We start from the raw sequence: 72,089 nt of genomic DNA, 5'->3' as shown, positions 1-72,089 counted from the left end.
GTTAGTTTACACAGTGTCCAAGGAAGGGCCAGAAGTATACAGAATGGTGTCGTCTGTGTCGAGGTGGATCAGAGAATCACCAGCAGCAAGAGCAACATCATTGATGTATACAGAGAAGACAGTCGGCCCGAGAATTGAACTCTGTGGCACCCCCATAGAGGCTGCCAGAGGTCCGGACAACAGGCCCTCCGATTTGACACGCTGAACTCTATCAGATAAGTAGTTGGTGAACCAGGCACGGCAATCATTTGAGAAACCAAGGCTGTCGAGTCTGCCGATAAGAATGTGGTGATTGACAGAGTCAAAAGCCTTGGCCAGGTCGATGAATACAGCTGCACAGTATTGTCTCTTATCGATGGCGGTTATGATATCGTTTAGGACCTTGAGCGTGGCTGAGGTGCACCCATGACCAGCTCTGAAACCAGATTGCATAGCGGAGAAGGTACGGTGGGATTCGAAATGGTCGGTGATCTGTTTGTTAACTTGGCTTTTGAAGACCTTAGAAAGGCAGAGTAGGATAGATATAGGTCTGTAGCAGTTTGGGTCTAGAGTGTCTCCCCCTTTGAGGAAGGCGATGACCTCGGCTGCTTTCCAATCTTTGGGAATCTCAGTCAATACGAGAGTTCGAACAGGCTAGTAATAGGGGTTGCAACAATTTCGGTACATCATTTTAGAAAGAGCGGTTCCAGATTGTCTAGCCCGGCTGATTTGTAAGGGTCCAAATTTTGCAGCTCTTTCAGAACATCAGCTATCTGGATTTGGGTGAAGGAGAAATGGGGGAGGCTTGGGCTAGTTGCTGTGGGGGGTGCAGGGCAGTCGACCGGGGTAGGGGTAGCCAGGTGGAAAGCATGGCCAGCCAATAAAAAAATGCTTATTGAAATTCTCAGTTATAGTGGATTTATTGGTGGTGACAGTGTTTCCTGCAGTGGGAAGCTGGGAGGAGGTGTTTTTATTCTCCATGGACTTTACAGTGTCCCAGAACCTTTTTGAGTTTGTGCTACAGGATGCAAATGTCTGCTTAAAAAAAGCTAGCCTTAGCTTTCCTAACTGCCTGTGTATATTGGTTCCTGACTTCCCTGAAAAGTTGCATATCACAGGGGCTATTCGATGCTAATGCAGAACGCCACAGGAGGTTTTTGTGCTGATCAAGGGCAGTCAGGTCTGGAGAGAACCAAGGGCTATATATGTTCCTGATTCTAATTGTGGGGTGGGGCATGCTTATTTAGGATGGTGAGGAAAGTACTTTTGAAGAATAACCAGGCATCCTCTACTGACGGGATGAGGTCAATATCCTTCCAGGATACCCGGGCCAGGTCGATTAGAAAGGCCTGCTTACTGAAGTGTTTTAGGGAGCATTTGACAGTGATGAGGTGTGGTCGTTTGACCGCAGACCCATTACGGATGCAGGCAATGAAGCAGTGATCGCTGAGATCTTGGTTGAAAACAGCAGAGGTGTATTTGGAGGGCAAGTTGGTTAGGATGATATCTATGAGGGTGCCCGTGTTTACAGCTTTAGGGTTGTACCTGGTAGGTTCATTGATAATTTGTGTGAGATTGAGGGCATCAAGCTTAGATTGTAGGATGGCCGGGGTGTTAAGCATGTCCCAGTTTAGGTCACCTAGCAGCACGAGTTCTGAAGAAAGATGGGGGGGGCAATCAATTCAAATATTGTGTCCAGAGCACAGCTGGGGGCAGAGGTTGGTCTATAGCAAGCGATAACAATGAGAAAGGTGGATTTAGAGTAGTAGAAGCTCAAATTGTTTGTGTACAGACCTGGATAGTAAGACAGAACTCTGCAGGCTATCGCTGCAGTAGATTGCAACATCGCCCCCTTTGGCAGTTCTATATTGTTGGAAAATGTTATAGTTAGGGATAGAAATGTCAGGGTTTTTGTTGGTCTTCCTAAGCCAGGATTCAGACACGGCTAGGACATCCGGGTTGGCAGAGTGTGCTAAAGCAGTGAATTAAACAAACTTAGGGAGGATGCTTCTAATGTTAACATGCATGAAACCAAGGCTTTTACGGTTACAGAAGTCAACAAATGAGAGCACCTGGGGAATAGGAGTGGAGCTAGGTAATGCAGGGCCTGGATTAACCTCTACATCACCAGAGGAACGGAGGAGGAGTAGGATTAGGGTACGGCTAAAGGCTATAAGAACAGGTCGTCTAGTACGTCTGGAACAGAGTGTAAAAGGAGCAGGTTTCTGGGCGCGATAGAATAGATTCATGGCATAATGTACAGACAAAGTTATGGTTGGATACAGTGGAGGTAGGCCTAGGGATTGAGTGATGATGATAGAGATATTGTCTCTAGAAACATCATTTAAACAAGGTGATGTCATCGCATGTGTGGGAGGTGAAACGGAAGGATTAGCTAAGGCATGTTGAGCAAGGCTAGAGGCTCGACAGTGAAATAAGCCAATAAACACTAACCAGAACAGCAATGGACAAGGGATATTGACATTAAGGAGAGGCGTGCGTAGCCGAGTGATCATAAGGGTCCAGTGAGTAGTGAGGCTGGTTGGAGTCACGGCGATTCAGACAGCTAGCGGGCCGGGGATAGCAAGCATACACAATGTCTTTGTGGTGCTAATGGAAATATGATTCTAAACCATGTTCTTCATGAAAATTGATCCCACACACACACACATTTACCTCGGCTCATTGTTTCATTTTTTGGGACATTTCAGTAAAGCTGACCTTTTCAAGATGTTCCAAAATTAACATTGATTCCAGATAAATAGGAATGAATTCATGTTATAATTTCTTGTTGTGACAACTTTTGTGACTCATCCCACGTGGGATGAACCCCTTTGTGGGGGACTAGCTTCTTTCATTGATGTAAGAGAATCGCTAGCAAATGTCAAGAGGTGTAGAGACTGCTGTGTTTGTAACTCTTGAGTAAAATGATACTCTCTTGCCCTCTTTTTCTCTACTTCTCTCTGTGCCTACCCGTTCTCCCTCTCCCCCACACCCCTTCTCTCTCCTCCTCCTCTCTCTCCCCCTTCCTTCTCTCACTCCTCTCTGTGTGAAGGTATTGGACCTGATCTCCAGTGACAACCTGAACGTGCCGTCGGAAGAGGAGGTATACCGGGCCGTGCTGAGCTGGGTCAAACACGACATTGACGGGCGCAGGCAACACGTTCCCTGGGTAAGATCAAATATCCACCTGTGCAGCTCAGTGTGTATAGCATGACACTTACAATGTCAGGATTGTGGGTTTCATTCCCGCCGCCCACCTCCCATTCCCCTCCCTAGCTGATGAAGTGTGTACGCCTGCCCCTACTGCGGAGGGATTTCCTCATGAGCAACGTGGACACGGAGCAGTTGGTGCGTCACCACTCGGAGTGCAAGGACCTGCTCATCGAAGCCCTCAAGTACCACCTCATGCCCGAGCAGAGAGGCGTGCTGAGCAACAGCCGCACCCGGCCTCGTCGCTGCGAGGGCGCCAGCCCCGTGCTCTTCGCCGTTGGTCAGTGTGCCCCAGACATTACCCACCAGGGTACATACACACACGCGATCCTGAATTTGGCCCTTAGTTAAAGGCTAACCGGTTCACAGATACTGGGTAACATTCAAAACGCATAACATTTTAAATAGATGTGATTTGGCAATTATCCAAAATGAGTTTGGAATATTACAGTTCGCGACTACCATCTATAGAATATTTGTTCTTATTATAACTGAAATGGGACCATCCTCAGCACTGTTGTTCATGTTGTTAGCCAGGATGATTATGTGGTTGTTGTCTGTGTGTGTTGTGCCCAGGTGGGGGCAGTCTGTTTGCCATCCACGGCGACTGCGAGGCCTACGACACGCGGACAGACCGCTGGCACATGGTGGCCTCTATGTCCACCCGGCGGGCACGGGTGGGCGTGGCGGCCATAGGAAACAAGCTGTACGCAGTGGGAGGGTAAGAGATGAACTCATCTGACCAACCTTTGACCCCTAGATAGGATGAGGATAGATCTGGATGTGGGTAATAAGTCTTAACCAATGTTGTGCTAGCTATCTGAAATAGGACTGTTTAACACTGGTATGCTAGTGGTAGTTTTGCTAGCTAGCTAGCTCGGTTAGGTTAATATGAATGTCTTAAAAGTGAGACGAGGATTAGGGGAGATAACTTGTTGTAATCTTATTTAACCGAACACATTGAATTATATTATTTTGTATGATAAGATAAACAGTTGAATGTGGCAGCAGGACTAACATGAGCGTTGCCCTTAAAGTGTAATTATTCAAATTGTGACTTTCAATGCCAAAGCACGTCCCCTCTATCCGAGAGAGGGAAACAAAACTAATACCCTTTGCTTTTGTACATCAAGTGAAAGGTAGAACAAAGTAGTATCCAGACTACTATCACTGTCTGGAATGTCAGTCTCATCCAGGTTCCCCTGATGGAAATAAGCCATGACAAATAAATAAGCAGATGATACCTTATTTAAAATCCATTTTATTTCAAGAATAATTATTTTATTGTATTTTTTTAAAACTGTTAACAAAATACAGTTGTGAAGAATTGCGAAACCTGAAGAGGTACCAGACACCACTAGTGTCAGAGCCCATCCTCCTATGGTTGGCCTAGGATATGTCCAAAATGGCACGCTATTCCCAATATAGTGCACTGTTTTTGACCTGAGCCTTATGGGGAAAAGGTGGCCATCTGGTAAAAAACAGTGCACTATATAGGGAATAGGGTGCAATTTGGGACTCATCCTAGACCAACCATAGGAGGATGGGCTCTGCCACCAGTGTCTGGTACACAACCCCTAAGCCCACTCACTGGCCTCTCTCTTGCTCAGGTATGACGGTACCTCCGATCTAGCGACTGTGGAGTCCTACGACCCGGTCACCAACTCCTGGCAACCCGAGGTTTCCATGGGGACGCGGCGGAGCTGTCTGGGTGTGGCGGTGTTGCACGGCCTCCTGTACGCGGCCGGCGGTTACGACGGAGCATCCTGCCTCAACAGGTCCACTTCTGTCGCTGCTCACTAGGCCTGTAGCGGTTAGTGCTGCTGACCCCGGGAACACATATGCCAGGGTCGGGATTGGGTTCAAATCTAGCCCCCGTGCCTTTTGACTTAGTACAGTAGATAGAAGAAGTTCCATCTACCCACTCTGAGGACTTGGACTCCTCCATAATAACTTAGGGACACCGTCATAAATGTTACAACGTTAACATGTATACCTCCATAAAGTGCTACAAATACGAATGTACCTCTAGCCCGCTGTCTACAGGGAGACTTCCTTGAATGTCAGTGAATAAATCCGACACTGGTTGTCTCAACAGATTTTCACTCACATATACAAATACTGAGCTGGGATTGTTGTACTCCATCCATGTATGTAATGAGTGTCCCCTCTACCCCAACAGTGCAGAGCGGTACGACCCTCTGACCAGTACCTGGACCTCCATCGCTGCCATGAGCACCCGAAGGAGATATGTCCGTGTGGCCACTCTGGGTGAGCATGTGATGTTCACCTTGGTGTGATTATGTAATCGATTGAGCACGGATATAATGTAGGCTAGAGTGATTTTCCTACTGGGTTCCTGGTTATTATGGGCCTCATCAAACATTTGAGAGCTTTAATCTGGCATTTGGAGCTTGTCATCACGTGACTCTCTGTCTCTTTTTCTCTTTTTCTTCTGTTCTCTCTCCACCATCTCTCACTCCCTCTCTCGCTTTTCTCTCTCCCTCTCTCTGTCACTCTACCATCTCTCACACTCTTTCTCTCTCTCTCTCTCTCTCTAGATGGCAGTCTGTATGCAGTAGGAGGGTATGACAGTTCCTCACACCTAGCTACGGTGGAGAAATATGAACCACAGGTAAAAAACCGAAACAAACAATGAGATCTCTATCAATATGAACATGTTTCCTGGACCCAGATTAAGCCTATAGAAGAATCTCAACTGAGCATGATTTTCAGTAGCCTGGTAGAACCAACCTGATCGCTGTGTTCACCATCCTATTAAATACAATGGTGAACGTAGTGATTAGGCTGGTCCCACCAGGCTATATTTTCAGTCCGTCAATATGCTTAATCTGGTTAAAACCGGCCCATAAAGCTGAACTTCTGCCCAGATCAAAAAGTAGAACCAACACTGATGAGTCCCTCAACTGACCATGTGACTCCTAACAACCCTCTATGATTGGTCGGAACAGAGCAACGCGTGGACGGCCATCGCCAACATGCTGAGCCGACGCAGCAGTGCCGGGGTGGCCGTGCTGGAGGGCATGCTCTACGTAGCCGGGGGAAATGACGGCACCAGCTGCCTGAACTCAGTGGAGCGGTTCAACCCCAAGACCAATGCCTGGGAGGGCGTGGCGCCCATGAACATCCGCAGGTGGGCACCGCCAGCCACGTCACAATCGCTACCAACCACCTGTGGCTATACCTTCATTACCAGTGCATATATAGAGCCTTCTCTGGCTCCTCATAGGTGCCTTTATAAGTACATGAAGGTTGCGAATGCATTTAGAATGTATCCCACACAAGTGCCTTTAAGGTGTTATGTTGTACACAATACTTGATGCCATTCTGTTATACAAGAGTATTTGAAAGTAGTCTCAGAGTGTGATGAGGTGTTCATACAGCCGTTACTCACCTAATGATTAGGGTTTCTGGACCCTGCACATGCAGTGGGCCTTAGAGACCAGGATTGGGATATTTAAATTTAATTGGAGTCAAACATGCACATACACACACACACACACACACACACAAACATGAAGACATTCATACACACAAGATTACACACACACACAGGGAAATAGACGGAGTCAACAGGAAATGAATTGACCAGGGAAACCTGATGACAATGGATGCTCCAGTCCATAAATAAACCATTGTTGTAATCAGCAGTGTGGCTCATATTCATCTAAAAACAGGCCCCATCTAGTCACAGCAAGGTCGTATTCACTACAACCAAACGGAAGCAAACAGGCTGAAACAGGGAGGGACCTACCTGAATTTGACCTGCCTTACTGAGTCTGCATGTTATGCTGCACCCCTTTCCCAGAAGTACCCATGACCTTGTGGCCATGGACGGCTGGCTGTACGCAGTGGGCGGCAACGACGGCAGCTCCAGCCTCAACTCCATTGAGAAGTACAACCCCCGCAGCAACAAGTGGGTGGCGGCCTCCTGCATGTTCACGCGACGCAGCAGTGTGGGCGTGGCCGTCTTGGAGCTGCTCAACTTCCCGCCGCCCTCGTCGCCCACGCTCTCCGTGTCCTCCACCAGCCTTTGACACGGGGCTAGGTTCCGGCTGACCTCAGCCCCCACCTCGGTCACCCCCGCACAGCCAGGCCCAAGCAAGAGACGTAACTGCTCTGTGTGAAGGGGGGGAGGGAGGGAATGGAGGGGGTGCAGTTAAACAGAGAAGAGGTGATGAGGTTGGAAGAGCGAAGGATGGGGAGAGAGAGAGAAACACAGAGGTTGCTGGTGGTCTCGTTTCCTGAGGTCTCGCTGTATTACCGTAAAGATACCAGCTCCTCGTCTCTTGAAGAACACGGTAGAGTTTTCCTTGGATAAAGATTTTAAAAACTAAAAAGCATCCTCCCTTTATCCCTCTTTCCCTTTGCAATCCAATGCTTGAAACACAGTCTCTGAAGACAGTCACTTTGTGAATCATGTGTACTGTAAATGTCACCATTTTTGCAATAATATATATATGGATATTGAAACTAATTATTTTAACTAAGGAATGTAGCTATAGACTGGTTCTGCCATGCATGCTTATCGTGTCCTGGCCGGCAGGAATAAAAATGTATAGTGCTGCTGAATGTGTCACACTAGGTGGCAGTAACGGCCAATGTTGTTACCGTCCAACCCCACAGACGCACGTGGGGAGGAGGGTGAAGTTACCCCTAGACGCTGATCTTGGGTCAGTTTAGCATTTTCCCCACGAATGGTTAAGGTTAGGATTGGGGAAGGGGGAGCTGATCCTAGATCTGTACCTAGGGAAAACGTCACACTGAAAAATAGATCTATTGATGCTAGATCTACCGTTACTCGAAACTGTAGATTTGTTTAAATCCCTTTTTTTATATATAAAAAAAAACAATTACGTTGAATTCTATTTCTTATTTATTAATAATTAAAACAATCTATAGCTAATATATTCAGACAATTTCAAAGATGCTTTATGAAAAGCAAATGGACCACTGCTACAACTCAAGAGAGACGTATGTTTTTATTTTGTTGCGTTAACTTTGTGCATATCATGGATGGAAGTGTGTCATCGAATGTCAAAGTGTGACACTGTTAGTCATTCAGTTTGTGCTTGAGAGTTGAGTGTATCAGAGTGAAGAGAGGATTGATAAGGATGTCTTAAACTGAAGACAATATCAGGGCCGTATTCATAAAGTATCTCAGAGTAGGAATTCTGATCCCGGATCAGGTCATCCCTCTTATTCTGAATGATTTAAAAGGCTACACTGATTCTAGATCAGCACTCCTACTCCGATACGCTTTACACATACGGGACCCCGGTCAACTGAAATATCTCTTTATTATTTGTCATGGAAAACAGTTGAAAGATAAAGGTTTATTTTTTTCATGCAGTGGTTCATGTAACCATGAGAGAAATTAGCTGATGCATTTACAGGTCCTCGTGGATATTCTTTTGTGTGTTGGTACCTTGATTGTAAATGTAAGTATATTTTCTGTGTGTTTTTTTTATTGCCTTGTCACTGCCACGTGCATGACACCACCAATGTCATTAATAGTTAATGAGGGCGGCAGGGTAGCCTAGTGGTTAGAGCGTTTGACTAGTAACCGGAAGGTTGCAAGTTCAAATCCCCGAGCTGACAAGGTACAAATCTGTCGTTCTGCCCCTGAACAGGCCGTTCCTAGGCCGTCATTGAAAATAAGAATATGTTCTTAACTGACTTGCCTAGTTAAATAAAGGTAAAATTGAAATTAGGGCAACTGATGTCCAATACTGTTGTGTGGAAGGCTATGCTTGTCCACTAGCTAATTAGAAGAGCCTAATGTGCTGTATAGATCATTATCATTCATAAACACACACAGTGGTATCATGCTTCTGGCAGCTTTGAAATGGCTTCAGTGCGTAAAGTTCAAGTTAGCAAGTTAACACAAATGGCACCAATCTGAACACTTGACACTAACGACGGTCATGTCAATGTAGAACACCTATGGTGCTGTCATTTTGTCTTACATACACTTCAGTTTGTACTTTCACCCATACCTCATCTAGGTATTGTTGAAAAGGATACAAATGTACCAGGGATACAGATGTATAAACGTGTGACAACAGTGGGGCAAAAAAGTATTTAGTCAGCCACTAATTGTGCAAGTTCTCCCACTTAAAAAGATGAGAGAGGCCTGTAATGTTCATCATAGGCACACTTCAACTATGACAGACAAAATGAGAAAGAAAATCACATTGTAGGATTTTTTATGAATTTATTTGCAAATTATGGTGGAAAATAAGCATTTGTTCACCTACAAACAAGCAAGATTTCTGGCTCTCACAGACCTGTAACTTCTTCTTTAAGAGGCTCCTCTGTCCTCCACTCGTTACCTGTATTAATGGCACCTGTTTGAACTTGTTATCAGTATAAAAACACATGTCCACAACCTCAAACAGTCACACTCCAAACTCCACTATGGCCAAGACCAAAGAGCTGTCAAAGGACACCAGAAACAAAATTGTAGACCTGCACCAGGCTGGGAAGGCTGAATTTGCAATAGGTAAGCAGCTTGGTTTGAAGAAATCAACTGTGGGAGCAATTATTAGGAAATGGAAGACATATAAGACCACTGATAATCTCCCTCGATCTGGGGCTCCACACAAGATCTCACCCCGTGGGGTCACAAGAACGGTGAGCAAAAATCCCAGAACCACACGGGGGGACCTAGTGAATGACCTGCAGAGAGCTGGGACCAAAGTAACAAAGCCTACCATCAGTAACACACTACGCCGCCAGGGACTCAAATCCTGCAGTGCCAGACGTGTCCCCCTGCTTAAGCCAGTACATGTCCAAGCCCGTCTGAAGTTTGCTAGAGAGCATTTGGATGATCCAGAAGAAGATTGGGAGAATGTCATATGGTCAGATGAAACCAAAATATAACTTTTTGGTAAAAACTCAACTCGTCGTGTTTGGAGGACAAAGAATGCTGAGTTGCATCCAAAGAACACCATACATACTGTGAAGCATGAAACATCATGCTTTGGGGCTGTTTTTCTGCAAAGGGACCAGGACGACTGATCCGTGTAAAGGAAAGAATGAATGGGGCCATGTATCGTGAGATTTTGAGTGAAAACCTCCTTCTATCAGCAAGGGCATTGAAGATGAAACGTGGCTGGGTCTTTCAGCATGACAATGATCCCAAACACACCACCCGGGCAACGAAGGATTGGCTTCGTAAGAAGCATTTCAAGGTCCTGTAGTGGCCTAGCCAGTCTCCAGATCTCAACCCCATAGAAAATCTTTGGAGGGAGTTGAAAGTCTGTGTTGCCCAGCAACAGCCCCAAAACATCACTGCTCTAGAGGAGATCTGCATGGAGGAATGGGCCAAAGTACCAGCAACAGTGTGTGAAAACCTTGTGAAGACTTACAGAAAAAGTTTGACCTCTGTCATTGCCAACAAAGGGTATATAACAAAGTATTGATATAAACTTTTGTTATTGACAAAATACTTATTTTCCACTATAATTTGCAAATAAATTCATAAAAAATCCTACAATGTGATTTTCTGGAGAAAATAAAATCTCATTTTGTCTGTCATAGTTGAAGTGTACCTATGATAAATTACATGCCTCTCATCTTTTTAAGTGGGAGAAATTGCACAATTGGTGGCTGACTAAATACTTTTTTGCCCCACTGTAACTCTAAGCTCGAATGATACTCTGAAACACGTAAGTAAGATTATACCAGGATTCTTTGGAAGTTAAAAGGTGGAGTGGTTAAAATAATGAACCTATTTGTACAAAGTTGATACTGACTCTTTGCCTGAGGTGAAAGAGCAGTGTCAGCCAAGGTTACAATAGACTACAACGGGTCCTAATTTGAGTTCTTGACTCAGTCATGGTTAACTAGGTTCAATAAATATGTAGCACAGTGTGATAAGATGTCAAACTTCTGAGAAGTCATTTTTTTCTCCCTTTTTTAAAAAAAAAATTCAGAAGGATTTGGATTTTCTAGTTTTGTTTTTTCCGGAACAACCCAATATTGGTTAGTTGTAGAAAGACCTCCTTAGAAAACAAAGCTCTGTTTGTCTAATACAGATTATTTCCTGAAATGGTGAAGTGTCTTGTTCCCAAAGGGCAAAAGTGGTTGCACTGATATTTTTTGTGACATTATGGTCAGGTTGTATACTGATTAGATGTATTTTTAGCAACCAGAAAATGACATCTTTAACTAGTTGTAATCTGGTATCTGACCATACAACCAGAAAACACATTTACAACCAGAAAAATAACTCATAACATTCCATGGCAAATTTGCCTTCTGGGTTTGTGTGAACTCCTTTATGTACCATGAGTGAAATCCGCACTCAACCACACAAGACCTTGGCTTCCATTTTGTTGATTCAAATATAAATCAGAAGTTACCCAATTTCTTGGATTAAAACATTTGTGCAATGTCAAAGTGACTGTAGCTTTTTCAGTTAACACATTGTCACATGCATTGTTTATTTATAATATGTTTGTTATATTTATGAGGACACTTGTAAAGTAATTTTGCACTATTGTGAAAATGGAGCAATACACTGTATAGAAAATAAATAAATATATGTTTTCCGGTGTGAGGACCCGTGTTGTCTATGGATTATATTTTGAACACACAGCCCACTAAGCACAAGATGTTGAAAATATGTCTTCTTTGTTAAAAAGGCGTTAAAAGACGTCTTTGAACCAATTTTGCTCAGTGGGCGCTAGTTCAGTTAAAGGTTGCTTTGCTAACAGCATGTGTGTGTTGCTATGCCCACTACAGTATCCATTTAGTATCGTCCCAGCATGCTTTCCTTTCACACTAAGCTGAGTGGACAGCTGAGCACTCTCACTTTACCCCTCATGACCTCGGTCACATAAAATGCACACTCACTCTAAGACACATACACAATGTGAATATAAATGCACACACTGATATGAAAAGTACATACTATGTTGGTCATTTTTTTATTAAGCTTACTGTGAGCCATCAGAAAGAACTGTTACACTACAACAATCTGCTTTAAAGAGTCAAATGGAAGCCTATTGATGTCTTTGGGGGGGGGGGGGGGGGTATAAATTAATGGTTGCCCTGTAGTCCTTCTGTCCCCTGTGCTGATAGGTGGATGGTAATGAGTTTACAGCCTGGGCCCATAAATGCAGGCACAGCTATGTAGCCAGTCACACAGTGGATCAGAGACAGCTAGACCCCCTTCACCCCTCCCTGGTCCCTCTGTGACTGTCACCCACTGACATTCCTGTACTGGTGTCAATGGCCAAACGGCTCTTATCTGGCTATGGTGATTAAGCCACCGTCCCTGGAAAAGTTGGAGTGTCAACTGTGCCACAACATGAAAGGGTGGGACCCATATGCTTTTGGGGCTGTTGCCTAAGCTTGGGGGCCTTTTTACTTCTGAAAACATCACAAATCCTAATAAATCAATGTAAACTCCTGGTTTATGAAAATGTTATTTAGGTAATATTGGTTATTTGATGTTCTCTGAAAAACGATGCAGCATCCTGATTAGGTTCAGGAGGGTTAAATCAGTTTGATAGGAATTAATGTAAAGTCCTTGTCATACTAGTTTATGAACTTGGTCTTGGTGGTAATATAGGTAATTTGAGGTGTGGAATAGGAATGGAGTCATCATTCTTGAAAAAAAAGATGTGGCAACCTGATTACAGGTTCAGAACTGAAAGGGGAAAATGTGTGCGTGAATGTCCATTAGACTTGTCACAACAAAACTTTGTGATTCACATTCTTGCTCTGTGGAAATCTATGTATGTCAGTGGTACCCAATGGGGGAAGAAAAAAAAAAGTTGCAATGTGTTGTATGTGGATAATCCAAAATGCAGTATTACCTGCCTTGATACATACACGGATACATCACACCCCTTCCTTGAGCCCACCCCCCTTTGTTCATGTTTTTGTTTTAGAACCTTTTTGAGGACCATATATGAAGTGAGCCATGGAACCTTTCAAATATCTTATGACATCTTCATAGATTCATACGATCCTAAATTGATTGATCTTCTCTTCAAAGACAGTCCAATTAAGATTCCTTTATTGTTCTCCTGTGTCTGAGAACTTTGGCCCGAACGGTTCTCTCTTTGACACCTGATGATGCGGGGGGCTCTTACCCAGACTCCATTTTAAAAGGGCCTTGGTGTGACTTTAGCACCCTTGCTGTCACCCACTGAGTCTGGATAAACACAGGTGGGTGGCTTCCTGGGTAGGCCCAAAGTTCAACTCAGACCACATATTGGGAGACATCTTCAGTCGGCGGACTAGAAGGTTATGTGAACACATATCTTAAAACATCTAGTGACACCCCATCCCATGAACGGGACCGTTGTCATCTTCTGACACTAATTAGCATAACGCAACGGACATAAATATTACTAGAAAATATTCCTATTCATGAAAATCACAAGTGAAATATATTGAGACACAGCTTAGCCTTTTGTTAATCACCCTGTCATCTCAGATTTTCAAAATATGCTTTACAGCCAAAGCTAGACAAGCATTTGTGTAAGTTTATCGATAGCCTAGCATAGCATTTTGACCAGCTAGCAGCAGGTAACTTGGTCACGGAAATCAGAAAAGCAATCAAATTAAATCGTTTACCTTTGATGAGCTTTGGATGTTTTCACTCACGAGACTCCCAGTTAGATAGCAAATGTTCCTTTTTTCCAAAAATATTATTTTTGTAGGCGAAATAGCTCCGTTTGTTCTTCACGTTTGGCTGAGAAAACGCCCGGAAATTGCAGTCACGAAAACGGCTAAAAATATTCCAAATTAGCTCCATAATATCGACAGAAACATGGCAAATGTTGTTTATAATCAATCCTCAAGGTGTTTTTCAAATATCTATTCGATAATATATCCATCGGGACAATTCGTTTTTCAGTAGGACTGATTGGAGCAATGGCTACCTCTGTATTTTACACGAGAATCTCTCTGGGAGCATCAGGTGACTACTTGCGCAATGTAGCCGCCTAGGGGTATTCTTCAACATAAATGCGTAAAACTACGTCACAATGCTGTAGACACCTTCGGGAATACGGAGAAAGAGTAATCTGGTTGATAGCCCATTCACTGCTCAATAGGGACGCATTGGAACGCAGCGCTTTCAAAACATGACGCACTTCTGGATTGGATTTTTCTCAGGCTTTCGCCTGCAACATCAGTTCTGTTATACTCACAGACAATATTTTTACAGTTTTGGAAACTTTAGAGTGTTTTCTATCCTAAGCTGTCAATTATATGCATATTCTAGCATCTTGTCCTGACAAAATATCCCGTTTACTACGGGAACGTTTTTTTTCTCCAAAAATGAAAATACTGCCCCCTAGTCACAAAAGGTTAATAATCTCAGTATACCTGGGTGCCAAAAGTAGATTATTTCATATGTTTGCTACCGCTATAGGCCTACACAAGCATTTCGCTACACCCGCAATAACATCTGCTAATCATGTGTATGTGACCAATAAAATGAGATTTGATATGGATCGTACACTACATGGCCAAAAAGACCTGAATGGCTTGTTATTATTACAGTGTGGTGCTAATTGTGGCAACGCAGCCTATTGCCTCTACCCATTGAGCATGCTATGACACATAATCATAGGACAAAGTTGTGTAAATCCATCCTTGTTGGGAATAAAGAGATGGTATCTCATTTAGGGCCCACTAGAAGAAAAATCCCCATCCAGCAAACATGAAATAAATGACTGTCATCTTGAAAGATATCACATTAAGTAGGTCATTTATCTTCACAAAACTGACCTAATTGAATGATTGTATACTACTATTTACGTTTAGTTTTAGAAGTTTGATATGATAATTGGGTAGCTGTTAGGTGTGCCCAGTGCCCTACATGAACAGAAAATATGTAGGCCTGTTTATGAGGGTTTGGATTGCTTTTTGGCACTTGGCGATTTTATTTTATTTTTCACGGTATCACGTCTTTGTGTAGGACAGTTTATGCACTTCAGCAGAAATGCAATCGAAACCCGACAGAGACCGGAGTGACGGCAGAGAACTTTCCCGAACTGTCAGTTTTCATAAGGAGCGCTGCTTCCTTCTGGGATATGCGCGTTGGACTGGAGTGCGCTCGGTGACTGCATGGGTGAGTCACCATTTGGTGTGTAGTTGCTGACAAGCGCGCACATTTATTTTTCCATGACATCCTATGATAGACTCACTCATCCGTCACACACTAGACTACACAGTCAATAAATCGCTTCAGATTTTGGTATATACCTGCCAACTCGTGGTTGGCTTGTTTGCTCCGGGGTGTTATAACTATAAAAGGCTGTAATGTAGGTGAAACACTTTTACAAACTCCACTGCCTCATCAATTGTATTGCACTTTAGAAAATACGTTTTACGTTATTTTATGTTTGACAAGTTTCATTTGTATTTTTATTCATACTAAGATAAGGGAATAATAAGAGACTAGGGGGCACTATGTGTTAGGGTACTTATGTGGCTTGGCATAGAGACTATCAGTCATTGTATGCAACATCATTACAATTGGCTCATTCATCCACTCTCCCCTGTAATTATTCCTCAGCTCCTTCCTGTAAAATGAGAATGTGTTCTCAGTCAACTTACCTGGTACAATAAGAGTCAAATAAAATAAATAAATACAATTAGGCTACATCAGAAAAGTCATGGACAGCCTCTAGTTTTTTTCTCACTCAATGTTACATCTGAAACACACCATGGCTGCTTGTCTCTATCAAATTACAGCTATACTCCACATTCCCCCTTGATTAAATTATTCATGCTTGAGTAGCACCTAACCTTGTTATGGTAAATGTGGCTTTTCAGACAGGCTTTAGATTGCCATCTTGAAGAGTGGAGATTCCCAATAGTGTGTTTAACTAGGATGATGACTGATTAGTGCCTGGGGTGAATCCATTGCCATGACATTTAAAGCCCAGTCATGGACAGAAACTGGAATTAAAGCCTTGGTATGTGGGATGACCCACAGGCGATCATTAGTTTGTGACTCACTGTCTGATTGACCCGAGAAACAATCACCGTCTATTTAAGAATTGTTGTTTTGGGGTATAATTTTGAATGGAAAATTTTAGGTTTTTCAGTATATAAAGGTGTGCCCTCTCTACTCATAATAACCTCTAAATATGCTTTTATGTAATCCGGGAAACAGTTGCATCGCTCCTAGTCCTGAAGTATATAGCAGATACTTTGTTTCGCTTTTGTTTCACTTTTCCTCTGTTCCACGTTAGTGTGAATGACAATGAAATTCACCTGGCTGGTTCTTTTGATAAATCAAACAGGATATCATTTGTCTAATGTGTTCTTTTAGGTAAACAGGAGCTTGTGTATACCAAATGGCATCCTGCTGAAACTGTAGAATCCCCCTATCCCACACTGACCGGTAACTGCTTCAGCATTGGATCATGAGGATGGATTTCATTTAAATGTGGGACTATATTTCATATGCAACAATCATACAAGGCTTAAACAGTGTACACATATTAGAGACAAATAGGTCAAATACAGTAATTACATAATATTCTCATGGTCTGCTGTACAAGTATGATATCTTCATTTTGTCAAATGTCATGTAATATACTAATTTAATTTTGGGTCTAAAGTGATGTTTTCAAAAATATACTTTTCTCAACAGTGCTTATATTAACACTTTTCTTTCCTTTGTTGACCCATGTGGCTCAGTTGGAAGAGCATGGTGCTTGCAACCCCAAGGTTGTGGGTTCGATCGGATGGCACTGCTATAGACTGCATCCAATTTGCTGAGTAAAGTGTTGGAGGGTATGTTTGGCAGCATGAGTGAAGGAGGCTTTGTTGCGAAATAGGACGCCGATTCTAGATTTAACTTTGAATTGGAAATGCTTAATGTGAATCTGGAAGGAGAGTTTACCATCTAGCCAGACACCTAGGTATTTATAGTTGTCAATATATTATAACACGGAACCATCATGAGTACTGATGCTCGTCGGGGCGGGCAGGTTGTGGGCAGTGATCGGTTGAAGAGCATGTATTTCGTTTTACTAGTATTTAAGAGCAGTTGGTGGCCACAGAAGGAGTGTTGTATGCCGTTGTTTGGCCTAGCGTCGTTAGGGTTGACCGGGGTAGGCCGTCATTGTAAATATGAATTTGTTCTTAACTGACTTGCGTAGTTAAATAAAGGTAAAATAAATTAACATTACATACATTTCAGAATTAATTTGTTGTGCTCAAAGTATGTGGGGCCATAATAAACACTCCTTTGGGCCACAGGCAATTTCATGCTCAGACATGCCCCAGTCTGACACCACCATCAACCACCATCACTCAAAGTGACCTGTATCTTCTCATGATGGCCTTCAAACATTGAGAAGAGGCCATTTGGCTGGTGAAAAGTGTGAAATGGCACATTTCGCTGGGCCCCGTCTTTGTTGTGGAATGGCTTTAAAACAGAGGGATCCCAGGCATGGTGTGAAATCCCTCACCCCACAAACACGAACACACACACACACACACACACACACACACACACACACACACACACACACACACACACACACACACTGTCACAACTCAAAGCCCCTCCCCCTGCACACACACGCTCTCACTCCCTCACACACACCAGTCTGTCTATACAGCACTCAGCCCTGCCCACTTCTCCCTCAGTATCTGCCTGACTTCAGCAAGGAGCACACCACCATACAGTCTGCTTTGGATTACACATTCACCATCACACAGGGAATACAATCCAGGACGTCTACAGAGGAGGTTACAGCCCCAACAACAGTAGAGCAACATGGGGAGCAGCATGTCATGTGTTCCTCAACACAACTTCAGGTTCTCCAGCAAGAGTTTCATACGCAGGAACAGGTAAGGAAGGAATAACAATCCCTCACAAAACACTCAACTTTGTCTTTTCACTGTACGTCTGGTGTTTGTTCAAGACGGAGCCTAAATGTCATACGTGTCTGGCTCATTTGTTGTGGTGTGTTGTTTTAGACTGGCTGTTTCAGCTTGTAGGGAATCCTGGTATTTCACAGCGTTGGAGCTGTGTGGTTTAAATGGAGGTTGTGAGGTTAATGGGGTCAGAGTCAGGATCACAAAGGTACACGAGAGCACATGAGCAGTGATATCTTTCTGACTGTGTGAACCATAATTAAAACGGTGTTTTAAACTGTATGTGTGTACTGCAGTTACCATTTGCCTCTTATTTGCATCTAAGCTGATATGTCGGTTGTCAGATCATATGGTTGCTTCCTCTTATCAGGATCTAAGCCCCATTAGAATAGAATAGACTGGTTCGAATTGAATAGGAACACTGCCAGAACATGAAGTGTCAATATCCTGGTCATGAAAGAATTATCTTGTAATGGTTGGACGACTGCTCAAGAATTGATTAGCGGTGCTGTAAGCTTATGCTACTTTAATGAACTATCAGTATAAATAAATCAAGACTTTCTTATGCTACTTTAATGAACTATCAGTATAAATAAATCAAGACTTTCTTATTCTACTTTAATGAACTATCAGTATAAATAAATCAAGACTTTCTTATGCTACTTTAATGAACTATCAGTATAAATACGTCAAGACTTTCTTATGCTACTTTAATGAACTATCAGTATAAATACGTCAAGACTTTCTTATGCTACTTTAATGAACTATCAGTATAAATAAGTCAAGACTTTCTTATGCTACTTTAATGAACTATCAGTATAAATAAATCAAGACTTTCTTATTCTACTTTAATGAACTATCAGTATAAATAAATCAAGACTTTCTTATGCTACTTTAATGAACTATCAGTATAAATAAGTCAAGACTTTCTGACCCTCAGAGAAATGCTTTTTCTTATGGGCAATTCCCCACAGCGGAACATATTTTTGGTATCTCAGATTGTTCTGGCAATTCTCACATAGAAACTTCATTGGGAGAAGGATGTTTGACATGCTTTTTACATTTGTATCCCAAACCATGATTTATTTTTCATCATGATCAGTGTGTCCATTTTAGGCCCTTTTTAGACCTACTGTATATATGCCTCCTGTAAAGACCCTGTGATCTGGGAATCGGACATGATACAGACAACATCTTGGTGTCATTATACTCCATGCAGAGTGCTCTAAAATATGGAGAATGTCGAAATACACATTTTCACATTCATATATTTAATATGAACATCTCAAAACTACCCTTTTTGATGTTGTTCATTTTAAGACATTGTTTGGAACAATATACTCTACAAGTAAATCCATTTTTCAACTTGGAACAATAACATCAGTGTCCTGCTGCCTGTGTGTTAGCGAAACAGGCCAGGTTCAGTTCAGGTATTCCCTACAGAGCCAAGCGAGTGAATGTCAATGCCAATCCAGTGACACAAAGAATGCTAGGTTCGCAGCTACCTGTCTATTATCTGCATTCCTCTTTGAATTTACATTTCTGGACTGCGTCAGACAGTCAGTGTACACAACATATGGTTCTGTTCAGAACTCAAAGAACAAGACCCTGCCAAATTGTGATCTCTTTATTTGATGATTGATGCTTGCCAGTCATGTTAGTCAGTTATCAGATACTGATCCGAAGTTGATTCCCACATAGTGCGAACAATATCTTTGTTGTTATGCTAACTACATTCAGATTGGACACCGGGAGATAGACTCGAGGGAGATTGTAAAAGTTGACTCCCTCTCTTATCAATGCACCGGAAATGCTTCGTTATAAAGATGGGACACTAATGATGACAGATAGGGGTCAGTCGTGACAAAGGAAGACATTGAAGCCTGATTCATCTATTCATGCCCTGCCTATCTCAGACACAAGCCCTGATTGTTCTGCTCATTTAAATTGGTGATATCGAACGGAACTGACAAGGGGGTTCCTGGTCAATTGAGATGACACGGTGAGACACAAACCACATTTCGGCGTCATTAAGCTGTCAAGAAAAAAAAGAGCAAAGGTTGTGTTGGAATGGGAACTTGACCACTTGGAGAAACCAGAGGAAAAAAAGCCCAGATTTACAATGTGACACCAAGCTGTTTTTTTTACACTCCACACACTCTTTCAAAACAAAAACCAGACAAGAGAGCTCTTCAGAAAGAAACACGTTTGTCTTGAACTCATTGTTTTTATCTGCCATTGGGAACCCAACTAGTAGCACAGCAAGCAGATAGGCTACAGGCCTGTATGGTAAACAAGTTCTAACACATGCTTCTCCCCTCCCCTCACTCTCCTCCCCCCCCCCCCCCCTCACTCTCCTCCCTCCCCTCACTCTCCTCCCTCCCCTCACTCTCCTCCCCCCCCCCTCACTCTCCTCCCTCCCCTCACTCTCCTCCCTCCCCTCACTCTCCTCCCTCCCCTCCCCTCACTCTCCTCCCTCCCCCCCTCACTCTCCTCCCTCCCCTCACTCTCCCCCTCCCCCCTCACTCTCCTCACTCTCCTCCCTCCCCTCCCCTCACTCTCCTCACTCTCCTCCCTCCCCTCACTCTCCTCCCTCCCCTCCCCTCACTCTCCTCCCTCCCCTCACTCTCCTCCCTCCCCTCCCCTCACTCTCCTCCCTCCCTCTCCATCCTGAGCAGCAGCCGCTTGTTCCGTAAAAATTATCCCCAGGAAGGACAGGAGAAGTCCAACAGCATCATCAATATCCTCTGCACTGTCACCCCGAGGAAGGTAAGGACTGCTGAAAATATGCATCTCTCTCTCTACCGTAGACATATTTCATTAACGTACACAAATATTTCATGTCATATTGTCTCATCTTACCATATCAGACAACACACGTATTATGTCTGTACCTGTATACAGTATATGTCTATATCAAATGAGCTACACTTCTGTACCTTTGGAACCAGAAAAGTGTTCTCCTACAGGGACAACCAAATAACCCTTTAAGAAAACACATTACCTCTATGTTAGTCTTGTCTTAACAACCAAATAACCCTTTAAGAAAACACATTACCTCTATGTTAGTCTTGTCTTAACAACCAAATAACCCTTTAAGAAAACACATTACCTCTATGTTAGTCTTGTCTTAACAACCAAATAACCCTTTAAGAAAACACATTACCTCTATGTTAGTCTTGTCTTAACAACCAAATAACCCTTTAAGAAAACACATTACCTCTATGTTAGTCTTGTCTTAACAACCAAATAACCCTTTAAGAAAACACATTACCTCTATGTTAGTCTTGTCTTAACAACCAAATAACCCTTTAAGAAAACACATTACCTCTATGTTAGTCGTGTCTTAACAACCAAATAACCCTTTAAGAAAACACATTACCTCTATGTTAGTCTTGTCTTAACAACCAAATAACCCTTTAAGAAAACACATTACCTCTATGTTAGTCTTGTCTTAACAACCAAATAACCCTTTAAGAAAACACATTACCTCTATGTTAGTCTTGTCTTAACAACCAAATAACCCTTTAAGAAAACACATTACCTCTATGTTAGTCTTGTCTTAACAACCAAATAACCCTTTAAGAAAACACATTACCTCTGTTAGTCTTGTCTTAACAACCAAATAACCCTTTAAGAAAACACATTACCTCTATGTTAGTCTTGTCTTAACAACCAAATAACCCTTTAAGAAAACACATTACCTCTATGTTAGTCTTGTCTTAACAACCAAATAACCCTTTAAGAAAACACATTACCTCTATGTTAGTCTTGTCTTAACAACCAAACTTATTTCACCTTTTACTGTAGTGGGCTAAATCAAGGTCACACAGAGTGATTCTTGGTCGTCTTAAACAAGTCTACTTTGAAACAAAAGTACACACCTCACACACATGGTTAAGGGCTTTTGAATGAGGAGACACCTGTACCATGTCAGATGTAGAGTTAAAATGTATTACATGTTGAGTTTGAATCCCAATATGACACTTTGTATACATCACAGAAATATATAACTAAACTGTTTGACATACAAAACACTTTATTAATGATGTAAATATGAAAAATATGAATAACATTCCACACATGGGGCCAAAGAGGGCGCTTTTGGTCATTGACTACAGGAAAGGGGTACGTTATTTTGTTGTGTACATCGGTCTAATGTTCATTGACGTGACTGTCGGTTGCAGGAAATGACACATAAAGACCTGCAGACGATCGAGAACGTTAAGTGGGACCCTCCGTTCCCTTATGACCCAGTCCACGGCTGGAAGAAGAGCAGCATCAATGTCAAGAACTACGGCAGAATGGTCCACCATTCTAAAGTCCGTTTCCGCTTTCTCCACTGCCAGGTGAGACATACCTACACAGACATACACCTACACACACAGACATGCACACACAGACATACACACACAGACATGCACACACAGACATACACACACAGACATGCACACACAGACATACACACACAGACATGCACACACAGACATACACACACAGACTTGCTCTCGGAGCAATTCGTATTATTCTGTACGTAAATCAGTGACACTCCATTTAGTGTGATATGTTACATTACGGTAGGTTATATTTAAGCAATAAGGCCAGAGGGGGTGTTGTATATGGACAATATACCACGGCTAAGGGCGGAGTGCTGGTATATTGACATATATCGCAAACCCCCAAGGTACCTTATTGCTATTATAAACTGGTTACCAATGTAATTAGAGCAGTAAAAATAAATGTTATGTCATACCAGTGGTATACGGTCTGATATACCACGGCTTTCAACCTATCAGCATTCAGGGTTCGAACCACCCATGTTTATAATATAAATGGAATAACGGTCGTACAATATCATAGGAATTATAGTATTATACGTCTTTCACTAAGACCAGGTTGCTTGTTGCGTTATAACAACAAGTAGAGTTAAGGGGAGAATTTACATTGGCGGTTAGTTGAACAAACGACAAAGGTTAGTGTATTTAACTAACTACATTGATGAAACAGAAACAACGATAACGTACAATAAACATATCTCCACACAGTCACTGTGATAAATGAGGTATTTAAACAAGCCTCAGCCCCATAGTGAAACAGCGTGTTAGTCACCCCGACGGGAGGTGAACCAAACAAACAGGTGGGACAGGGACAGGATGTAGCCTATGCTCTGTGGCAGTGTGAAGCGCTTAGCTAACATTGACGCGGTGACCGGCAGTGATGAATCAAAACAGGGTTCAGCTTAGGGGACCTGTGTTTGAACAGGCTGAGGGGAAACACCTCCCTGAGACAAACTCAGGGCTGATCTCAGAACAGGTATATGAAAAAACAGGCGCCCAACCGTGGGAATCTGTCACAGATGCAACCATGCTGTCAAGAAGATGGAGAGAAAAAAAGGTTGAAAGAGTGGAGTGTTGGATGAGGTCATAGGAGAAAGAACACATTGTTTGGTAACTCAATACAATGTCGAACGTAAAGCTAGGAGGGTATTTCTTCACTGTTTTGTTAAAAAAGAGGTGAACCCTAAAACAGTTGAGGGCTAGGCTTGTCAAATGTCAGGAAGTGATTGTAAATCACAAGTGGCTCTTTGGGAAATCCCACAAGCTCTCATAATAACACAAGTCCTTATAATAAAACAAGTCCTCATAATAACACAAGTCCTCATAATAACACAAGTCCTCATAATAACACAGGTCCTCATAATAACACAAGTCCTCATAATAACACAAGTCCTCATAATAACACAAGTCCTCATAATAACACAAGTCCTCATAATAACACAAGTCCTCATAATAACACAAGTCCTCATAATAACACAAGTCCTTATAATAAAACAAGTCCTCATAATAACACAAGTCCTCATAATAACACAAGTCCTCATAATAAAACAAGTCCTCATAATAAAACAAGTCCTCATAATAACACAAGTCCTCATAATAACACAAGTCCTCATAATAACACAAGTCCTCATAATAAAACAAGTCCTCATAATAACACAAGTCCTCATAATAACACAAGTCCTCATAATAACACAAGTCCTCATAATAAAACAAGTCCTCATAATAACACAAGTCCTCATAATAACACAAGTCCTCATAATAACACAAGTCCTCATAATAACACAAGTCCTCATAATAACACAAGTTCTTATAATCCAAGTCCCAGCAAACCACTTCCTATGGGTGTAAAATGAACCAATGTTGACAGCATTATAGGATCATTAAGAACAAGACCAACCCGTTAGAAACATGTTGTCAAGAGGATGTTAGGCTCTGGTCAAAAGTAGTGTAATTTGGGGGCCTCCCGGGTGGCGCAGTGGTTAAGGGCGCTGTACTGCAGCGCCAGCTGTGCCACCAGAGACTCTGGGTTTGCGCCCAGGCTCTGTCCATGGGGCGACACACAGGGATATCTAGGGATATCCTTGTATTATCGCGCACCAGCGACTCCTGTGGTTGCCAGGTGCACGGTGTTTCCTCCGACACATTGGTGCGGCTGGCTTCCGGGTTGGATGCGCGCTGTGTTAAGAAGCAGTGCGGCTTGGTTGGGTTGTGTATCGGAGGACGCATGACTTAAAACCTTGGTCTCTCCCTAACCCGTACGGGAGTTGTAGCGATAAGACAAGGTAGCTACTAACAATTGGATACCACAAAATTGAGGGTAAAATTCAACAACAAAAAACAACAAACAATTTTTTGGGGTAATTTATAAGGAATAGGACACGTAAATTGCAAAGACTATGTTGCCCCTCAGGACCGTAATGGACATATAGTCATGACGTGATATTCCAGTTGGTGTTATTAGACAAACTGAAAGTAGATTATGGGATTCTGGTGTTATACTGTTCTCGCTTCAAGTTCCAGACCTTAAATCCTGCATAGATTGGTTTGACGATATCGGCTATGATCTCTCTCTCTCTCTCTCTCCAGGATGTGCATGACTGCTACCTGGACCTTTTCCAGACACACCTTCATTTCGTCTCAAACAACACTACTGGACTCACCTACCAGGTGAGGCTTTCCAACCAACTGTTTTTCAAAGGCTGTTATTTATGGACATATTGCTGTATTATTATATTGATCGCAAATCACTGAAATGGTGAGGAAATGTTTACTATGACTCAGCAGGTTCAGTGCAGCGAGTGCAAGTCCCGCTGTATAAGAGCATCCGCTAAATGACAAAAATGTAAAGGCTACATCATTTTAGACATCTAGACATACGTTCCTTGCCAACGGCTTGTGTGTTGGTAAACATAGTGTGTATGATTCTGTCTCCTAGACCTGTCTCGCAAAGTATGAGCAGTCATGAATCACTGTGGTACAGTGTCTATGTTTTGTTAGCTCTAGACTCGCACCAGACTCAGTGACAGGATGGGAAGCTGCTGGATATTGGATATTAGTCATTGAGTAAATGATGACAAATGTAAGGCCTGATACAATCATAAATGTACCTGGCTAGCTTTAGTTTCAAGCCAAACTAATAGTGATATTTGCGGAAATTAGAAATGTAATTAGATTGAAATCTTTTACAAAAGGAAAACACAAGGACCGGACTACGATATCGTGACTATTGGATGAAAATCTCCAAAACTGAAACAAATTATGATCATAAAATCACCAAACTTCAGAAGCTATTTTGAAAACATTTTCTCGGTCCTAGAGTCATATAATGTTCAGAGTACATAAAGGGGAGTGACTGATTTCAATTCATATAGGTTTTAAAATGTTATTGTTCCTTAAGTTTACAGAGAATGGGAAAAAATATCAAATTTGGCAAAGAATATTAAGTTATGATGTACAGTATGCATGAAAAACAGTGTACCCCATCTTTTCTATATAGTATATTTCTATGGTCCCGACAATGATACTGTATGATGAAATGGAATGATTGAACGACTAAGATTTGACTCGTGTTTTGTGCTGTGCAGGGGACTCTTCCTCTGAAAGAGCTCACCATCTGCAACCTGCAGCAAAACGGTAACTACAGCCAACCCCAGGAATTTGCATTACAGATCAACGGTGAGTTGACCTTTAACTTGAAAGTAAAAAACGATGAATTTCATGTGCTAGTGGTATCCAGAACTGAGACAGCATGGAGCGCTGAGATGTTGCAATCGTCTGTTTTATCTTTTCTATTGACTATAGGCAATCAGTCTGTGTTGAGTTTCCATTGGATCGTCTTGTAGGCTGTTTATAGTTGTTTATGATTCACAGGCAAGCTTCAAGCTACTATGTAACTCAGTGGTGTGCTAGGCAAGGTTTTATTCTCAACAATTGAGACAAAAATATAGGAATGTTGGTTCACATTTACATAAAAACACCAATATCGTAGTGTCTAAATGCCTGTCTACTTTCAACCAGTCTCAAAGTTACATGAGATGTGTGCACATAACTCGACTGTCACGGAAATCTTGTATTGCTGTCAATGGATGACGTGTGCAAAAACATGACGTAGAGCACACGGCGCTCAAGTTTCGTTTCTCTCTCAGCAAAGACAGACAGAGCCCACATTCACTTTCACGATCCCAAGCCGAACATCACATGCTATTTTCAACTGGGGGCGTTTCTTATGTTCCGACGTTCCGGTGATTCAAAAGTGCCATGACCCCTTTCACCTCCCCTCAACCACCAAAACTAACTAGAGTTGCCCCTCTCTGCTCTCGGTCAGGGGGCCAAGCCTCTCTTGAAAGCCCCACTTGTTATACGACAGGTGCCCCTGAACTCTCTCAGCTGTCGAGGCAGAAAGGCCAGGGCCCGCTCTCAGCCCCGTGAAGACATATAATCTATAACACATTCCAGGGGCACCCTAATTAATGCCTACTAGTTTGGCCTTTTAGGATCTGGGCCTGTATCCACAAACATATCAAAGTAGGAATGCTGATCTAGGATCTGTCCATGTAATCTTATTAATGATTATCTTAAAGGCAAAACTGATCCTAGATCAGCACTCCTTCTCTGAGAGGCTTTGCCCTGATCTCCAAATGTTCAAGGACTTCATTATCAACTTCAATGTGTCTTTGATAATGATGACCAAAAAGAGTTGTAAGCTTAATTTGAGCATGGTTGCCATATCGGATGTGCCTTAGTCAGCTCCTCTATTGTAGGTTCTATGGCATGACAATGAAGGTCAACAGAGTTGGCTAAAGCACAGACATACCTGGCAACTGGGCTAGAGTTGTTATGGTTTGGGATTGAAATGTGTGTGATAATGGGATCTTCATTGTTTCTCTGAATTCAACATGACACTAATATGATACTTTTTGTAGACACATGAAGTCAGCTCAAGTCATGGAGAATTCAAAGTCTTTATTTATGTATTTCTTTATAATTCCCTAAATGTTTTCTTTGTTACGCATGGCCAAAACATACTTCCCATTCAGATATACTTCTTGGAACAAACTGATTTAATAAAATATTGTGTTTCAGATGTTTTCCCTGTTCTGAGAGAGCCTTTATTTACCTAGAGGGAGGCTGCAGTGCACTTGACTGGAAACACATGTAGAGTTAGCATGACGAAACTCTTGAGTCAAGTGAGAGATTGTGCTCAGCAGCGATATCTCGGAATCAAAATCTTTCACATCTTCCTCATTGCTACACTGATGAATCAGCGTTCCCGTAAGCCGTAACAACAGGAGTTGACTTTGCATGATGGATAGGTGCACGTACACTCCCGAATACTGCCCTAGAAAGTCCCGGAAAGTTCCTACAAAGGTTTAGTTAGGGTCATGTCGCAACAGTCATAACTTGAGTAAGTCTGTGTATTCATCATATTTTTGTATTCTGATACAGATACATTTGAAATGAGTGGGGGGGGGGGGGGGGGGGGGGGGGGAGACATATGAGTGGGCAACACAGCCAGGAATGTGTGGCGAAGGGAAGGAAGTGGGAGCTGGACACAATGGGCTCAGAAGTCCGGACTCTCGCACTCCTATGAGTCAGTTAATAACACTTAATGACATCAGCCACGGGTCAGAACAATAGGGCTAGGCCCCAAAAATAACCTGTCATACCCTCGGTCAGGCTTTCTCCATCCTCGCTTGACCCGTGAAAAAATGCCTCAACCGAGGGAGTGTCATGATCAAGGGCAAAAATGAAAGCTGGAATGAATAGAAAGAAAATCTACAAATAAGAGCAGCAAGGCTGCCGATAAGGGAACAGTCAGCTGGCAAGGCAAGCGTTCCTGACGATCAAGGCCAGCCCTAACCTTTTGGGGGCCCAAGGCAAGCATTCCTGACGATCAAGGCCAGCCCTAACCTTTTGGGGGCCCAAGGCAAGCGTTCCTGACGATCAAGGCCAGCCCTAACCTTTTGGGGGGGCCCAAGGCAAGCGTTCCTGACGATCAAGGCCAGCCCTAACCTTTTGGGGGCCCAAGGCAAGCGTTCCTGACGATCAAGGCCAGCCCTAACCTTTTGGGGGCCCAAGGCAAGATTTGGTGGAAGGGGGAAACACTTTTTAGTGGCCTCCTCTTGACGTCTGAGAGAAATGTTTCAGTTTTAAAGTAAATATCCTGCAGTTCTACACTTTTTGCCATGGGGTGGAGAGAACATTTAGCACTTTTATAACACATTTCCTGCAATTATTCCCATTTTGCCATAGGGTGGAGAGAAATCTGTGCAGTTTTAAAGCTAATGTCTTGATATTCTAAAGATTGTGCCATGATTTATGCCATGTTAATGATATTGAGTGATTGTCAGTAACTGTCATAACAAGAGAAAAACAGCTAATGCACAACCACATTTTGAACTTGTACTTTGTGTATTCTACTATTCCAACTCTCCAAAGTAAGTTGAGAGCAGTTCCTAAGCAATCGCTTATGTCACTTATGCCTGGGGCCTGCCCTGCTAACAATGATGAAGGCGTGGGAATGGAATGAAAGAGGCTATCTCGCCTGTTATCTTTGGTATGTGTAGGGCTGATAAAGGGAGATTCCAGCTCTTTTAACATCAGGTTCTGTAGGCTACATTCCTCTTGGGAAGGAAGGCAGTCCGGAGGAAAGTGGGCTTTACTTCTCCGCTAGGTGGGCTGTTAGGAGGCTAAAGAGAGCAGGGGCCATATGTGTCAAGCATCTCAAAGTAGAAGTGGTGATTTAGGACCAGTTTTACCTTTTAGATCATAATGAATAAGATCACATGGACATGGGGGACCTGATCCTAGATCAGCAGTCGTGATCTGAGATGCTTTATGAATACTTTTGCAGGTCACACACTGTAATGGTTTACATGTATAGTGCATTCGGAAAGTATTCAGACCCCTTGACATTTCCCACATTTTGTTACGTTACAGCCTTATTCTAATATTAATTCAATAATTTTTCCCTCATCAATGTACACACATACCCCATAACGACAAAGTGAAAATAATTTTTTAGAAATGTTGGCAAATGTATAAAATAAAACAGAAGTACCTTATTTACATAAGTATTCAGACCCTTTGCTATGAGACTCGAAATTTAGCTCCGCTGCATCCTGTTTCCATTGATCATCTTTTAGATGTTTCTACAACTTGATGGGAGTCAACCTGTGGTAAATTCAATTGATTGGACATGATTTGGAAAGGTACACATCTGTCTATATAAGGTCCCACAGTTGACAGTGCAAGTCAGAGCAAAAACCAAGCCATGAGGTCGAAGGAATTATGTCGAGGCACAGATCTGGGGAAGGGTACCAAAAGATTTCTGCAGCATTGAAGGTCCCGAAGAACACAGTGGCCTCCATCGTTCTGTGATATCTCCGTTAAATTATTTTTAGAAATTTGCAAACAATTCTGAAAACCATTTATTTGCTTTACATTATGGGGTATTGTGTGTAAATTTATGAGAAAAAAACAAACAATTTCATTCATTTTAGAATAAGGCTGTAACGTAACAAAATGTGGAAAAAGTCAAGGGGTCTGAATACTTTCCGAATGCCCTGTATAAGTCAGTGGTTTCACACGTAACCGAACCTGTTTTGACGCTACAGGGGATATTTTGTGGAAGTTTGACAGAATGTGTAATTAACATGACAGGGAGCTGTACTTATTTATATACATATTTTTTTACATAGTTTCTTTCTGAAATAGCGGGAAACCCGAAAGCACCCAAAAGCATGATTTACCGGCGACGACAAGCTGCCATTGGCATAACGTAGAGCTTTCTATTTGTAAATAAATAGGGTAGGGCTTGACACCTCTGACCCCATGATCTTTGACCCCTGCAGGTGTCAGCCTGAACCCCATCATTGTCTACTGTTCCAACCAGGAGGAGATGGACCTGTGGTTTGGCCTGCTCAAAGAACACATCGAGATCAACGGGGGCAACCCCATTGCACCTCTCGAGACCTACACCAGGGTTAAGGTAATCAAATAATACTGTTTCATTTGTATGGCAGGTCAGATGGAATTGAAGGAAAGAAAACCAGTTGAGTAGGCCAACGTAGGAGCTACACCCTGGGATGATCCTGATGTTAAAAAGTCGTCCATCAGCAGGATGTGTTGAGTCATGGCTGTCTCTCCTTGAGGGCATCATGATCCCAGGGAGCGGTCATGACTGTGACCGCACCACGACCACATCACTAGACTCACATCTGCACAGGGTCATAGTATGGCTACACCCACATGTGTGGAAAAGGCTGATCACATACATTAAATAGGTGATGAAATACAAGTATACGGGCACAGTTCAGCAATGCAATGTTCTGAGAATGAAAACAAAAGCAAAAAATAATGAATGCCGTTTTGCTTCTGTAGCACCTGCAATAGTAACAGCTGGTGTAGGAACAATTTGTTTCATTATACAGTTGTATACGATATTATTTACGCATGACTGTGCCACTATTAAATGAGGAAAAGCCCCAAAGTTATGGCAATAATAGCTCACACGGTGGAGAAGTTCTGCTATGTGTTTAATGTTTATCCTTCATAACTGGTGGGGTAAAGTTGATTATTTCCATGCCTCGCTAATGTAAACATGTCTACCTGTTTCTAGCAGAAAGTAGAGGAGAGCACGGAGGGGAGAGAGGAGCTGAGGAACTCTATCAGTAAAGAGCCCATCTATGAGTGGGAGGGTTCTCAGCGTGAGAGTCTGGGGCCCATCACCTATGTGACCAAAGTCCACCTTCAGCACCTCCCATGCCAGGTACAACACCCACCTCACTGAAATGCTATAACCTGTTATGTTACTGAAACATTATAACCAGTCACTGAAATGTTATAACCTGTCATGTTGCTGAAACATTATAACCAGTCACGGAAATGTTATAACCTGTCATGTTACTGAAACATTATAACCAGTCACTGAAATGCTATAACCTGTCATGTTACTGAAACATTATAACTCATCACTGAAATGTTATAACCTGCCACTGAAACATTATAGCCACTAAAACATGACGTGTTAGTAAAAAATTATAACATTTGGCCATCTTCTCTGGAAGTTTGACATGAGTATCGAAATAACACCAAAACAAAGAACCCTGAATGCGCACAATACACTTGCTCATAAACAAAGAAAGCATATTAAGATAGATGAATAAGATAGTGTGTTCATGGTCTTGACTATTGCTAAGTCGTTTTGCGAAACTAGACGATTCGTGGAATTGTCTAGTAGACAGTTATGACTCCAACCCATTATCAGACTGACAGCAGGGATCTGAGAATGAGTAAAAAATAACATAATCAATCAATAGCATTTACCGCAGAGCTCACTGTCTCACACACACAGTATTCTATAACTAACATTGTGGGGACACACAATTCAGTCCCATTCAAAATCCTATTTTCCCAAACCCTTACCCTGAAAACCTAACCCTAACCCTAGCTCCTAAGCCTAAACCTAATTCTAACACTAATTCTAACCTACCCCTAAACCCCCTAAAAATAGCATTTGACCTTGTAACGAAAAAAAAACCTAAATGTTTTGTTTGTTTACTATTCTTTTGGAGACTTCTGGTCTCCACAAGTATAATTGTACACACACACACACACAGTACATGCTGCCCATTGCTGACTAGGCTTAAACCTATCAAAAAACATGACTCATGTAGCCCGAGAGGGTAAATCTGCAAATTAATGTTTGGTGGGAAATAGCGGTAGGCTGGTTGAAGTCTCCGGGGGGGGGGGGAGTTTGAGGGCTCGTAAACTGGGTGTGTGAAAGGCAGTTGCTTGGCTCAAGCAACAACTTGACTCACCTCACAGCTGTAACGTCTCACCTCACAGCTGTCTGTCAGCCACGCACACATGCAAGCACACGCGCTCACGCACGGTCGGGGAGATAACAGCCCACTTGCATTTAGCTACTGTTTCATTGTAAGGGCCTTTAATATTTGACACAGAAAGCCCAGTAGAACTGTGTAACAGCAACACTTCACCTTACACTGAACACAAGATGCAATCTAAATCAAATCAAGCTTTATTTACACAGCACATTTCAGACATGGAATGCAAAGCAATGTGCTTTAAAGGAAAACAAACATCCGCACCATGGCAAGAAACTGAACATTGAATTAGCTATTGAATGCAGTGAGAGTTGATTGTTGCTATTGTGTCCACTATAGGAGCATAGTGACAGACTACTGGTGATGTACCCCACCACTCTGATCATCCTATCAGAAGAGTGCCACGGCCTGTTCTACAAGGTAATTTTAAAACGTCCCGCTGAACCATGGATAGACTCTTAGCTAGCCTGGTCTCAGATCTGTTTGTGGCATCATGTCAAATCCTTGTCATGCCAAGGAGTTGGCATGAAATCATAAACAGACTGGTACTCAGGCTTACTCTTAGCTGCAGTATAGATATTTAGCATAGAGTAGATGTACTGCTCTGACCCTAGTCTCACCTCTAGCTCGTATGAGTGACTCATAGCCTATGACAGCTTGATTACAGTCAAGGACATACTTTGTCATGTTATAGTCTCCCTCTGACCTGTCTGTGTGTCAGAAGTGTGTGTAACAGTGTGTGTGTGTGATCACAGGGGAAACTTCCACTCAACATGATCACTGTGACCACACCCTGCCAGGACGTCAAGCCCAACACCTTCATGATCGAAGGTAACTTGACCGCTGAGCTACACTCATTTTTAAATCTAAATTGCAAATTAAGTTCACTTAAGTGCAAATTGCCTCATGCACACTCCAATGAGTGACCGAATCCATGAACTGGCTCTGCTTTCCCAGGCAAGCTGATAAACCCTATCGTGGTGTCCTGTCTTGATAAGAGGGAGTTCTGCGACTGGATCCAGTGCTTCAAAGCCTCTGATGTCCCTGTGCTCAGTCCCCCGCCCCCCGTTTATGACATCATCTACACCCCCACGCCGAGAGAGGTGAGACCCCCCCCCCCCCCCCCCCCGTTAGCTCAGGACCATCCTAGATTAGAACAATAAGAGTTGGAGTCCAAAAACAGATGGAGCAAATAAGGACTCTATCTTTAATTATCCATATAGTGTCTCAAAGTAAGACACTGACTTAGGATCAGTTCCCTCCTATTCATATTCATTATGATCTAAAAGGCAAACTGATCCGAGAGCAGCAATATGTTTGTAGCCCTGATTTGACTATAGCCTCATTCTATTCTATTGGAACCCCTGTGGACAGCATTATATTGGAGGCTATTGCCATATCAAGGCTATGAATATTGCATTATTGTACCCATTCTAAGTTACCTTGTTTTGGTTTGGTGCAAGCACGTTGTCTTATTTATGATCCATTAATGTGCAACTCAAACTATATTCCACCTCAATTGGAACTTTGTTCGACTGTCCGTTTCATTGGGTTCATTTGTTAACACATTGTGCTGTATTGTTCCAACTAGGCTCCAGAGTTTGACAGGTGGAGTGTGAACAGCCAGAGCCAGGGTCGGAACAGCCAGGGTCGGAACAGCCAGGGTCGGAACAGCCAGGGTCGGAACAGCCAGAGTCGGGGGGAGTCTCTGAGGCTGGGCCAGTCCCACAGTGGACGCGGTTCAGGGTCTGGATCCCACCACCTCCAGTTCCCCCCCAGATACGAGGACAACCCTCTGTCCCCAGGGTACACAGAACCCCTGTGTGTAAGTGTGCATTTGAACACTTTCTACCAGACCTGGATCAAATACATAGGTCAAATACATTCAGATACTCAAGCTGCGATTGGTTTAGGTTGTTCAGGGCCTGGTTTCCTGATAGCGATGGAACTTACGGGTGTTTTAACGATGCATTGTTCCTATAATGGCCAGAATTGTCATGTGCTTCCCAGAACACCACGTAAAGAGAGCGTTCACAAGTGCATCATTGGATGCATGTGTCAATACTGATAGTATCAAAAGAAAGGCAAGCGCTGATCTTGGATCAGCTTTCTCCATTCAAATCTTACCTTAACATTCGATTTATTCCACAATCCTGACGACGGATTAGGCAACAATTACAGACAGCAGCCCACAATTAACATGAAATTGCAAACTCCAAGCTCAATGAAGTACACCTCAAAAACAGTGTTCGAAAGTGCTTGACCGAGGTCTGCTTTCTACTAAGAAACTAGAGTGAATTTGAGTGTGTACTCCTGGTATGCCCATGTAAAGTTAATGTATGTACTTTTACACTACGGCATGTGGTGTTGTAAGGCTCTGCTCTGTGTTGGGGGTATTTACGTAGCTGGTATAAAGCACGTATCTGATGTCCACAGGACTCTATCATGAAAGAGCTTGTTTGTTTTGGTGGAGTTGGGCAGAGCAGTAGGAGCACTTTTCGTTTCCAAAGGTTAATTATTAACCAAGGTCTAGACCGTGCCTCTCCTGTTACAACCCAAGCCAACGCTGAAGTCCTGAAGCCTCCCGAAAACGAGATCAAAACATATTTGTTTTTTCCCTCCGATATAACACCATAAAGACACATTTGACCATAAGAAATTAGGGGCACTTACTCGCTGCCTTAGCAATCAACAGGTTACCTGAGAACAGAGAGACCTCAAGAATCAACAGTACGCTATCAAGACCTTGATCGGACTCCCTAAATAACGAAGGACCCTGCAGACTGGTCGCTCATCCAATTAGCTTATAACGGGAAAAGCTCTCTGCCCAGAAAACATGTTGTTCTTGGTGTGTGTAGCCTACTTTTAGCTACTGAACTGCACCTCCCCGGGACGAATTAAGATGATTTGAAATCTTCAATGTTCCTTGCCTACAATTTGGCAGCGAATAACATCAGCTAGACTTTGGGTGCTATTCAAGCAAAGCAGGAATAGAACTTTACTTTTCAGGGCGGGTATAGGAACAGTAGCATCATAACAGGTTCGCCAGATTACAGATTTGTTTGAACTCTTTGGGCCGGAAATCCCGGATTTCCCGGATCCAAATTAAGCCCTGGACTAAAAAGCATGCTCAATGGAGAATATCTTGGTGCTTTTTAGTTCAGAACGAGACTTAGTCTGGGTCCGGGTCCGGCACATCCCTTTTGTGTTAATTCGTATCACCCCTGTTAGTTTTGATGTTACTGACCATCTTGAACTTTGCCCTCTGTCTGTGTGTCCTTACAGTACAGTTCCAGTCGGCCCACGTCCACCGAGATGGCTCGACTGGGAAGCCGCAGCAACAGCGTGTCATCCCACACCAGGCCCGAGCGCGACCTCCGACCTTTGTCGCAGCGCTACTCCTCCCCGCAGCGCTGCTCCTACCTCACCCCTGAGGGGCCGGTGTACAACATGCCCTACTCAGGCCTGCACTGTGACCGCGCCAGCACCCAACAGTATCTGGAGAAGGCCCCTCTCGTCAAGGTACTCGCTAACTTGATTATGGAATATTCCCTCTGGGACTATGCTTTGCTGTTCATCATGTGTGCAAGAACCGAAACAGTCTACCACAAAACAACAGGGCTGTCAGTTAAAGGAGTAGAAGGATAGTTGCCAGCGGTGTAAAAACTATATGTTACAGTACCTCTCCAGCTTAATTCAGTAGATATGTCTTAGGGAAGATATTACCCCATAAGTGCTGGACAGGAAACAACTTTCCCTAACCTTCGGCTGTCATTGGGTTCCTAAACTAAATCAGACAGCACTCAGGGAGAGCAGCCTATTTTACGCCGCCCCACTAAAGTCACTAAAGACAGATCAGTGTAGCAGGCTAGAGGCATACACTCCACGAGTCACACACTGCACACGAACTCGGACAGTTGTCACGCTAGCAGACTACACCCTCCAACTCCCCCCAACCCCTCTGTAGATCATGTCTGAGATTAGCCCCGTCTCTCCGCTTGGTAACCCTACCCTAAATCCCAGCACTAAGTGTGGCTTAAATGATTAGCGTCTGCTAGTCCCCGAGCGTGAGAGCGCTAGAAAAGAGAATGTCCATTCATGTCCTGTGCTGAGAGCAAAGACTGACTGTGAGCGACGGAATAATAATGATGACCGCTGGAAATCCATGTGTGATCAGTCCAACAGCTGGAGCACTCCACAGACGTCCCTGAAGTACACGTCGCTTTCTGCCCCCCAACGGCACTCAGACATGTGCGCCCCCCGGCAGCCCCTGTCGCCCCTGTATGACGAGCCCTGCACCCCCGACATCTATGCCCAGGAGGAGGAGAGCCGGCTCAGGCAGCAGCAAGCGGTAAGTGGGTCATGATACTGGATTCAAGCGTCTCAGTTTACACCACAAGCATACCCGGGAATTTCAGTTGTGTTTCTGGACTCTAGTCTCAGCATTGACAGGTTTGCGGTCCATTTCTCTTCAGTGGCTTTATATGCATGACTGTCATTGGACAGATACTTCATCCAATTAATAAATGCTCGTAGTGTAAATTGGGACATTTCTTTTCAAAACATTTTCCATGTTCAATTCAATTTCTTTCAATCAATCAAATCTATGTGACCCTTTTAACATTTATCACAAAAGTACTTTACTACTTTAATTCTACCTCTATTACCAATTTGACCTTATGGCTTTCTAATGTTCTCTTCCTCTGACCCTCAACAGCAGTGTGTGAGAGGACCACCACAGCAGCAGCAGGACCCTCATCTCCTACCCTCCTCCTTCCAGCTGCGCACCCCTCCCCTGGGCAAGCGCTGCCGGAGGAGTCTCGTACTCATCCAGGGCCAGGGGCTGGAGATGGAAGGCCCTCAGGGGCCAGACCAGAGAGCTAAGGCCGTCTCCAGACTGAGGCTGCTGCCTGCACCCAAAGCAGTGCAAGAGGAGGTGAGAAACTGAAACTCAATGACTCACAATCACAAAGCGTTACTGCTGGTCCTAGATCCCTCCTACTCTGAGACACTTTATATATACCGGCCAATGCAACTTACAGTGTGGAGTTGTAAATGCAATATTTATTTGACCTTGTATGTATGGTAAGCATGTGGCCGAGATTCAATCCATACTGTGTTGGAGAATTGTAGCGCTTGACATTCAAAGGTAATTTCTAATGAGAGCTTGGGACTATAAGGTTCTATCTTAATTTTTGTCAAAATTATAGTTATTGACATAGCCTTGTTCTGTTCAATGTTCTCTACCTACAGTATGTAGTACTCTAAATATCCCAATTCATGTTGTTAAATAAAAAGAATGCAAGATAAAAAATGCTGACACCATTCAAACCAATGAGGGTTCGGGAACTTTAAAGCCAATTATCTCAGGATCATCTTTGTGCAGATATAACCTTGTATTCCCAAGCTCTCGAATTAAGCCGACATCCACAGCCCTTATCTTGACTGCAATCTCCACAAACACAGGAACATTGCCTTTAAAAGGCACATTGTCGACAGCGCTGTAAGGTTTAAATTCCGGCCATAGTTAAATGCATTATGGATCAATCATATTTATTTTTGAATACTGTGGGTATAATCTCCATTTGTTGTACTCTATAATAATCCCCCCTAAAGTACTATTTGTTGTTCTTGTACATGCGAAGCAACTTTGTGTCCTCATCTTTTGACAGAGGGTCTTCCCCGTGATGCCTGCTATGAACACCACCCAGATGCTATATGGTTTCTCACCAGGTAAGAATGTCAAGCGTGCTCATGTAAACTTGCACACTGCACCCACAATGGAACAACATTCTTCACCTTGTACTGTTAGGACCAGAAAATGATACTATGTTATGCTATGTTTTAAAACTGAAACAGCAAGTAAGTTGGTTACCTTTAGCTTACTATGTATTTAGCATTTCTTTCTGACAAGAAAAAGGAATGCTCACCATTTCAAACCTCTCTAATGATATTGTCACATCGTCAATCACACACTTAAATCCCACGAAAATCAGCCTTAGTTGGTAACAATTTGCTTCAAAATCCTCAATGACACAGAAGCCTATTCATAGGGGGACTGTAGTTTTACAACTTCCATGAAAAACAGGGCATATTTACACATACAGTATAGGCCAGTATGGTACAGAACGGTAGACTATTGGACTGGGTGTGTTTGTCACTGTCAGCATGCAGTCAGACAGGCTATCTCTGCAGAGAGAAAAGTGCAGGAAATGCACAGGTGTGCCAATGAAATGGAGCTTAGGCCAGCTTTAAATGCCATGTGTGCAGGTGTCTCATGGGGGGGGGGGGGGGGGGGTCCAGTGTAAGAGAACACTGTTCCAGACAGGGTTACAACCAACTGTGATTGACAGCACACAACTGGGCAAGGGCTACTCTCTCTAGCTCATATCTAGAGAGATATGATATCTAATATAAAAACAGGATGCGTTTTAAGAGGTTACCTCCAAATATAACCCACGATGTAATTGGATATTAGGACATTCCCGGTGATCATTTCAAGCTCTGTGTCTTTGCACAATTCCCAGGAGAAAACAAAGGACAAACGTGGGTGATGTTGTATAGGCATGCCACAGTACTGGTTTTACAGCACAGTACGATTGTATGTTAAGCCGAAGAAGGCAGTTCACACCATGAGAGAGTTATATACATTGGACCTGGTCCAAAACTGTTTCCCAATCTGGGCGAGGCCTTCTATTCTTCTTCTTCTACTGCTATCAAACTAAAAGCCTGGGAATCGTTTCTCTTGCCCCCACAGATCACAACTCGTACCTTGAACCATCTGAGCCAGATGACCAGCAAATGGACTATGATAACATTTGGGAGTACGACTGCAATACTGGGATGATTCAGCCCATGTCTGGAATTTCACCACACCGGACGGGATTAGACTTCGGGGCCAGAGGCCTGGGTGCCATGGCTACCAACCAGCAAAGATGGTTATAAAACCAAACAATGGACTGGCGCTCGTCTGGACGTGTGGAAACAACAGATCCCCATCAGAGAGCCATAAAAAAAACACTGTGGAAGCTCACTACTGCATATCATGCTTGTGTCCTAAATGGCACCCTAATCCCTATTTAGTGCACTGGGCTCCGTTTAAAAGTCATGCTCCGTATAGGGAATAGGGTGCCATCTGAGACTCACACCATATCATCCACAAACCTCATGAACAATGTATTTGTTAGATATTCAGTAGTCAGAAGAATGCTTTATGTGGGTGTGATAAGAGTACGGTATTTGTATTTAAGCTGCATGATTCAGCAAAATCACTTTCCCACACAACAGTATGAAAAGGTAGGAAGCCTGATATTGTAGCATTAATTAAAGTGCAAAATGTACATAGTTTTTAACCCTGTGCGCTTGAAATTGTATTTTTTCCCCTACTGTGTGTAGGCTACTGTGCACTGCATTGGGCTTCATATTTTACATTTTGTGTGTCTTTGTACTATTTATGAACATTTTCTTGAAAACCGTCCTGTTTCCATGCTTTTTTATTGTGTTAACTTTTTGATTCGTATATTATATAATTATTATATTCTATCCTCAGACGACTTGTCTTTGGTTGTAAGCTGTAAAAAGCATTCCACAAAGCTAAAAATAGCAACATCTGCATTATTTATTCAATGTTGTGAAATCACAAAGCAAACTTTGAGGGCTTAAAAGGACTTCCTGCATTGTGCTGCTACCTCTGCCAAATGTTGCTCATCTTTGTGTGGCTTGTTTCTTCTACTTTGTTTGAGGTGTTCTTTTTTATTTACAATAAAAAGTACATTACATTTCTCTTATTCTTGCCAAATGCTTTGAATATCAACTTAGACTGATAATATTTGATTGATACTTTTGTTGTTTTTAGTGATGTTTAGTAGTAAATAAACTGAACAAAAATATAAACGCAACATGCAACAATTTTACAGAGTTACAGATCATATAAGGAAATCAGTCAATTGAAATAAATTCATTAGGCCCTAATCTATTTATTTTACATGACTGGGCAGGGGCGCAGCCATGGGTGGGCCTGGGCGAGCATAAGGCCACCCACTGGGGAGCCAGGCCCAGCCAATCAGAATTTGTTTTTGCCCACAAAAGGGCTTTATTACAAACAGAAATATTCCTCAGTTTCACCAGCTGGCCCGGTGGCTAGTCTCAGACAATCCCGCAGGTAAAGAAGCCAGATGTGGAGGTCCTGGGCTGGCGTGGTTACACGTGGTCTGCGGTTGTGAGGCTAGTTGGACATGCTGCCAAACTAAAACAATGTTGGAGGCGGCTTATGGTAGAGAAATGAACATCTGGTAACTGTTATGGTGGAGAGTCATTCAGTCAGCATGCCATTTGCACACACAAAACGTCAGACATCTGTGGTGTGTTGTGTGACAAAACTGCACATTTTAGAGTGGCCTTTTATTGCCCCCAGCATGAGGTGCACCTGTGTAATGATCATGCTGTTTAATCAGCTTCTTGACCTGTCAGGTGGCTGGATTATTTTATCAAAGGGAAATGCTCACTGACAGGGACGTAAACACATTAGTGCACCAAATTTGAGAGAAATAAGCTGCGTATGTAACATTTCTGGGATATTTTATTTCAGCTCATGAAACATGGGACCAGCACTTCACATGTTGCGTTTATATTTTTGTTCAGTATAGTTATGACCTGAAACAAACTAAGACCTTATGTAAATAGGTAACACTTTCATGAACAAGCATTAGAAAACCATTTATAAATGTGTTTAAGCATTACAATTCATTAGCATGTTATCTAGTATGTATAATAATCAATAAAGCATTTTAAACATTTATGAACATTTATAAAAATTGATAATGGTTCATTAATAAAAGTCAAAGAATTACATTTGAATATGGGTTACGATGATAGTAGAGTTCCTTTGAATGACAAGAAGACAATGGATCAGATAGATGTATAAAGGAAGATTGACTTCAAATCTGATATTTTCAACCGTACTGAGGAATGCCATTTCAAGAAATGTTTATTAGTCAGGCGTTCTTTTTCATTAAATAAAATAAATAAACTTTGCAAAAAGAGCACATTCCAGTAGACATGTTATTTCACCCAGGACCTTAAATCTGTGACGCTTTTCTCTCGTTCTCGCTCATAGCCCAACGTCGCCGTCTACTGGTGAAAAACTTAATTGTATTGGAAATGGAATCAGGCTTTATGGTTTGCTCATCTATGCACACTTTACACACTTTACACACACACACTTTACACACTTCACACACACACACACACACACACACACACACACACACACACACACACACACACACACACACACACACACACACACACACACACACACACACACACACACACACACACACACACACACACACACACACACATAATCATCATATATGCTGCTGCTACACTGTTTATCATACATCCTGATGCCTAGTCACCTTACCCATATACACTGAACAGTGTTATAGAAATAGTTGCGTGGCAGCAATTTGGCTGAAATACAATGTCAGGATTGTGACTTTAACATCAGAATTATTACGTTCAACATTTCAACTAATATTGATCATAACACACACAAATCGGACAGTATGACATTTAATGTTGGGTATGGTTATATGGATTGTGTTTTACAGTTTTTAACAATCGCTAGGACCCATTTCTCAATATTTAGGTCACTTTTTCAAAACTCTTCACACAGTGAGCACAACAGCAGTCTATGTGGGCTAAGCTGTGGATAATTTTTCATTGTTTTGGCACAAAATGTATTCAATGACTACATCTTTCAAATTTCCTGAATTCTTTTCTCACTCAGACACGACCACCACCAAAACCTTATGTACCTACGGCCAATTTGCTCATGTTTACATACTCTTTTCAAAACTGTTAAACTTAAGTTCAAAACCTAAAATAATACAAACTTGAATAAGACAGCAATTTACTACATATTACTACATTACTACAGTAATACCGTATTGAAATATATTCCAAATCTAAAAAATGAAATACTATCAAAACAATTAGACCAACCACAGCTGATTCCCATTGTAGCTGAACACCTACCTAGGTGTTAGTCTTTCAATATCATTACCATCTATACAAAAGGGGACATCTTAGGAATAATGATGTACTGTAATGTAAACATGGACCCAGCCAGAGATAGAGAAGTGGCTGACAGAGGAAGAAGAGTGGCTGGGAGAGGAAGAGCAGTACGTATGCGTGGTGGAAGAAGACTGAGAGGAAGATCAAGAGCTGTAGTCCCAGATGAGATTAGGGCTACTATAATTGATAATGTAATAAATCATGGTGTATCAATGAGAGAGGCTGGTCTGAGAGTGCAGCCTAATCTGCAACACTCAACAGTGGCATCTATTGTGAGACATTTCCGGCTAAACAACAGGTAAGATGTGCATCCTGCAAGGGCATCTGACTGAACTGCACATTACAGAAGTGTATTGAGCAAAGCCTCCAAACACACTTGGTGTAATTGTTTTTGTATTTCTGCTTAGGACCCAACGGTTACCTCCCACAGGCGGGAGAGGTAGGATTTTCACTGCTGTGCAGGAAACTGCAATTGTTGATATGGTCATCAGAAACAATGACATAAAACTCACAGAGATTGTTGGCAGACAACATTACATTTGGAAATATTCACAATGTAAGCATAACAACTATTTCTAGAGTCCTGAAACAACATCAAGTCAGGATGAAGCAGTTGTACACTGTCCCCTTTGAGAGGAACTCTGATGGAGTCAAGCAACTCAGGAACCAATATGTCCATGTAAGATGACTATAAAATACAGAACTGGTTTTGAGCAAAACAGGGCAGAGGCACACAATGGCATGTTTAGGTATAATGTAAACTACCGTAATAGCCTAACTCTTATGTTGCCTTGTGGATTTATTTTAGAGAGTCATGGAGATTGAAGCCAGGCAAACACCCCACATAATCATCTTTGTGGATAAGGCTGGTTTCACCCTGGCCAAAATTTGGCAGCACGGAAGGAATGTGATTGGGAAAAGAGCCACAGTGGATGTCCCGGGCCAGAGGGGTGCCAACATCACAATGTCTGTAGCAATATCCTCTGATGGATTGCTGTTACACAAACCGCTAATTGGGCCGAGTGTCTCATTACATTCCTGGGTCACCTCTATGGAAGGGTTGTACCAGGTGAGGAAAGGGTTGCAGTGAGGCGAAATCGGCCGACGTTTGTTATTGTATGGGACAATGTGACATTTCACCACTCCTGTGCAGTCACAGAGTGGTTTGCAGCCCATCCCAGGATGGTGTCACTTTTCCTCCCACCTTTACCCTCCATTCCTCAACCTCAGAGAGGAATTATTTTCCTCATGGAGGTGGAAGGTTTATGACCATCATCCACATGATCAAATGTCCCTCCTGGACGCAATGAATGCTGGATGCCTGGAGATCCTTTCCTATGTGCATTGCCCAAGATGACATAAGATGTGATGTGAATGAGAACCTGTGGCCAAATGCAGCAGATAGGGTTGACTAGCATTGCTACTGTATCTCTATCGGTAGATGGTGTATATACAAATTCTTGTATTTTGGAATCCCTCAATGCCAAAAAATGACATAAAACATATTGAAGCATAATGCATAATGTCTGATTCATTCCTGTAACATATACTGCAGGGAATTCTAAACAGTAGAGAGGTGTCATTCTTGTTTTGTAAAGACATTTTACAAAAGAAAACATTGTGTAATATTGTTGTTAGTGTTGTTTAGGTGATTGTTTTCTGAGTGACAAAGTGTGCTTGTCGGGTGATGACCTTTGCTAGTGTTATGGCGGAATGAGTTGATTTGAGACATGTATGAAGTGTTTTGGTAGTTTTAGTGCATTTTGGATGTGAAATTAACTGCTGTGCCAAGCTGAAAGTTGGTTAGGAGAACTGTGTGAAGAGTTTTGAAAAAGTGTTGAGAACTGGGTCCTAGCAATTGTAAAAAACTGTAATTAGTAAGGGAGACCAGTGAACAAAGTAACACATGGTAAGTTGTATCAACTATACTGAACAAAAATATAAATGCCACATGTAAAGTGTTGGTCCCATATTCCATGAGCTGAAATAAAAGATCACAGAAATTCTCTAAAATTTTGTGCACAAATTTGTTTACATCCCTGTTAGTGAGCATTTCTCCTTTGCTAAGATAATCCATCCACCTGACAGGTGTGGTTTATCAAGAAGCTGATTCAACAGTATGATCATTACACAGGTGCACCTTACGCTGGGGACAATTAAAGGTCACTCTAAAATGTGTAATTTTGTCACACAATACAATGCCACAGATGTCTCAAGTTCTGAGAGAGCATGCAATTGGCATGCTGACTGCAGAAATGTCCACCGGAGCTGTTGCCACATAATTCAATGTTAATTTCTCTACCATAAGCCACCTCGAGCATTGTTTCAGAGAATTTGGCAGTATGTCCAACCAGCCTCACAACCGCAGACCATGTGTAACCACACCAGCCCAGGACCTCCACATCCAGCTTCTTCACCTGCGGGATCGTCTGAGACTAGCCACCCGGACAGATGATGAAACTGCGTTTGCATAACCGAAAATCTGCACAAACAGTCAGAAACGGTGTCAGTGAAGCTCATCTGCGTGCTCGTAGTCCTCAGCAGGGTCTTGATGACAGCAGTTCTGTGTCGTAATCGACTTCAGTGGCCAAATGTTCACCTTTGATGGCCACTGGGATGCTCTGGATCGACATGTACGACAGCGTGTTCCAGTTCCCGCCAATATCCAGCAACTTTGCACAGTCATTAAAGAGGAGTGGGACAACATTCCACAGGCCACAATCAACAGCCTGATCAACTCTATTCGAAGGAGATGAGGCAAACGGTCACACCAGAGACTGACTGGTTTTCTGATCCACGCCCCCTACATTTTTATCTGTGACCAACAGATGCATATCTGTATTCCCAGTCATGTGAAATCCATAGATAAGGTCCTAATGAATTTATTTAAATGGACTGATTTCCTTATATGAACTGTAGCTCAGTAAAATTGTTGAAATTGTTGCATGTTGCATTTTTATTTTTGTTCAGTGTAAATATCTAACCCTACCACTCCAGCATCCCTGCACATTGTAAATATGGTTTTGGCACTGACCCTGGAACTGACCCTCACTTACTTTCTCGTGTTCTTCTTCTTTCGATTTCTCATGTGTTTTTGATCTACTTGACTTAACAAAAATAATTATAGTAGTACTGCATTGTTGGGAAAGAGCAACCAAGAAAGGCATTTCACTGTACTTGTGCACGTGACTAATACTTAGGAGGAGTAGGAGTTAAAGGTGTTCTTTGTGTTGTTTGGGATTGCAATTTTTAAGTGTTGTTTTAACATCATAGTGATTTATAATCTGGTAGTATTGATATTATTTTGGAAGTAGTTTATACATGATACTATATTGCCCTCTGGTGTATAAAACCGGACAGAATCCATTAGACAAACAGCCGTCAACTCAGAAATATATTTGAAACATAATACATCCGCAGAACAAACCATACAATGACAGAGTCGTGTAATAGAGGTAATCAGCCTTCATAATGTGCAAAAATATACACTGGCACAGTCCTAGTCTCCTAGCCACAGACATCTGGTTTGAATGAGTGCTTTATACACGTTTGTTTTGCAAGAGGGTATGTGATGAATTCATATAGAAAAATACTATGAAGTTGATTGAATATTGAAACATCTAAATTATTCTCAATTATATTGCCTCAGAATATTCCGTATACATAGGTTTGTTTTGCTCCTAGCAGAAGTCAGCTAGGCGAAGCGAATGTCTCAAAAAATGTGAAAAAAGCGGCAATATTCCTGTTGTTTGTCCCTCTTGAGCCACTGTCGCAACATCATAGTCCTTACACATAAATCAAGAAATCTGTCATTAATCTGGATTTTTTTTGCAGAGGAAGTCTTAGGTGCGTAAATGTACATCTAATTATGATGTTTGGTGTAGCATTTCTCAAATGAAAAAATGTGCATGAAAACTAGTCATATGTCTCTTGGCTAAGGATTTGGTCATTTAAACCCTTGTTACGGGCTATCTATGAAAAATGAAGTTTGTTTTTGATAGCCAAATGACATCAACTGACCTCAAAACACTAATCAAATGGCATACACACAGAAATACTTGTATCATACACACTAGCTCAACCATTTCAATGCAATGGACCATAAAATGAATTTCTAACTTCAAGATGATCATATTCATACGTCATAGTGCAAATATTTCAGTTACAGCAAAACATTGATTTTAGTCCTTTACATTTTTACAAGAGGACACCACAGATTTCACCCTGGGGGGCAAATGTCAGATACATGATGTCAGAGGGTCCGAAACATATAGTATAGTATCCCTTGTCAGTATTTCCATGGAAAAAGCAGGTTTGGAGTGTCGTAGCTGTGCAGGTTGACTCACTGTCGTAGCTGTGCAGGTTGACTCACTGTCGTAGCTGTGCAGGTTGACTCACTGTCGTAGCTGTGCAGGTTGACTCACTGTCGTAGCTGTGCAGGTTGACTCACTGTCGTAGCTGTGCAGGTTGACTCACTGTCGTAGCTGTGCAGGTTGACTCACTGTCGTAGCTGTGCAGGTTGACTCACTGTCGTAGCTGTGCAGGCTGACTCACTGTCTTTGTATCAAACGGAGGGTGTTTGATGTAACGGCTTCTCTCAAGTTGCTTTTTCCCTGCCTCTCCTCTGCAGGTATCGGATGGCAGAAAGTGAATTTATGTTGGCCAGGAAAACTGTGTAACATTGTGTGGTAAAAAATATCACATGAGCCAATGCCAATGATATCTTCTTCTTATTGAATGATATCTTCTTCTTTTTGAATGATATCTTCTAATTGAATGACATCTTCTTCTTATTTGAGACATATTGTATAATGTAATCATATAATAAACTAAGATAAACAAATAGGCTGTTCACAAACATTTTACACACACTAGGCTAGAACATAATAATAATCTTAAAAATGTAATAATAACATTGCCTTTAAACAACGGGTCGCTATCATTTCCTCAAATGTACAGTAGATACCAGCCTTACAGGCATCTCCAGCTTGTGGGTCAGCTGACTTCAACACGTCTGACTGACTGAGGGGTAAAAGGGAGACATCTAATCCTACAGAGGAGACTGTAAGTTGCTGTGTAAACAGTCAAAAGAAATGTATCCCTTCAAGTTTGAACATTCTCTACTCTTCACATTATTGTGCCAACGGGAGCCGTACTGTGCCGGCTTGACTATATATTTTTCACACCGTCACCACGGTTCCAGTAGCTATGGTGGATACATAAATATAAGAATATAGATACATCGAGAGGACCTATGAAATGGTAAACACTGGTGAAACTGGTCTGAGAGTATTTTGTCTGCTCCTCCAATATTAAAAAGATCATTGGGGATATGGCATTGTTCAGCTGTTTTAGGAGTACAATTGTCCCCACAGGGCACAGAGAAAATAGGCTTATAATACACCTTCACAGAGGGAACATGTCCAGGGGGAGATCAGAGTGTGATTATCATTGACCTCCCCTCCCATAACAGCTGCAGACAGAGCAGTTCTCATTACATTAGGTAGGGGACTTCCTGTTCTTTCACACTGTGCCCAGATCAGGTTCCAGCTACTGTGGTTACATACCTGGGCTGATTCCAAACAATCTACAGTGTGACACTGAGACAGCTCTGTGGCACCCAAGTATTTCTGTGAGGCTTTAAGCGATGTTCCACTCCATACACAACCTAGCATGACTTTTCCACTTACTTTGGCTGTAGTCGACTCCCAAAGACAGTTTGTGGATGTTTTTTGCTTATTGAGATATTTGGTTCTGAACTTCACCTTCAGGCCTATCTGAATCATTGTTGACTATCTTGTTAAAGACACGTTGCTTATCACATGTATGGACAAGTTCACTGTTCCTTCTTAGAGCTGCTTGCTGGATGGAGTGGTGCTCTTTTGAATAACGCTTGGCTCAGGGCAGCTTGAGAGGTCACCCACTGTTAGTGAAGATGGGTTATCACGTACAATCATTCCTTTGGCATTTGGCTTAGCACTACTATGTGTGTCTAGTCAGTGTTCATTGACAGCTGGACTTAGGGTGTCAACTAAGATCACGATAGTGAGTAATGGATCATTGCTAATTAAGATTTTGTTGGCATGGTACTTCATGAAGACATAATTTCAGTTTTTTACCTGGTTTTCTGGTTGACATAAGGCAACCAGATTGTAACCAGTTAAAGAGGGGGGGGGGGGACAGTATACAACTCTGCCATGATGTCAAGAAAATATCTCAGTTTTCCCAGTTGGGTTATGCCTTTAAAAAATGTAAATAGCCTACTCGAAGACTCTCAATGGTGAATGTGCATGATAGTGTGTACGAGATATTAATTAAGAAAATGGCCGTACAGGGGATTTAGCAACAGCCATCTGCAGATCCTGATATATCTTCCCCTGCTCTGCTAGTTATTTGAAGATCCTGCCCTGTAGGTTGTACAGCAGTTGATCAGAAAAAGGCTTGTCATGGATGCCCAGCTTGTATATAAGTCTGATGGTTCTGAGAAATTACCGCTTGATCTGGTCCACAGGAACCAGAGACCAGGAGTCAGATCTCTGCCTTTTGCCGGTGGAGCCCCTAAGCCAGACTTTCCTTAGGGAGAAATCCTTTTTTCCAGAAGAAGTTCTCACTCAGACCCTAATCTGTGAAAAAGTCCTCACATATGTCTGGATCCACTATGGCACCTTCGGTCTCACTTGACTTACGGCTAAACTGTGTGAACACCCGGATCGGACTGGGGACTTGGTTATCTTCCTCATCTCAGTCCGCAGATGAGACAGATGAGAATAAATGATCGTAGGCCTCTAGGAACTGGAGATTCTTGTTGGCTGAAAAGATGGATACCAGCTCCTCCTTGCTTTGGACCGACGCCTCCATTACAGGGTAGAACTCAGAGTAGAAATGCTCATACTCAGGGACTGAATCACTGTGGTGTTTTTGCAACAAAAATGTTTTATAATACTGTCGGGCACTGCCTAAAAAGAATGGTTGGGGGATGTCACTTGCAAAAAGTGGAGATGGCGTACACAGGACGTGTTTGGCAAGGGGATTTTTCAATTCCCTCACACTCTGCTGTTTTGACTGTGGTAAGTGTCCTCAACTTTCCTTCTCCCTCGTTGCTTTGGTAAAGTTTTGCCTCCACCATTAAACAGGGGCGAAAATCTGATATCAACTTTGGAGGGGACAATCACATGACATTTTCTCAAGAGCAATTCCTGAGGGGGACACCAAAAGTAGTGCTGTAACACAGCCTACGTTGTAATATGTTAAATGCATATTGAGGAACCATAATTACTACTACTGGATAATTGAGAGGTACAGTAGTGAAGGGTTGTCCCAACTTATTAAAATGTTTAAATCATTATAATACTACTACTACTAATAGTTATAGCAGTGTTCCTTATCAGTCCAGTATGTATACAGGTATTTGTATTTACAACCAGCAATACCAAGCAAGGCCAGTAGGTGGTAATGGTACTGTACACTGTATGGGTGCAGGTTTCATAAATACAATGAACATGGTGAGATCTCATCTCAAAGAATCTCCATTGAGAAGCAGCACAAAGTTGGTCTACGCACTGAACTTGGTCTACTATTGAACTTTTTCTGATTCATTTATATAGTCATTAAATATGTGCCACTGGTTTGAGTCTATTACAACATCTTTACAAGAACAAAACGCTCAGAATAAGTACAGTTCTAAAAGCAAGATAACTACTTCAATGAAAAACCCAAACAAATCAACCAAAAATATCCTTCAGAAATACTTAGTTATTGTTCAGTCAGTGTCTCAACTCTTCAAACAACAGCTATGGACAAGTATGTCACACAAAGTATGCAATTTTAAATGAAATAAAATAAATAATTAGTAAGTGTACTGTCATGTACTGAAAACTACTAAACAAAATAACAAATGTCATACTATACACCAGGGGTTCTCAAACAGGGTAGGTGGACCCCTAGGGGTCCCTGGTGTAATGGCAAGGGGTCCATGAAATAAAAAAGTGTAATGAACGTATTCAGCAGCACAAGGATTCCACTAACTTTACATATAATATAGAGGGGAGGTCCCTGAGGACCACTCAAAACCTTGCCTGCCTTTCCTCAAAATATGCAGGGGTTGCAGTACTCATAAAAGGTTGAGAACCACTGCTATACACACTACTGAACAAAAGAACATAACCTATGTTTGAGGGTTTCAATGGATCCAACAAATTGCTGGCAGATATTTCCCTCAAGACTGTCCAGCCTGTCTTTATGTACATTACAGACAAAATTCTGATCAGCACCTCAACTTGGTCAACCAACCCCCACACCGCCACTGGAAGCCTCCTGAGGACCTCTGCTGCCTCTCAACTGCTGCTACAGGGGTATTTGTTGCGAAAGAGAGGCAACTGCACTGAAAGAGAATCTATGTTCAGCTCAGGGTACTGATCTAGAGACTCATCCAACTCCCCCGTGAGAAGCACTCTTTCCAACTTTTACAGAATGTGTAGACTGTCCTGGTGAAAACGGTCGCCAAACTGAACCTCCACACCATCCAACACTTAAAAAAATGCTGCCCTATAGTGATCCACTGCTTTGCCAGCACATCGTCTTGAGTGTGTCTCAATGGATTCAATCAATATTGTTGCTTTCTCATTATGTAAAGCTTGTCGTCTGGGGAAGGAGAGGAGGACCAAGGTGCAGCGTGGTAAGTGTTCATATTTTAAATATTTTAATGAACACTGAAAACGAAACAATAAACAACCAACGAACAGTCCTGTAAGGTGCAACAACACTAAACAGAAAATAACCACCCACAAAACACAATGAAAAACAGGCTACCTAAATATGGTTCTCAATCAGGGATAACGATTGACAGCTGCCTCTGATTGAGAACCATACCAGGCCAAACACAGAAATAGAAAATCATAGACAAACTAACATAGACAACCCACCCAACTCACGCCTTGACCATACTAAAACAAAGATATAATAACAGAACGTGACACATACAGTGCAAGGTAGCTTTCGTCATTTCTGCTGTTTACCCCACTCGCTGGATAACTGGACACTGATTGGATTTAGCTGGTGTGCTGTTACAGTTACACAGTGGCGGTGGGTTTGGCAGTTTTGATGTGCTGTGAATTTCACAATGGCTTTTCTCCAGTTCCTAAATCCTGCACTAATGAAGGCAGCATCCGCTCTTTGGCCAAAATATGGCTGGCTTGAAAACGCTTGGCTACAGTGAAAACAACACGCCTTTTATTGATGGATTATAATGTAGCCAGGGGACACAGTGTGTAGGTTATTTACAGTAGGAGATGGGCTTCTATCATCTTATCTTCTATCAGTCTATATGGGATTCGATCTAAAAGGTAGTTAGCAAATCTGAAACGGATTGCAGTGACAAGAGTTGACAGCTGTATGAGTTCACCATTTACACAACATGTGCTGCAACCTTTTGTCATTTTAATATAGTTTGTTTCATATTGGCTGGCTTCCAACAATAGCTGAATTTGCAAAGCTAGCGAGCACCAATTCCGTTTCTGTGGTGTTTGCTATAATCTTTGCTATTGTCAGTTTACTCCAAGATCAGCACACGTGCTTCAAAGTCCCATAGCGACAATTTACTTTTTGCAACGAGACCATTAAAGATATCTAAGACAATGGTAGAAGAGAGTGTAGTTCTGTTCAGTTGGGAGTTCAGTTTATCGCTAACATTATCACAGGGCAGGGTAGCCTAGAGGTTAGAGCATTGGACTTGTAACCAGAAAGTTGCAAGTTCAAATCCCCGAGCTGATAAGGTACAAATCTGTCGTTCTGCCCCTGAACAGGCAGTTAGGCCGTCATTGAAAATAAGAATTTGTTCTTAACTGACTTGCCTAGTTAAAGAAAACAGGGACTTTGAAGCACTACTGCTGCGGGTTGATCTTGGAATAAAATGACGATTGCAAAGATTCCATCTTTGCCGATGCCACATAAATGGAATAGCTACTAGCTAGCTTAATAGTTAATGTTTGCCCGCTAGCTCTGCAAATTCAGCTAGTGTGTGTTTTTTTTTAAGTAAAAAAAACATTGCTATGGCGCGATTGACTGGAATAACCTCACGTGCATTAAGTGCCTTTCTGAACCCTCTGTTACCTGCCAGATAAGGAACTGGCAGTGGATCAAACCATTGTGAGGCAAAGGGCAGGGGGTCGCAATCTTTTGAAACTTAAAAACACGCTATTAAGTGTCTATAATCAGCACAAGTGCTTTCATTGCGTATTATTCATATTATAGACTTCTGTCCCAAAGCAAGCACCAGTTAGCCTGAAGCTAGCCTCGAGCTAGGCCCATCTCCCGGCTAGCCGAAGAGATCCATCAGACGATTCCTGGGCTTCAATACTTCTTTTGCCAATTGGCCTGGACCCTTTGCTGCCGACACGGAGCCCTGCCGATCCATCCCGACTGGTCTGCCGACATAGCCGTTCGAGGGGGTTTCAACAGGCTCTCTCATTGCGACTTCCCCCTGAGGCCCATCTGTTAGCCTGCCAGCCCCGGCTTGCTAGCTGTCTGAATCGCTGTGGTGCCTCTAGAGACAAAACCTCTCTCATTTTCACTCAATGCCTAGGTTTACCTCCACTGTACTCACATCCTACCATACCCTTGTCTGTACATTATGCCTTGAATCTATTCTTCCTCGCCCAGAAATATGCTCCTTTTACTCTCTGTTCTGAACGCACTAGACAACCAGTTCTTATAGCCTTTAGCCGTACGTTATGTTACTCCTCCTCTGTTCCTCTGGTGATGTAGAGGTTAAACCAGGCCCTGCAGCCCCCAGCATAACTCCCATTCCCCAGGCGCTCTCATTTGTTGACTTCTGTAACCATAAAAGCCTTGGTTTCATGTATGTTAACATTAGAAGCCTCCTCCCTAAGTTTGTTTTATTCACTGCTTTAGCACACTCCACCAACCTGGATGTCATAGTCTTGTCTGAATCCTGGCTTAGGAAGGCCACCAAAAACCCTGACATTTCTATCCCTAACTATAACATTTTCCGACAAGATAGAACTGCCAAAGGGGGCGGCGTTGCAATCTACTGCAGAGATAGCCTGAAGAGTTCTGTCTTACTATCCAGGTCTGTGCCCAAACAATTTGAGCTTCTACTTTTAAAAACCCACCTTTCCAGAAACAACTCCCTCAACATTGCTGCTTGCTATAGACCCCCCTCAGCCCCCAGCTGTGCCCTGGACACCATACGCGCCCCATCTATCTTCAGAGTTCTTACTGTTAGGTGACCTAAACTGGGACATGCTTAACACCCCGGCCGTCCTACAATCTAAGCTAGATGCCCTCAATCTCCCACAAATTATCAATGAACCTACCAGGTACAACCCTAAATCCGTAACCATGGGCACCCTCATAGATATCATCCTGACCAATTTTCCCTCTAAATACACCTCTGCTGTCTTCAACCAGGATCTCAGCGATTACTTCCTTATTGCCTGCGTAATGGGTCCACGGTCAAACGACCACCCCTCATCGCTGTCAAACGCTCCCTAAAACACTTCAGCGAGCATGCCTTTGTAATTGACCTGGCCCGGGTATCCTGGAAGGATATTGACCTCCCGTCAGTAGAGGATGCCTGGTTGCTCTTCAAAAGTGCTTTTCTCAACATCATAAATGAGCACGCCACATAAGCACGCAACTTGCCCAAGCCACCCCCCGTTTCATCAGACAGCTGATGTTCTGAAAGAGCAGCAAAATCAGGACCCCTACAAATCAGCTGGGCTAGACAATCTGGACCCTCTCTTTCCAAAATTATCTGCAGAAATTGTTGCAACTCTTATTACTAGCCTGTTCAACCTCTCTTTCGTATCGTCTGAGATCCCCGAAGATTGGAAAGCTTCCCGTCTTCAAAGGGGGAGACACTCTAGACCCAAACTGTTATAGACCTATATCCATCCTGCCCTGTTAAGATCACCGACCATTTTGAATCCCACCGTACCTTCTCCACTATGCAATCTGGTTTCCGAGCAAGTCATGGGTGCACCTCAACCACGCTCAAGGTCCTAAATGATATCATAACCGTCATCAATAAAAGACAGTGCTGTGCAGCCGTCTTCATCGACCCGGCCAAGGCTTTCGACTCTGTCAATCACCGCATTCTTATCGGCAGACTCAACAACCTTGGCTTCGGAAATTACTGCCTCGCATGGTTTACCAACTGCTTCTCAGAAAGAGTTCAGTGTGTCAAATTGGAGGGCCTGTTGTCCGGACCTCTGGCAGCCTCTATGGGGGTGCCACAGGGTTCAATTCTCGGGCCAACACTTTTCTCTGTATATATCAACGATGTCGCTTTTGCTGCTGGTGGTTCTCTGATCCACCTCTACGCAGACGACACCATTCTGTATACATCTGGCCCTTCTTTGGACACTGTGCTAACAAAACTCAAAACGAGCTTCAACGCCACACAACACTCCTTCAATGGCCTCCAACTGATTTTAAATTCTAGTGACACTAAGTGCATGCTCATCAACTGATTGCTGCCCGCACCCTCCCGCCCGACCTAGCAACACTACTTTGGACGGTTCTGACCTAGAATATGTGGACAACTACAAATACCTAGGTGTCTGGTTAGACTGTAAACTCTCCTTCCAGACTCACATCAAGCATCTCCAATCCAAAATTAAATCTAGAATCGCTTCCTATTTCGCAACAAAGCCTCCTTCATGCATGCTGCTAAACATACCCTCGAAAAACTGACTATATCCTACCGATCCTTGACTTCTGCGATGTCATTTACAAAATAACCTCCAACACTCTACTCAACAAACTTGATGTAGTCTATCATCCATTTTGTCATCAAAGCCCCATATACTACCCACTACTGCGACCTGTATGCTCTCGTTGGCTGGCACTCATTACATATTCGTCACCAAACCCACTGGCTCCAGGTCATCTATAAGTCTTTGCTAGGTAAAGCCCTGCCTTATCTCAGCTCACTGGTCACCATAGCAACACCCACCAGTAGCACGTGCTCCAGCAGGTATATTTCACTGGTCATCCCCAAAGCCAACACCTCCTTTGGCCTCCTTTCCTTCCAGTTCTCTGCTGCCAATGACTGGAACGAATTGCAAAAATCACTGAAGCTGGAGTCTTATATCTCCCTCTCTATCTTTAAGCATCAGCTGTCAGAGCACCTTACCGATCACTGTACCTGTACACAGCCAATCTGTAAATAGCACACCCAACTACCTCGTCCCCATATTATTACTCACCCTCTTACTCTTTTGCACCCCAGTATCTCTACTTGCACATCATCATCTGCACATCTATCACTCCAGTTTTAATGCTACATTTTTATTATTTTGCCTCTATGGCCTATTTATTGCCTACCTCCCTACTCTTCTACATTTGCACATATTTTTCTATTGTGATATTGGATGTACGTTTGTTTATGTGTAACTCTTTGTTGCTGTTTTTGTTGCACTGCTTTGCTTTATCTTGGCCAGGTCGCAGTTGTAAATGAGAACTTGTTCTCAACTGGCCTACCTGGTTAAATAAAGGTGAAATAAAATAACATAAAAGACGAAACACCAACAATTTGTCTGCCTTCCATTTGCAAATCAGGGGAATTAGAAATTAAATTAAATATTTGATTGAGTTAATGAAACATTCTCTGGAGTAGATGGATCAGGGTGGTTTTCTGTGACATTATTACTTACGCCAGTATCTTTTTTTTCCATCTGCCTGATGAGAGTTTATAGCACTCTTTGGGGTAACAGAGTAACAAGAGACAGTGAAGACACATTGCTAATACAGGCTTCTCAGTTGCATCCAGAATAAAGTCAGCTTTCCTGTCTGGTTTCCATATGTTCTTTGACTGTCTGATTCTGAACAGCAGGGCACATTAAAACAACCGATTTTGCTAGGTAATGATGTCTTGGTAGGTTTTAGTGTTGCGTTAGTGCTGACCACTCCTAGCAAGAGTTGGGATGAGTCCATTTATATATTTGTATTTTCTTGGTGTATCTCGAGGACTATGCTGCTTTCATGAGGCAGCTGCAATGCGCTTGAATAAATAACAGCACTGCTAGCTTTTGAAATGTATTCTTTCCGACTGCAGGGTTAGGTTCTGTTGATTCTGGTGTGTTGAGAACCTCAGGTGAGGCCTCCCTGTTTTGAGTCTCTCTATTCATTTCTTGCAGTTGTGGAGGCCCAGATTCTCTTTGATATTGTGCGATGTCTGTGCCAAACTTTCCTTCCTCTGTGAATGACGAAGACTCACTAGAAGCACAGGTGGTCATCGACACTGGCAACCCAGGACAATCTTTCAATTCAGCTGATGCCTGTAATTGTAATGAGCTGCTTGGCTGTATATTTTTTGCCACATTAACAAAATAATTAGGTGTTGACCAACCGGTGTCAACAGCTCGACCTGATGGGGAGCTTGATCACTCAGTGCCTTCACTGTTTGCAGGCAAGCTAGACTCGGCTGGTTTACAGTTAGCCTGCTTTTACTGGTCTTTCAATCAACTCATTCTTCTCAGTTAACTTTGGACTTGTGGCATCACTACATGAATGTGGCATCATGTGGCATCACTACATGAATCCCTATCAGGGTTAAGGCATGAGTCAGAGCTTTTCTTAAGAAGTGGTTGATTTAGATCATTATGATTACATCTCTGTGTCTTTCGTCACCCATACTTTTACATACAGCTTATTTTGAGAACAGCACTTTCCCAGAGACAGGTGTCTTTAATGAGTCGGCTGTCATTTCCAATACCGCTTTGAGTAAGTCACAGGATTGACACTCTTCTGCCTCCCTGCTTAATTTGCCGACACCAACGACCAATCATCCTGTCTGATGACCAACTACGTGGAGATTGGTTGATTTGTCCGTCTCGCCATCAGAGGCATTATTGGCTGGGAGCTCAGGGGCATCTTGGAGTCAGGCTTATCTATTGTGTTGGAGTTGGAGTTGTCTGGCTCTGTGGTTTCCTTGCTAGTTGCTGTCTCACTACGGGCAGACAGGGAGTTGAACTCTGGGTTGTTTATTGGCCGCCGTTGGCTCGTGGACCATCACCACACACCTCCCCCTGTGCTCCATTGCTGCTTTTTCCAACTGTTGCTTGGCTGTGCTCAATAAGCTGTTCAGCCTCCGGGAGACTTTTAAGCCTTTCAAAGGACCTATTGATGAATTCCAGGTGCACATCCTCATCCTCGCTGCCCGAGAGGACATTCCCCAAGCTATCCACGCCCTACTTGCTGCGGTAATGTTCCACGGGAGACCCCTCATAGTCCGAGGGTAAGTCAATGTGGCAGACAACCTACAAAGCACCTGACTTGAGGTCAGCTTGAAAACCAATGTTTAAGAAAGTGGTCCCCCCCGCGCCATTGATGTCACTCATGTAGAAAGTCACCCATGCCGGATTCCATTCCAGACAGCGTGTGTGTGTGCGTGTGTGTGTGTGTGGGGGGGGGGCACTCCTGGAAGAAGATGTCAGAGTCACGCTCGAAGACTTGCACACTGTGTTCATAGTCATCCATTGTGAGGAAGTGTTCAAAACAGTTTCACCACTACCTGTGAAATAAATCAACACATGCCTTTAAATGTCACTGCAAACATGGAGTGAGTAGATACGGATACTTGTCTCAAACTAGTTTAACATAAAAGAGTGATTCCTAAAAGTTCTACTGCAACAAATTACTGTAGAAATGTGGCAGAAAAGGTTACTGTGATTGACATATACAATTGCCATCTATGAATATCTGATCTTGCACCTAAATGCAGATATAACATGCCCCAACAGGAGTGTGTCACAGTGCTGTTACTGATACACTGTGTATTTCTGTTGATATTTCCCAGCCACTTATGCCATGTCTCTCAGCTGATGCCTAATTCTGTCATGATTCATGTGTAGCTTTCCTGCAGCACAGAGGACAATAGAGTATATAAGCCCAGCAACAGTTGCCATCAGTGATGCAAGTCTTTCGTCATAGAAACTAAAGACAAGCGCACAGTAGATTATTGCTTTGGTTAGGCTACACATCTCAGCTCTTAATCTCTGGTTGACATCGGTTTAGCCTTCATGATGCGTCTCAACTAAGTACTGGCTACGTTTGCCAAGTGCATTGCCAAAACTTGTTTGAGGAGAGCATCTAAGACCTGCTTTGCCAAACAAGCTTTTATAGATAATGTCTAACAATGCATTATGATATGAGTTGTGGTTCCTGTGAGCCCCCAACTGATGTTCAACTCCCTCTGTCTAGGTGGGGAAACTAAATCAACGAAATAACTATAGTTATTAGTACAGTTATTAGTGAAATAATGATTTAATTATAGTTGTCATGCAATTCATGCATGCCACAGATTCACTAACTTTAAAAACTTGTGCATTCACCATACATCTGTATCAGAAGATGTATTGTCCATGCAGCCATAGGTTCCTACCTGTTAAAACTCCTACTACAATGCCACTGTCCTATATACAGTAGAGTGTTGTACTCCGAAGTCCCAGCAGTGGCATGGTTGTCTCTATGTGTCCTCTGGTGGCTGTCCTTGTGTCATGAGAGTGCAATGTGCCAGGCCCTATTATTCATTATAAATATAGCAGTGCTTCGGAGCTTCTTATCGCGTAAAACATGTCATGCTCCAGTCTGGCGCTCACCATCATTCCAAACAGAGGTATAACATTTCAGAACCTTAATCAGGCGCCACACTCACAAGCACTCACAAGATCTACCCAATGTCTTCGTGGTATTACAATTGTTTACCGAATCGGTCACAATCACTCTTTTGTATGCATGTTTATTTATTTTTTTAAGATCTTCCTTATAGTCGAATTAGTAATTCTAACATTGGCTGTATGGAACAGCCAAGGAATAGCACAACTGTCCCCGATGTTCCTACAGTAAATACTTGTGAAGCAGTTGATGCTCCTGACAACAGCCATACTCCCACGGAAGAGGGTCCTCTGAGGCAGTCAGTCAGATGATGCATTACTGGATTTGATGTCACAGGGTGACAGAGGATCCGAATCTTTCCCCCTTGGACACAATGAACAGTCAGAGTGAATACGGGTTGGAGTGTTGGAGGGGCTAGGGGAAGACAATGAGACCCGATTCACGCAAGTGTAGTCTGACACAAGCCATGTTGCAGCCAGAATCTCCCTATCTAATCCCTCCATAAGGGAGACATCTGGAAACAGAAAGTGACAGTGCAAAATGCAATAAAGTGCTCAACAAAATGGTCAGTACATTTTCTGCACTTAGCAATGTCTTCTTTTGTAGTCTTTCGAGCATGGCATTAAATTAGGATCATTATTTTGTACCTTGGTCTCCTTGGTTTTTCCAATCTTGGATCCCTTGTTTTTTTCTATCTTGGTTTCCTTTGTTTAACTTATTTTGGCTACCTTTGCTTTTCCTATCTTGGGCTCCTTGGGTTATATGGTTTGAGTGCGAGCACCTGTGGAACTCGATAATAAATGAGATAAGTCCAAATAAACGAGCTTGACGTTACTTGGAACATAAGGTCTGTCAGGCTTTGTCTGTGGTGGGTTTGAGCCTTTGTTTACAGCTACCAGGAGGACTCAATTAGGACAATGGGGTTACAGGGCCATCCCTGCTGTCAAAATGTAATTGAAGGGACAGATATCAGGATGGCATATCATTCATGACTTTATTATCAACAATTAAACAGGGCTTAACAGACGGCTGATGTGCCTTGGTTGCAAATGAATGTAATGACTAGGCTATTGACAGTAAAAATTGTTCAGATAAGTGATTTGATACATATAGCATTTATGCAAGGCACCTTCACACTTTTCACCACATTTCTAAATGCTTTCATCCACAGGGTTTGCTTTTCATGGAGGAACGACTTGTTAAGCATTCAGAACTTGCATCTAAAAAAGAATTCAGGACTAGCATCTACACTCCACATTTACAAGCTGTGTTTCTCCACGGCCACCGCGGACATGATTCACCATGAGTTTTATCATTAAGGTTAATTATGGGAAAGAATCCCGCCTAATTAACAAACTGCAGGCTGGGCCATGTGCCCAAGAAGGATCTATCAATGCATCAGGTTTCATAAAGAGAGACACCCAGGGCCTGTGTGTATACTGCACCTGGGGCAACAGCAGCAGGCCGTTTTGACGCGGGTGGGATTATGTTGACATCAACAGGATTTGGCCCTCAAAGTTAGTTTGGGATTAAGATCGGAGTCTGTTTAGACTGCTTAACAGTAACTAATGCCCTGTTGGTTCGTGCTAATTGTTTCACCGTGTCAGCTCCAGCAATTCAGTGTTGATTGGACAAAGCCTTGTAAACAGAGGCATTCAGAGAGCAGGCAGAGAGACCGTTTTGTATGGTTTTACTGCACTGGCCTGTATGCCTTGGTTGGTGTCACAGGTGGCAGCATCTCACAGGTGGCACAAACAGCAATGCTTCCATGATGACCAAGTTGGGGAGAGTACTGTACTCTTTGTTTGGAGCATGCTCTGACATAACATGTGACAAAAGAGGCAGTTTCAGAGGCTTGGTTGTTGTTTTGACCATTGAACGTGTTACAAATGCTACACAGGGTGTTTGAGGGCTTTATTGTTAGGGGATTAAGTTTGTTCAAGTTCAGCAACAGTCACTTTAAGGCACTGAAGCAGTGCCAAAGCAGAATGTTCTTAGTTGCGTGGCACAAGTAATAGGTTTTTGTAACAATTAGTGGTTGGTCATTTCAATTAATTTTATACCTATTCAATTCTTGAAGAATATGTTGTACAATTTTTGCAAGATGAGTGCAACTCATATGACGTTATGTTTTTTGTTGTCATTTGAGACTTTGTGAACAAGACATGTAGGCCTATAGCTTCATGGGCCCAGTTTCCAAAAAGCATCATTATTAAGGCTAAGTTCATCGTTAGACAGTAGTGGTGCGTGAGTAAAATCACTGGGGAAGCCAAGTCAGACAAAAAGCCATATTACAACCTATGTGTTGTGATAATTCCTTTATTTGCTCTATAACCTTTTAGTTCCGTTTTTGTTGTCCTAGGCTACCTGGCTAAAATGCTTGCTTGCTAGCCTAACTTCTTTTCATGGGCAACAATGAGCAAGCTAGTTAACATTAGCCTACTACATCTAGCTACATATTGAACTTCTATCCTTCATTTAGGCCAGGGGCACAATGTATGAATTTATGGTTGGTTGGATCAGAATCTACATTATATTTTTATTGGCCAGTACGGAGAATTAAGTAAAACCACAAGTCCAAATCTCTATCTCCATCCATGATTAATTTAGGAAAGCGACAATTTTAGCTAGCTAGCTAGCCACCGGAGGACAATGACACAACGAGATTTCTGTCAATTATGTTTTGCTTTTGATGTGATTGGTGTGACGCCAAATCCAAACTGGCTTATGTTTGCACTTTTGTTTGGTGTGCCAGGACAATTCACAGTTGAGCTCATTCAGTTTAGCTTAATGCTGATTGCCTATTATTTTACTTATTTAATTTTTATCAAGGGAGGCCAAATGCTTGCTGGCTTCCCTTGCATTCGATGCTACGGGCGGCAACAATGTCATACTCTTTTTGACCAGACAGCATCAGATAGATGGGCTACACATAAAGAGACAGGAGGGCGTTGTTTTGCTCGCTAGGATTCTTTCTCTGGTAAGATACCATCAGCCTCTAGGCAAGGGAGGAAGGAAAATTACGAAACACAGAGAGACAAAAGATAAATTATTGAATATGTTTTTTTGTTGGGTCATTTTTGTAATTTTTTTACGGGGAGGCTTCCTTTGACATCCATGAATATCGTTAGAACCTTCTTAGGAGCATCGTTAAATATACGAGCTGTTTCCCAAAACCATCGTTATTATAGTTTCACTTCAAAATGTTCATAATCTAACGCCTGCTTCAGACCACAGCTAAGTCTGTCAAAAGATTTCTTTGCCCTCCCACGTCACTTTAGACACAGAACATCACCGCTAAACATAGACTCACATGGTATATTCATCTCTCTCTGTGATACCAATTGTAGTATCTGGGATCTACATCTGTTTATATTAGTTACTGTGCTGTTACTAAGCAGTAATACATTACGGCAGTGTTACGTTACTACACCTAATAGGAAATGCACATGCGCACTGGAATGCCGCGAACTGTAGAGCACGAGGGGTTTTTGACTAAACGAAAACTAACTGTACTCCCGTCTCCTGCCTGGTCATTTCTCCACAACACAAATATTACACCAATATCTTCAGAACAAAGTTGACTACAAATACAAAGTTGTCAATGTCTTTGCAATTGATACAAACAACTGACGTATAAAAAGAGGCTTTAAATGAAAACCGAGATAACTGCATAATAATAATAAAGTAGGCTATAGTCCTATCTTAATCCTATTTAAATACATTTTATGTTCAATCAGTTGAGTTCTACTTTACTACTTGTAGTCAACTGTCGGTAATTTCTCGCAATATATTTTATGATGTGTAGCCTAACGTGCGCAATGATGTGCCGAATCAGTGATTTCGTGCATTTTTATTGGGTAAGCAATAGAATAAGCCACCTCAACATTTGCAGCCGTAGGTGGAAATAACTCTCCAGGAGCTGATCCGTCGTCAGTAGTATTGTGAAATAAGTGTAATGTTAAGGTAAGATTTGAATAGAGAACGCTTATGGAAGGAATCAATACGTTACATACATAGCTTGATCAAGTTAATTTACAAACACATAGTACCAGTCAAAAGTTTGGACACACCTACTCATTCAAGGGTTTTTCTTTATTTTCACTATTTTCTACATTGTAGAATAATAGTGAAGACATCAAAACTATGAAATAACACATGGAATCATGTAGTAACCAAAAAGTGTTAAATAAATCAAAATATATTATATATTTGAGATTCTTCAAATTAGCCACCCTTTGACTTGATGACAAGAAAAACCCTTGAATGAGTAGGTGTGTCCAAACTTTTGACTAGTACTGTACCTCCTGCGAGTTCTCCCCATAGCTAAAATCAAAATCACATTCTGTGTGTGTCACTCGACACACCTTGAGTACCCCCAACAGCACACTGATTCAACTCATTGAGGGCCTGATAATTAGTTGACAAGTTGAATCAGGTGTGCAATAAAAATATGTGCTGTTGGGGGTACTCAAAGACTAGACTCTCTAGCGCGTGCAGTCATTATCGTCAGTGGAGGAGAAGAGAGTGTCGAGTGACACACACACAGGGTTTGATTTGATTTTAGCTGCCGGTGTTGAGCAGAACTCGTAGAAGGTATGTTTGTAATAAAAGTGTAATCAAAAGTGATAACATGGATCAATTAACAACATGGATCTAATTTATGATGTAGGTTAGATAAGAACCAACATTGAGTAAACATGAGATGTAGCCTATAGGGTAAATCAATCCTTATTTGTTTTGTTTTACCCTTATTTAACCAGGTAACCTACTTTTTATTTTAGGCGGTGGGATGGAATAGGCCTGTGGGCCTCCCATCTGAAGAAAAGTAGGTTTCTTACAATAATTTTGCAAGTGTGAAGATTGAATCACCTTTGGCAGGGGCAGCAGTCCTGAACTCTTTCATGATTGTGACCACAAGATGGCGAAGAAGAGCCATAAAAATCTGAATCGATTCACCAAGATCAGCCAAAAGCCAAACTGAGTTGAACAGTTCATTGGAATTAAGGTGCGACCTGCAATATTTACTGCTGTTCAATGGTGATATTATAATTCAAGATGAATGTAATATAAATGCACATGCGTGTGCTACAACTGAGCATTAGCAGGCTACTGTCATCACAACTCATAACCCATCATTTAACCTTGGTTTTTACTTAAACAATTTAGTGTTCAGTGTTAAACAATATGTTTAAAACAATAACGTTGATCTCATGCACTGTCGGTAGTTGCATCCATATCTCCGTCTATGAATTTGTGAGTGGTTACATTTCTCCAGCTCCATCCCTCAGCATTATAGAAAAAGTGACGTGGCTGCAGTTTGGCTGAAATATGAAGTCTCGATTGTGAATTTAACATCAGAATTCATATGTTTAACATTTCATCAATATTGATCATAACACACACAAATCGGCCAGTATGCCATTTAATGTTGGGTATGGTTTTATTGACTTTAATTAGTGGGGGAGATAGGTGAACAAAGTAGCACATGGTCACTTGTAGCAACTATACTGAAGAAAAATATAAATGCAACATGTAAAGTGTGGGGCCCATGTTTCATGAGCTGAAATAAAATATCTTATTTCTCTCAAATGTTGTGCACAAATGTGTTTACATCAGTGTTAGTGAGCATTTAACCTTTGCCAAGATAATCCATCCACCTGACAGGTGTGGAATATCAAGAAGCTGATTAAAACAAATTACAGAGGTGCACCTTGTGCTGTGGACAATAAAATGTCAGTTTTGAGGGAGCATGCAATTGGCATGCTGACTGCAGGAATGTCCACCAGAGCTGTTGCCAGAAAACGTTATTTTAATTTCTCTACCAACGTCGTTTTAGAGAATTTGGCAGTTCGTCGAACTGTCTCAGGGAAGCTCATCTGTGTGCTCCCAGTCCTGACCAGGGTTTTGACCTGACTGCAGTTCGGCATCATAACTGACTTCTGTGGGCAAATGCTTACTTTCAATGGCCACTGGCACGCTGGAGAGGTGTGCTCTTCACAGATGAATCCCGGTTTCAACTGTACCAGGAAGATGGCAGACAGCATGGCGTTGTGTGGACGAGTGGTTTGCTGATGTCAACATTGTGAACAGAGTGCCCCATGGTAATGGTGGGGTTATGGTATAGGCAGGCATAAGCTACGGACAATGAACACAATTGCATTTTATCAATGGCAGTTGGAATGCACAGAGATACCGTAACGAGATCCTGAGGCCCATTGTCGTGCCATTCATCCGCCGCCATCACCTCACATTTCAGCATGATAATGCATGGCCCTGTACATTATTCCTGGAAGCTGAAAATGTCCCTGTTCTTCCATGGCCTGCATACTCGCCAGACATGTCACCCTTTGAGCATGTCTGGGATGCTCTGGATCGATGCGAACAACAGCGTGTTCCAGCAACTTCGCACAGCCATTGAAAAGAAGTCTGATCAACTCTGATCAACTCTATACAAAGGAGATTTGTTGTGCTGCATGGTAGTCACACCAAATACTGACTTGTTTTCTGATCCACTCCCCTACCTTTTTTAAAAAAGGTATCTGTGACCAATAGATGGATATCTGTATTTCCAGTCCTGTGAAATCCTTAGATTAGGGCCTAATGAATTTATTTATCGATTTCCTTATACTGCTGAGACACTCAGGGGGCTCCAGAGCGGCGCAGCGGTCTAAGGCACCGCATCTCAGTGCAAGAGGCATCACTGCAGTCCCTGGTTTGAATTCAGGCTGCATCACATCTGGCAGTGATTGGGAGCCCATAGGGTGGTACACAATTGGCCCAGTGTCGTCCGGGTCTGGCCGGGGTAGGCCGTCATTGTACATAAGAATTAGTTCTTAACTGGCTTGCCTAGTTAAATAAATGTTAAATATAAAATCAAATATGAACTGTAACTCAGTCAAATCTTAAATGGTGTAGATCTACTCTGGGTTTTCTAAAGCTAGCTAGCTTCAGATAGCTTCACATTCCAGCTCAGGATTTATCAGTACTATGACGGTGGATATTGCTTGTCCGGCTTCCGCTAACTCTAGCAGGCTTGTAATTGCATGTACATGTCACGATCGTCGTAGTGAGGAGACCAAAGCGCAGTGTGATGTGAATACATCTTTTTATTGAAAGACGAAAAAACACGAAGTACACTAAACAAACAAACAAACAAACAAAATAACAAACAAACAAAATAACAAACAAACAAAATAACAAAATAACAAAATAACAAAATAACAAAATAACAAAATAACAAAATAACAAAATAACAAGACGACCGTGACCGCTATCAAAACTGAGTGCAAAAAATGCAACATCACATATAACAATATCACAATAACCCACGAACCACAATACAAAACAGGCTACCTAAATATGGTTCCCAATCAGAGACAACGACAAACACCTGCCACTGATTGAGAACCATATCAGGCCAAAACACATAGAAACAGACTAACTAGACATGCAACATAGAATGCCCACTCATATCACACCCTGACCAAACAAAACATAGAAACAAACAACTCAAATAATGGTCAGAGTGTGACAGTACATGTCGCATGTGGCTAGTCGAATGCCGAACTCTTCATTGAGACAATGCTGAAACATCAATCCATGGGCGAGGCAGTGCCATATTTAAATTTGTGCTGAAATCAAATGAAAGAAAGATGATCTTGGTGTGGTGTGAAATAGGCTTTTAGAAGTGCGGTTTTTATTTGATTACTTATTGTTAATGCCTAATTTGGTGTGCTTATCAATACACAACCATATTTTACGTTTGGTATGTCTACATAAGACAGAAGGTTACTTAAGGAAAAAAATGAAAGGAGTGTGGTTGATCGTGGTGGATGGGTAAGCGTGGTGGATGGGTACGCGTGTAACTCGAACATCTAGCAACCCAAAGATTGCGTCTTTGAATCTCATCATCTACAACTTTAGCATTTAAGCTAATTAGCAACTTTGCAACTATTTACATGTTAGCTGTCCGTTGTTAGCTGTGTTAGCTGTCCGATTCTTGGTGGTTGTTAAACCACCAAGAATCGTAATTTAACAATTTAATTCGTATTTACAGATGGCATACAAGTTTGTTATTAAGGCACATACAAGTTCACATGTTCCAGAAGGCATTTCTGGCAACAAAAAAAGCCAAATTTTGATAAAAAATTAATATTTACGCTCAGATGCCTCTCCTGTGAAGTTATGAGGAGCGATATTCGCCTAGTTTCCTGAAACGATTCACATATATGGACGGGCATGAGATTAGGATGACATTGCTGCATTTTTAGGCATTTGCATAAGGACAGTTTGCTGAAATCTTCTTAATTTGACCAGCCTTGAGGCAGCCTGACTTGGAGTCAAACTAAATTAGACAATTTAGTCCATTTGGTCCTTTATGTGTACCGTTTGGCTGAAACAGCTGAGCTTGTGTGGAGCAGGGTGGAACCTGTGGACATGCTTCACAGTGAACAGAACACAATGAACCAAGTAGACACGTGACAAGATAGCTGCTATGTGCCTGAGTGGTTGGGTAAGGTTTCCAGAGAAATTGCAATAAATTAGTGCTTTCCGGTATTCCTGTTCAAACCGGAAGTGCTATTGAAAAGCATATAATACCAGCTAAAAACATCGGACATGACCTTACCACTGTAAATGGAGAAATGTAGGCTACACATGAATCTAACGGTTTCTTCAGTTTAATTGTTTTTATTTCTTTCACCTTTATTTAACCAGGTAGGCTAGTTGAGAACAAGTTCTACAACATCGAGAGTAGGCAGCCCATCCAATAGGCTAAGGTAAGCTAAGATTCCCCTAAAGTAAATTGAACTTGCCAAAATTATGTCTATACAAAAATAAATAAAGTCCTTCAAAGCACTACACCAGATAGCATGATTTAGTCCCAGAGGAACATTATCTTATTTTAATCTTGATCAAGTTTCAAGTTTAATTAGTCATATGTATGGGATAAGCATTGTACACATCGTCCAACGAAATGCTTACTTGCAGGTTCCTTCTCGACAAATCAACAACCATAAAAAATTATAAAAGCTAAGAATACGAACCGTCTTCATCACCCGCTGAAGGCCTGGTGGTCATGGATGGAGCAATTCCTGTACCAGGCCATGATGCAACCAACCAACCTCTCGTTGGTGCAGTGGTAGTATTTGGAAAGGACCCGGGGCGAGAGACACAGGGCGAGATACACTGTTGTGCCCTCTTGGTCAAGAGTGGTGTTGTTGGTCCATGACAAGTCCTCATTGATGTTGATGCCGAGGATCTTGAAACTCGTGACTCTACTGCAGTCCCATTGATGGGGATCGGGGCATAATCCCCCCTCTGCTTCCTGAAGTCCACAATCATCTCCTTTGTTTTGCTGACGTTTAGGGAGAGGTTGTTGGCTTGACACCTCAATGCCAGTTACCTCCTCCCAATAGGCTGACTCGTCATTGTTGGTTATCAGGTCTACAACCATGGCGTCGTCAGCAAACTTGTTGATTGAGTTGATGTCGTGCTTCATTGAGTGAGTCCGACAATTTCCTTGTCCAGGATAGATGGACATCATAAACCAGGTTTCCGTCCAACTGTTTTATGCGAGTGAAGTACATGTCGGATAAAAAATGTAATGACAGGCCTAATGGAAACAGCACATTTTTAGGTAAACCTTCCAAATGTCGACAAAACAATGTATGCTAGACAAGGTGGGATCTTTTTGTGTAGGTAAAATGAATGATACGGGATATGGCAGTGGAAACACCTTAATGCGCAAATATTAAAACAATCATATCGAAAGTAAACTCGGAGTCACGCAATTATATCTTGTGTGGTCCTCCCACTATGGGAAAGCATGTTTATTAGGCAACAGATGAAATAAATTGAGATGAACTTCATAGGGTGGTGAAAGTGAACATTGATGGCTTGATGCTCCTTTCCAATAAATATTCAAGGGTCTTATTCTGGTGACATGATGATGATGATGCTTGGCTGCCATGTGACAAATAAAAGTGATTGTGCTCCATAATAATCTCATTGTGTAGGTAGCCTACCCACACTGTATCTGTGAGCTGTTGGCTAGAGTGCACGTGCCAAGACAAGAATGGGCTATATAATTTATTTTGACAAAACCATCAGTAGAGTTGGTTTATTATTTATTTGGTACATTTGAAACAGGAAACGGCCTTCCCCAAACTGTTGCCACAAAGTTGGAAGTACAGAATAGTCTAGAATGTCATTGTATGCTGTAGCGTCAAGATTGTCCTTCAATGGAACTAAGGGGAGAGCATTATTCCCCCTCCACCAAATGTTACAGTTGGTACTATGCATTGGGGCAGCTAGCGTTCTCCTGGCATCCGCCAAACCCAGATTCGTCCATTGGACTGCCAGATGGTGAAGTGTGATTCATCACTCCAGAGAATGTGTTTCCACTGCCCCAGAGTCCACCTCTCCAGCCGACGTTTGGCATTGCGCATGGTAACCTTAGACCTGTGTGCGGCTGCTCGGATCATGGAAACCCATTTCATGAATCTCCTGACAAACAGTTCTTGTGCTACTGTTGCATCCAGAGGCAGTTTGGAACTCGGTAGTGAGTGTTGCAACCGAGGACAGACAATTTTTACATGCTACGCGCTTCAATACTCTGCAGTCCCATTCTGTGAGCTTGTGTGGCTTACCACTTTGCGGCTGAGCTGTTGTTGCTCCTAGACGTTTCCATTTCACAATAACAGCAGTTACAGTTGACTGGGGCAGCTCTAGCAGGGTAGATATTTGACTAACTGACTTGATGGAAAGTTGGCCTCCTATGACAGTGCCACGTTCAAAGTCACTGAGCTCTTAGCCTAGAGTAAGGCCCTTCTACTGCCAAAGTTTGTCTATGGAAATTACATGGCTCTGTGCTCAATTTTATACACCTGTCAACAACAAGTATGGCCGAAATAGCCTAATCCACTAATTTGAAGGGGTGTCCACATACTTTTGTTTATATAATGTAAAACTCTGGGGTAGATTTCTGTGCTGCTTGCCATGCGGTAGCAGAGAGAACAGTTCATGACTAGGGTGGCTGGAGTCTTTGACAATTTTTAGGGCCTTCCTCTGACACTGCCTGCTATAAAGGTCCTGGATGCAGGAAGCTTGGCCCCAGTGACGTACTGGGCCGTACGCGCTACCCTATGTCGTGCCTTGCGATCGGAGGCCGAGCAGTTGCCATACCAGGCAGTGATGCAACCAGTCATGATGCTCTCGATGGTGCAGCCGTAAAACCTTTTGAGGATCTGAGGACCCATGCCAAATCGTTTCAGTTTCCTGAGGGGGAATATGTTTTGTCGTTCACGATTGTCTTGGTGTGCTTGGACCATGTTAGTTTGTTGGTGATGTGGACACCAAGGAGCTTGAAGCTTTCAACCTGCTCCACTACAGCCCTGTCAATGAGAATGGGGTGTGCTTGGTCCTCCTTTTCCTGTAATCCACAATCATCTCATTTGTCTTAATCACGTTGAGGGAGAGGTTGTTGTCCTGGCACCACAGGTCTCATCGTTGTCGGCTGTCGTCGACTGTTGTGTCATCGGCAAACTTAATGATGATAACAGAGTCGTGCCTGACCGTGTAGTCATTAGTGAACAGGGAGTACAGGAAGGGACTGAGCACGCACCCCTGAGGGGCCCCCGGGTTGAGGATCAGCGTGGCGGATGTGTTGTTATCTACCCTTACCACCTGGGGGCAGCCCGTCAGGAAGTCCAGGATCCAGTTGTAGAGGGAGGAGTTTAGTCCCAGGGTCCTTAGCTTAGTGATGAGCTTTGAGGGCACTATGGTGTTTAACGCTGAGCTGTAGTCAATGAATAGCATTCTCACATAGGTGTTCCTTTTGTCCAGGTGGAAAAGGGCAGTGCAATAGAGATTGCATCTGCGGCCTAGTGAATGTTGACCTGTTTAAAGTTCTTACTCACATCGGCTGCAGAGAGCATGATCATACAATCATATGGAACAGCTGATCCTCTCATGCATGTTTCAGTGTTTACTCGCCTCGAAGCGAGCATAGAAGTAATTTAGCTCGTCTGGTAGGCTCGTGTCACTGGGCAGCTCTTGGCTGTGCTTCCCTTTGTAGTCTGTAATAGTTTGCAAGCCCTGCCACATCCGACGAGCACGGAGCCGGTGTAGTACGATTTGATCTTAGTCCTGTAATTATGCTTTGCCTGTTTGATGGTTCGTCGGAGGGCATAGCGGGATTTCTTATAAGCGTCCAGGTTAGAGTCCAGCTCCTTGAAAGCGGAAGCTCTACCCTTTACATCAGTGCGGATGTTGCATGTAATCCATGGCTTCTGGTTGGGGTATGTACGTACAGTCACTGTGGGGACGACATCATCAATGCGCTTATTGATGAAGCCAGTGACTGATGTGGTGTACTCCTCAATGCCATCGGAAGAATCCCGGAACACATTCCAGTGTGTGCTAGCAAAACAGTCCTGTAGCTTAGCATCTGCTTCATCTGACCACTTTCTTACTGACGGGGTCACTGGTGCTTCCTGCTTTAGTTTTTGCTTGTAAGCAAGAATCAAGAGGATAGAATTATGGTTAGATTTTCCAAATGGAGGGCGAGGGAGTGCTTTGTACGTGTCTCTGTGTGTGGAGTAAAGGTGGACTAGTGGTTGCACATTTAACATGCTGGTGGAAATGTAAGTTTCCCTGTATTAAAGTACCCAGCCACTAGGAGCTCCGCCTCTGGATGAGCATTTTCCTGTTTGCTTATGGCAGCATCGGTGCCAGCATCGGTCTGTGGTGGTATGTAGACAGCTACGAAAGCTAGGTAGATAGTGTAGTCTACAGCTTATCATGAGAAACCTTGAGACTTCCTTAGATATCGTGCACCAGCTGTTGTTTACAAATATACATAGACCTCCACCTCTTGTCTTCCCAGTGACTGTTGTTATATCCTGCCGATACAGTGTAAAACCTGCCAGCTGTATGATGTTCATGTCATTGTTTAGCCACAACTCGGTGAAACAGAAGATATCGCAGGTGTAATGTTCAGTTGGTAGTTTAATCTTGCTCGTAGGTCATCAATTTTATTTTCCAATGATTGCATGTTTGCCAAAAGAACAGATGGCAGTGGAGTTTTACTCTCTTTCCTAGG

General features: G+C 42.5%; 2 protein-coding genes across 5 annotated transcripts in view; both read left to right on the top strand.

Annotated features, from left to right (window-relative positions):
* Nucleotides 1–9,347, top strand: part of LOC109869417 (kelch-like protein 17) — a 34,825-nt gene extending 25,478 nt beyond the window's left edge. For all 3 annotated transcript variants that reach the window (XM_031804177.1, XM_031804178.1, XM_031804176.1), the window contains 8 exons: nt 3,035–3,151; nt 3,259–3,472; nt 3,769–3,913; nt 4,803–4,970; nt 5,375–5,463; nt 5,754–5,827; nt 6,165–6,346; nt 7,022–9,347. In XM_031804177.1, coding sequence (XP_031660037.1) covers nt 3,035–3,151; nt 3,259–3,472; nt 3,769–3,913; nt 4,803–4,970; nt 5,375–5,463; nt 5,754–5,827; nt 6,165–6,346; nt 7,022–7,250 — 1,218 coding nt within the window. In that variant the 3' untranslated portion in view covers nt 7,251–9,347. The remainder of the gene's footprint in view (nt 1–3,034; nt 3,152–3,258; nt 3,473–3,768; nt 3,914–4,802; nt 4,971–5,374; nt 5,464–5,753; nt 5,828–6,164; nt 6,347–7,021) is intronic.
* Nucleotides 9,348–17,847: 8,500 nt separating this feature from the next.
* On the top strand, nt 17,848–40,044 carry LOC109869649 (pleckstrin homology domain-containing family N member 1-like). Of its 2 annotated transcripts, none has more exons than XM_031804240.1 (16): nt 17,848–18,054; nt 20,760–20,850; nt 22,269–22,430; nt 25,005–25,085; nt 26,003–26,093; nt 30,272–30,408; nt 31,042–31,188; nt 32,606–32,686; nt 33,022–33,097; nt 33,224–33,369; nt 33,858–34,091; nt 35,552–35,788; nt 36,444–36,617; nt 36,984–37,202; nt 37,939–37,999; nt 39,024–40,044. In XM_031804240.1, exons 1-16 carry the CDS (start codon nt 17,981–17,983, stop codon nt 39,209–39,211), a joined length of 2,199 nt encoding a protein of 732 aa, XP_031660100.1. In that variant the 5' UTR covers nt 17,848–17,980; the 3' UTR covers nt 39,212–40,044. The 2 variants fall into 2 exon arrangements, with proteins under 2 accessions (XP_031660100.1, XP_031660099.1); XM_031804239.1 differs by having other exon boundaries at nt 31,039–31,188.
* Nucleotides 40,045–72,089: the final 32,045 nt, after the last annotated feature.

Source organism: Oncorhynchus kisutch, linkage group LG24 (genome assembly GCF_002021735.2).
Source record: "Oncorhynchus kisutch isolate 150728-3 linkage group LG24, Okis_V2, whole genome shotgun sequence".
NCBI classification, from domain to species: domain Eukaryota; kingdom Metazoa; phylum Chordata; class Actinopteri; order Salmoniformes; family Salmonidae; genus Oncorhynchus; species Oncorhynchus kisutch.
Note: the sequence above shows the minus strand (reverse complement) of the source record. Positions and strands in the feature narration are given on the sequence as shown.

Bases quoted from the DNA above. Each gene is read 5' to 3' on its own strand.
- LOC109869649 (XM_031804239.1), top strand. From the start codon at position 17,981: ATGGGGAGCAGCATGTCATGTGTTCCTCAACACAACTTCAGGTTCTCC. The intron at 33,370-33,857 runs GTGAGACCCCCC...TGTTCCAACTAG, and splicing joins ACACCCCCACGCCGAGAGAG to GCTCCAGAGTTTGACAGGTG. The intron at 36,618-36,983 runs GTAAGTGGGTCA...GACCCTCAACAG, and splicing joins GGCTCAGGCAGCAGCAAGCG to CAGTGTGTGAGAGGACCACC.